Below are 72,089 nucleotides of genomic sequence, written 5' to 3'. Positions count from 1 at the left end.
TCCTTTTCTAATCGCCCCCTGGACAAAAAAGGAGATCAAGCAGAGGACAGTGGACCTTTCCCTGAGGGCTCTCCTAAGCCTCCCAGGCAGGTTGACCACAGACGTCTGGAGTCTCAGTGCTTTTCTGTGATGATGTAATCCTACCCTTTTTAGTGGCTCCAAGGGAGAAGCATGTGGACAGGCCAAGAGGCTTCACAGGGTTGAGAGTCAGGAGGTCAAGAGAGAGTGGCCTAGACACCACCGAGTGATGGTACCTCCAGGCAACAGACCAAAAACTCCATTGTGCACGGATGGCTACGAAGGGTGAGTCTTTTGGAAGAGTTTTCTTTTATTTAATCAATAGATATATATTGGGTATCTCCTATGGGTGGGGTTCTGTCTCACTTTCTGGGACTGCCAAATATGAGGCAGACCTTGTCTTTGTCCCCAAGTTATTTACAACACATTTGGAAGACACAAATTGGAAATTGAGCATCTCCTATGACTCAGTGCTATGATGGAGGATTACTAAAAGATTACTAGGTCCTCTGAATACATAAGGCAGGAGCACAGACTGGGTACCTTGGAGGAGGAACCAGTCAACAGGAAGGGAGAGAACGTCTACTAGTCAGAGGGAACAGCCTGTGTGAAGCCTAAGTGGCAAAGGAGGCCTGAGAGGTGTTCAGAGTGGACATTGTGTTTCTAGAGATGGAGAGATTTGATTCAGGGCCAGAGAAGAGGTTTGGGAGAAATAGCGACTCATTATACTCTTCTATTTCCTCAACTCACAGTTTCCTTCCTCTTAGATGTTGACTTCTTTAAGTGAACATTTCAATTCATTTTTAAGATATAATTTCCCTCCTCCCAGCCTCCTAGCCTCTCCCACAACAGTTGCCATATTTTTTCCTAGTGCGGTGTTTAGATTCAAACTGGGACCTTGGAACTGAGCGATGTCAGCGATGATGTCACACAAGAGTTACTGGAAACCTTGGTGCTCACTCAGATCCCAACTGCTCTTTGGAGAGGTTGTGGGTCTGAGGTCTCCTGTGGGAGAGCGACTTTGGATACCAAATTACAAACGGTTCTCCCTAAATCAAGGTCCCCAACTTGTGAGAGTTTGGGACATCATCTCTACGTGGGAGGAGGAGAAACATCTTGCTGGTGACCATCCTTTGTGGTTCATCTTCACCCAGCCAGAATGGAGCGGCAATACATGAGGAAGAGGCCTTTCTCTAAGGCCCGAGGTAAGGGTGGGAGGAAAATTCAGTCTGTGCGATGGGTGCTGGGCAGCAAGGGGTTTGATTCACCCCGGAAACAAGGACCACAAGGGATCACCGAGGCTTTCACCTGAAAAAACTTCCTGTCAATTAGTAAACAGTAAGAAATTATAGTGTGAATAAATAAATGAAGGAATAAATATGTGAGTGAAGTATAGAACTCTACTGTCATCTGAGGGGCTTTCCATAACAGTAGCAGACAAGTCAGATTTGTGAACTCTCGTGCTTTGTTAGTGGAAAGAACGCAGGTGGGCAACTGGGGCAGTGGGTATAGAACCAGGGAGAAGGGTGGTTACAGAGACTTGTAAATAATTTTTTCATGAGAATGAATTAATATATCATGCGAATTAAAAAAAATATCAAATTTATCAGGAGGTTTTGGGAGTGGGTGGTGTGATGGAGCACAGTACGACACATTCATTCAGAGTTTCCAGTCAATGTAAGCTGCCACAGTCCTCAGCCTGGACTCAGGCAGAAGAAGGTCCAGGAAGGCCCTGCCCCTCTAGCTCTAGGGATTTCCCTTCTCCTCCAAGGTCTCCTGACCATCTTTACCTAAGGGTTTAACATTTCTTCTAGGTAAAGACAGCTATAGTATAGATCGTTTTTTTTTCTCTTGTAATTGCAAAGTTTTATTTTTTTTAATTGTGTTCAAAATATACATAAAACATAACTGAATAATTGCTAATGTATGAGTCAGTGATACTCATTACATTCTTCAAGTCATATAACCATTCTCAATATCCTTCTCCAAACTTTTCTACAACCATTAACATAACCTCAATGCCCCAGTGGAAAAACTTCCCCTTCCCCCTGCCCACAACTGCCAACCACCAATAATCCTTGCTTTCTATATATTTGCTTATTTCATATAAGTCAGATCGTACAGTATTTGCCCTATACTTAGGGCAAATACTAACTTATTCCATTTAGCATGATGTTTTCCAAGTCTAGCAGGAAAGAATTTTAAAATTCCAACTATAGCTAACCTCAGTTTCTGCTATCATTCTTAGTTATCCATTCTTTCTCTGACTAGTCTGCCCCCCCTTTGTCTTCTTTGTTGCTGCCCCATTCTGCCCTTCAGCGGCTGAGCCCTGCTTTCTGCTCCCTCCTTGATCTCTGTATCCTTCTAACCAACTGCTGGCATGTTCCATCTCTGAATCTTGTCTCTCTCTCAAGTTTTCTCTCCATCCAACACACCCGACCGAGCTCCATCTCTTTCTGCATCCTGAACTCTGCAGTCATTCCCACAGATTCAGAAACATACACAGACCTTTAGGTTGACACAGACAACCCACTGCGACATACACAGGAGAGGAGGCTGTGTGTTCTCCATCTGAAGTTCTCGCATCAAGGTTCTCAGATACGGCCATCTCTTTCTGCCTCACTTCATCTACTAAGGACTGGGCTTCTATTCCAAGAAAAACAATTTTCATCTTCTACTGTGGCTGGGTTAAGAAGGATGCAAGGAAGAGGTATACATGTAAGAATCATAACTAAATATACACATTCTTCTCTTTACGTATAACTCCTCTATAAAAAGCCTTTCAGTAAAAAGAGGATGAAAAGAGGTGACCATTGCTCTGGAGTGTTTACTCTCCAAATTTACTAAGAATATCACCCGCATACAAAACATCAAGTCACACATTTATTATGAAGTTTCATGGGAATGAGGTCATTTCTAAGTTCCAAAGGAACAAATTCATTGGAATTCAATAAATGTGGAATTAAAGAAAAACAACTTCTTAAAAAATGAACTACCATAAACAGTGCCACTTTACAATGCAGACTTTGTCTTCCACAGCAGTGCCCCCAAAGGGTGGTGGGTCTCTGGGGAAGAAGAAAGAAAGCATGGGGTCTGCAGAGGTGGAGGATGTGGTGATGGAGAGGCCTCCAGGGGTCCCTATGACCAAAGCTTTGGGCTCACAGGTGAGAATAAGGACCCTGAAAGCTCAAGTAAATTAACTCTCTATTCTCAGAGGTCTCTATCCAAGAGGAAAATGTGCAACAGTCAACAACATCCCATGAAAAAAGTCGAAGCTCCAGGCCCAGGAAGATTCCAAAACAATCCGAGAACCCTTCTCCTTTATCTTCCACTGAGCAGACCTCTCACTCCTCCAACTACGGGGCTGCCCCAGGAAAGCCATGGGTCAGGTGCGCATATTTCACCAAGGTGCGCACGGTCAAGGGGGTGGCGGTCTCCCGGCAGACCAAAACCTCCTTTGCCCCCGTGGGCAAGATTCCCCAGGTCTTTGAAGCCGAGCTCTCTGAGGAGAGCACCATCGGCTCTGCCCCCAGTCTGGCCAACACTGAGTCCCTGGTCAGCAACCTGGAGCCCTGGCAGGAGGGGCCCCAGACCTGTACCCAGGAGCCCACTGACCAACGGGAGGAGCATGCTGAGAGACCCCGCGCAACCACCCCGGAGTGGCTGGTGACCCGTGAGCGCGGCTTCCGCTGCGTGGCCTGCTGACGCGTGTTCAAGTCCCGGGAGGCCCTCGTGGCCCATGCGGAGCATGGTGTGAGCCAGGGCTTCAGCTGCCGGTCTTCTTTGAAGAGCTGCTGGAGAGGCGGCTGCCACGCTCAGTCCAGCGAAGGCCCAGACGCTGCCACCAGCTGGCCAGGCGTTGCCTGATGGCCGCCAAGAAGAGGGAGGTGAGGGAGAAGAAAGCGGTCTGCAGACGCCTGGAGGAGCAGCTGGAGAAGCAGAGAGAAGAACTGAAGAGGCTGAGGCACCAGCTGGACAAGCTGAAGAGGCAAGAGGCCAGGCTGCAGAAGGAGCAGGCGCACCACCGAGGCCAGAAGGGGAAGCGCCTGAAGACGTGCTAGAACCCCGGGACTAGGAGGAGCAGGGCCTTTGGGCTGGAAACGTGGGCCCTTCAGGAGAGACCTCCATTCAGGTTCGTTTAACCCAGCTCCCCTGGAAGATCATACCCTTCTTCCCCTGTGACCCCAACCCTCCCAACCCAAGCGCACAGAGAACTCCAGCCCTAAGGGGGATCTGGATGGAAGAAGCCCCAGATACCTGACTGCAGACACCAGGTCCCCTCAGAGGCTCCCCTGGCCCAGGAGAGGACAGGACAGGCCTCATCTGGATGGTGAGATCTTGGGACCCGAAGGATGAGCGCAACATAAATAGAGAAAGGCAAAGGGGATTTCAGTGGGACTTGGGAGGATTGGGGGGGGGGCCCTGCTGAGGTGTGATGGTGAAGGGGGTGTCACCGAGTTCTTTGGAGAAGAAGGAATCAGAGAGATGGCAGGCTGTTGGGAAACATGCCTGCAGGTGAGCAGTGGACATAAAGCCCTAAACAAACAACTCTGGGTCCCTTCCCAGCAGTATAGAGGCAGAGAAAGAGGCAGGGCTTGGTAGGAGGAGAGGGGGGCAGGTGGAAGGAAAATGAACTCACCCAAGCCATGTCTTCTGGTCTCCTAGGGTGAATTTGGGTTTATGATTGGGATGCATCCTTTTTGCCACATTAGGGGAATGTAAGTGGGAGGTGGTGTAGAAAAATCCCCCTGGGTGTTAACCATTTCTGGATAAGAGTTGATCCAGGGCTTGCAGGATATTTCCTGTAGAGCATGTCCTAGGGTAAGGGGTAGAGCTTTGGAACTTTTTCTTCTCCTAAATCAAGCTGTACATTCCGGTTCTTGACATGTCAAACAAACTTGCTAATTTTTTTTTGTTTTCCTGTGGTCAAATCTGACCTGCCGCGAGGTCAAAGAACTGGAAGAAAAAGGCCCTCTGAGGTGAAAGAACCAAAAGAGAGGAAAGGCTTCAAACCCAGGGAGAACAGCGAGAACACAGGTGATCAGAGGTAATGGTGAGCAGGGGCAGATTCAGGCCCAGACTCAACAGTGGACAACAAAGCCCCAGTCTCAGTCACGACATCAAATCCCAAGTCTGGGGAATCTCTGGACATGACAGGGGTGTACCCATCTTTCCAGGAAATGAGACCACAAGTATCACAGGGAACCCCCCAGGGGCAGAGGAATGGAGGGCAGGGCCTCTAGGATGGGCACCTCCATACAGTCTGTCCTGTGTGTATTCCTCAGAGTGACAGGGACGGCTCCTGCGAGGCAGAGGGTCACAGGCAGAAAAGAACCAAGGTGTTCAGACCAGGTAAATTCTGCAGTCTCCTAAGGATCCAAACCGAAAAATCAGAGATTCTCAGAGGTATCAGGGTGGGAGGGGTTGGCATTCCCAGGCTGGGGAGAGGCTGGCTGGGGAGGTGCTGGTTTCTGAAATCTTTTCATCAACATCTTTCTTCTTAAAAGCTACCTTCCCAGTTGATGTCCTCTATGATCTAGGCTCAGACCTGAATGGGGCCTAGAATGCACAAAGGTGGGTTATCCAGTGGGGCTAGGCAGAGAGGAGGTGGAAGCAGCATATCCAGGAAAGAGAATCTTCTAGAGGCGCATGAGTTACCTAGTGAATTGCACATGGCGTCCAGCCTTCTACATTTAGCTGTAGACGTGTGCTTGCAAGATGTGTTTGAGGGGTAACTCTACTGACTTCCCAAAATTATTTTTGGTCATTTCCAGTTATAAAGACCAGAAGAACTCACTGGCTCCAAGAACAACAAGAAATCCACTGGATCTTATTATTACTTTCTGCGGTGTGCTCTCCTGCCAGTGATTCAAATCTTTTGTCTGTCATTCTGGAGAATTTTCACCTATTTTAAATATGTAACAAAACACGTTAAAATATACATGTATCTATGATGTTTATGAATTGCCAAAGCTCTGAAGTTGTTTTTTTATCACATTTGCAAGATCACAGATTTGTGTGGCAAAAAAATTTATGTCAGGGTCCCACCCTCATATGTAATTTGGTCCTGCTCCCCCAGGGTATCCAATGTTAATAGACACACGTGTATCCTTCCCTACGTTTCTCTTCAGGGACACATACACACAGTCACAGGTACACAAGTACATTTGCTGGGGTGTTTACTTTTATGGAAGCCTGGTCACACTCCACCCACATTGCTCTCGCCCCTTATTTCACTTGATATTCTACCTTGATTCTCTGTAAGTCATTAGATATGGCACTGACACTATATTTTTTGATCTTTTAACTTACATGAATAATTTAAATAGATGATCTCAATTCAGTACACTTTATCTATACTTCTACATGTTCTTGTCAGAAGCTATCAAGTCAGTTCTGACTCACAGTGGCCCTTTGCACCACAGAACAAAACACCACCTGGTCACGTGCAATCCTAATAATCGTTGCTCTATTTGAGCACACTGTTGCAGCCACTGTATCAATCTCATTGAGGGTCTTCCTCTTTTTCACTGGACCTCTGCTTTACCAAGCATGATGTCCTTTTCCAGGGACTGGTCCCTCCCTCTTGATAACATGGCCAAAGCCATCCTTGCTTCTAAGGAATATTCTGGCTTTCTCCCTTTAAGACAGATTTGTTCGGCCATACATAACACTACTAAAATGGAAACATTATCATCCATGCTTTTTAAGTCCACTCTTCCTGCGTGTTCTAGCTCTCCTCCCCCTGTTCTTTCCCGCAAGTGAATCCAAGATAATTCAGGTTAACAATGTGGTAAGTAGTCTCTCTTATCCTTGCTTAAACTAGCACATGGACTTATACACACTCATAAACATAAACAGGTATTCAAGCATATTCAAACAATTGATTTTGTTTAACCCAGATGTGCTCATTTTATATACACTTCTCTGCATGCACCTAGATTTTTTCAGTAATAAATAATACTTCACAGATATTTTTCCCACTCAACTACTACAACTCATTTATTGATGATGTAGCTTTACCATAAGTTATCTATCATTCAACTATCAATGTACAGTCAATGTTTGGTCAACATTAATATTAACTATCCGTTGTATACTACAGGATCTGTTTCTGTGGAATAGACTCCATAGAGTGAGATTTCCAGCTCAAAGTATGTTTTAAAAGTACAGAGCCATGGCCGTGTCTTTCCCCTAGAGGCTGTCCTAAAGCACCTTTCCAGCCATGTCTCAGGGTATCTTCTCCCCACAGCCCAGCCAGCCACAGATGGTGTTGATTTTTAAATTGTGCCAGTTTCACTGGGACTTTGATATTTTCTTAACTACCAGTGTTTTTGAGCAACTTGGACTATGTTTATTGGGCATGTGGATTTGCTGTGAACGATCTGTTTGAATTCACTGCTCATTTTTCAAGTGCTTAACTTTTATCCTTCTGTGTAAAATGGAAATTGTTATTAAGTCTTATCATCTCCATTTCACATGATTTTCCAAATCTATCATTTGTGTATCACATTTTCTCAAGCTTTGTCCCCCAGAACGATCACTTGAGTCAGCACCGTTTATTAAATAAATATAATTTTCTCAAAATACCGCCTTTGTATCAATGGTTATTGTGACTTCTTAGCAGATTTTGTTTCATTGGTCGACTTGTCAGTTTCTATGCTATGTAATATCAATTTGTTCTGTTACCTGAGGAGGTAGACACCTGTCAGTATCCTGCTTTTTCATGTTTTTCTTCTCTATACCTTTTAAAGCAGCCATGGTGTTGCAGTGATTAAGTGCTCATCTGCTAATCCAAAGAAGGTTTGGCAGGTTGAACCCACCAGGGGGCACTGAGGGGAAAGACCTATTGTTCTCCTCCCATAATGATCACAGCCTAGAAAACCCTATGGGGCAGTGAAATGGGATCACTATGAGTCAGAAATGGACTCCAAGTCTCCTAACACCAGCAACATCCTCTGTTATCTACTGTACTATTTGTAGCATACGATTACTGTATACAATTCAAAAACAACTATCTTAATATTCTGACTGGAAATACATTCCACTTATATATTAGTTTTAGGGACCTCCATTTGATTGACAAGACTTCTCATTTGGAAATATGGCATATTTTTTGCATATATTCAGGTTTCATTTTATGTATTTTAGTACATTAGTTTTCGTCATAGAAGTCCTTTGCTGCTCTGGTCAAAACAATGTTTTCCTAAGTATTTTACAGTTTTGAACACAGTTTGATCCAGTCAAGTAGTAGGGGAAAGAGAACGGTCTGCCCTTCTCACCCTTGCCAATTTGAGACCCTCATGTCTATACTGGAGAGAAACCATTGATTTTGATGTATTTGTCTTTTATTCAGCTATGCAATTATATCATCATTATTTGAAAAATCTCTTATTATACTTATACTAGTTATTTAAATTTTCTAGTTTATTCCTTCACCTTAAAACTATGTTGATACCAAAATATTTGTCTAGTTCCAAATTTATCAGAATGAGTTGAATATTAATTTTCCATTTATCTCACACCTGCTAAGTTTGGGGAACTCTATTATGCCCCAATAGGTAACTACTACTCTGACCTGCTGACCACTATTGTAATCACACACAACTTGTTTCTGACAGTTAAGTACTTCCACCTGGCCTCTGTGGAGCTGGGATCCCATGATTTGCATTGCTACTAGGCAGCCCAGCTCCCACTAACAACCTGAGCCTATAGACGATTGTTGCTGTTAGTTGTCATCAAGTCATTTCTGACTCATGACCACCCCATGTGGGCATAGTAGAACTAACTGTTCAATAGTGTTTTTAAGGCTTTCATCCTTTAGTAGCAGATGGCCAGGACTGTCTTCCAAGGACCCTCTGAGTACGTTCAAACTGCCAAACTGCCAGACTTTCGGATAATAGTCAAGCACTTAACTGTTTGTGGTGTCCAGGGACTCCCTACAAAGTATACATATTGGTAAGCTCTGTGTTGCTAGTGCTCCCCTCATGTCCGCATTCCTTATTCTTCTGATGAAATGGGTATCCTTCAGGACTTCCAAGAAATGGTCTTATAGAAGACTAACTCAGACATGCCCACATATTGGAGGCTTTTAATCCCTCTTCCAACATCTGACACAGCAGGTCTGGCATTTCGATTTCAGAGAATGTGGGCCATTGCCTTTTCTAAGCTTCCAAAAGCAATCCCACAGCATATTAAACCCATTTCCAGAACCCTTGCTACGGCAATAAATCCTTGTCAACAAACACTCCTTGACCCAACTTTATATTAAACACCCCTTGACTCAGCACCTTCAGCACCCACTCCTCAGCACACCCCCGTCCTGCTCACACAAGGCAGCCAGGTCTTGCAGCTCCTTCAGTGTACAGTCCCTCCCCCCCAACCACAACCAGCACTGCCCCCGGTGGCTATGCTGGTATCTGACAACTAAGTATCTGGACAAATGCATGGGTCACTATCTCAGGACTCTGCAAAGGAAAGTGTTGAAGGTGGATGGGGGCAGGGCGGAGCCAGAACATAAAGTATGAACATTCTAGAGGCTGAAATTAAATGACCCCAAATCTCACAGCTGCACACCCGTTGTGGACAGAAACAGCTCTGAGAGAAGCCCTCTCTCATATAAATGGGATAGAAGGTCCACAAAGGAGAGAGACAGGCAGCTGGGTAGGTGGGCAGACACCTGAAACTCTGGCAGAGGAGAATCCTTCTCTCTGACCAGAGTATGGAAGAACCAAATATTGTAGAGAAAGCTCCATTACATTTTCTCTCTCTCTGCTGTTAACTGACACCTAGTCAATTCTACCTCAAAGGGTGAGACTTTTCAAAAGCTGATTGCCAGGCTTGTCTTCTGAGGTGCTTCTTGACACGTTCAAACTGCCAGCCTTTTGGCTGGTTGTCCAGTGCTTTGGCCCCATAGGCAGAACCAGTCACTGATGTGCACAACAGAATGAGGAAATTAAAGCCCCAGCATTCCCGCCAGTGGGCCAGGAAAGCACTCCTTCTGAACTCAGAGAGCAGAAGAGAAAGAGAGAGAGGAGGCTGTGCAAGAAAGAGATTCTGCAGACTTGCCATGAACTCCTGGTTCACCCCCCAGGTGCATATCCATTGCCCTGACCCAAAGAAGCATTATCAAATCCTTTAAGACCTGCACTATGGGTTAGAATGCCATCAAGGTTCCATACTGAGTGGCGCTCACATAGATTAGACTTTAATACAGCTGCAAAGCCTTCAAAAATTGAACTCACATTTGAACCATAGAATACAGAAGATGGGACAGAACTTGGAGCCTGAACATAACTGGGTCAATTGACTGCTAAAAACAAAAAAATTCTCCATAAAATTTAAGCAGGACTTGTACTCTCAAAATCATAAGAAACAGATTTTAAAATGCTATTCTAATCCAAGAAATAACAGGGACACTTTTTAAATAAATGGAAAGATAATAGGTGCTATTTGCAAATGAAAATTTTACATGTTAAAAGTACAATTGTAGAAATCAAAAATTCAGTTGATATTTTCACAATAGCAGAATGGTGATGACAGAGAAAAAAAACTAAATACTTGAAATAAGATCAGTAGAAAATATCCATTCTGCAAACAGAGAGCAAAATATGGAAAAAAAATGGACAGTGCCTCAAGAACTAGACAAAAAGCTTATTTATTGGAACTCCAGAAGAAGTGGACAAAATGTGTGGTGAAGAAAATAGTATTTGAAAAAATACTGGCTGAACACTTTCCAAATGTGGTGAAAGACATAAACTTACAGATTCAAGAAGTTCAGCAAACCACAGCAAGTTAAAGAATTCCATGCCCCAATACTGTATTTGCACAAAAATATTCTGCGGGTTATAGGTTTTTTGCCAACCCAGTGGGCCTTACCCCACATCCCAAGTATATTTGTAAGTACATTACTCTAATTTTGTTTTTTTTTTTTTTTAAACAGCAGCGTGTAAAAAGAAAAAAACAGTATACTGTACTCACAGACACACCCGGGAGGGGAGAAACAGTTGACACATATATATATATATATAGAACATGGGTTACTTGCATAAAAATACCATACATCATAATCAACTGCAGAATAACAAAGGTCAAGAAAATACTCAGGAAGGAGGTAGAGAGAAAACAACACATTTCACCTGAGAAAAATAATTTGAATGACTCTGTATTCACTATCAGAAGCCATGGAAGCCAAAAAAATAGATTGTGAAACATCATTTTTTCAACCCTGAAAGATGGAAATATTAACCCAGAATTCTATGTATCATGTATCTATGTATCATTACCTTCAGGAGTAAAGCACAAATAATGCCATTCTTGGGGGAAAGAAACCTGAGAGAATTCATCACCAGACTTCTAAGTGAAACACTAAAGGAAGTACTTCAGGTGGTAGACTTGGAATTTCAGTTGTATTTATGGAAAGCAGAAAACGTGGAAACTATGTGGTTAATATACTACGTCAACACTGTAGTTACTGCACAACATGGCGCTGGACAAGCCTCTTTGGAAAGTTTTTCCAGTCTCTTGGAAACGCTTGGAAATATGTCCTGGCAAATCATTATTAGAGAATGGAATTAATTTTGACAATACCTGAGAGATGTCTGCAGTCAAGTCTCGTGAATAAACTGGAAAATAAATTTACTGACTGAAACTAAGGTGTGGTAACAAAACATGAGCCTCAGTTCTCGTGTGGCCATGAGCTGGCTCTGAAGGCCAACCTTCCCCAGAGAGGCACTTCAAGCACATGGGGGGCAACGGCTTCCTGTTGTTATTGCTAGGTGCCATCGAGTGGGTTTCTGAGTCATTGTGGCCCAGTGTAAAAGGAGAACTGCCCCGATAGGGTTTCCTGGTTTGTAATCTTAACGGAAGCAGTTCGCCAGGTCTTTACTCCTTAGAGCCTTTTGGTGGGTTCAAAAAACTAACCTTCGGTTAACAGCCGAGTGCTCAAATTTGGCACCACCTGGGCTCCTTGGAGCAATGGCAGCACCACAGAATTTGGTAGAAACCTTCCCATAGGCCTTCTCTGAGAGGTAACCCCTTGCTTAAGGACCAAGTTTAGGTTTTATATATACTCATTCTACATAAAGTCTAGATAAGAACTACAGTGCTTCCTTGAGCGGACAATATGTATATGCCCTCCATAAACAAAATGTGTCAAGGGCAAAGTTTAATATTAAACCAAGGCATTTCCCGTCAGTCCTTACCTGAGAGGGTCTTCGTGAGAATTTCCTGAGACTCTTGGAAAAGGACTTAGTAGACACTGCTTCTTTTTACCTCTTTGCTCCTGAACAGAAACCTCTGCTAAGAGGTCATGCGTAAAGCTCCAAACGCCTCTTCTTATCCTGAATGTAAGCCGTGTAATAAGACCAGGAACTAGGCATTCAGCTGGGTGAAGAAACCCAGGAGTACTTCCTGTCTTCAACACCTTCCAGTTCCAGCGAAATCCTGTTACAAGTCACTAGATCAGCCCAGGAGCTGGAAGACTGAAATTCCTGGTCCTCTGACAACTGGGAAGGGCAGGGTGGGGTTAGGCAGAGCCTCCTTGACCATCACTTGCCCCAAGAGGCTCTGGAGGCTGCTTCATGTTATAAGTCAAAGGCCCTTCCAGCCCAGGCACATAAGAGCAGGGGAAGACTTTGTCCATTGAAAGAAAAGATGGGTACAGGAGTGGCAGGTTTTAGGGCACTCAGCATTGGTCAGCTTTGCGACTTCAGGACATCCTGGCCCATGGTCGCCTTCACGACTGGGCCTTTATAGCCTCTTCACCTCTCCGTCCTTCCCAGTTCTCTCCCAGCACCATGAGCTGTGGCTTCTGCTAGTTTCAATGATTTCAGTATTTCACTAGCTCCTCACCCCACTCAGGGGAGGCAGTTTTGCAGACTGCAGGACACAAATCCACAGTGCTGTTTACGTGTCCTTCAGCAGAAACACTTCCGAGGGTACAAGTTGACCTCAGAGATTCTGAGACCCAGGCAGAGAGAAGCCCAGGGGGAGGGTCACTGGCTTCAGGAAGTGTCAGCACTCTCAAGGGTCATGTCCCTGGGGTCGTGCCCAACTGCAGGAAAAACAAAGTGGGCTCTGAGGCTCCGTGTGCTGACCGTCCAGTACACAGGCCCTGGAAGCCTTGGAAGGATTCTGTCTTAGTCTAACCCAGCACTGGGGAAATCCTCACAGGGTAACAGCAGTGATATGCCTGGGGATCTTTATTCTAAAAGTCTCAAAGCAGTTGATACAGTCTTGTGAGGTGGGAGATGAGAAAGCTTGGGACCACCGAGAGAGGGTGGAAAAGAAGGAAGACTTTATCACTCCCCCTGTTCAAGTTTTTTTTTTTTTTTAATTGCAACTGGGGCTCCAAACAGGTCTTTGTTGTTAAAGTTGTATTTCTCTGTGTTAATTTATGATCCTTAACTCAAATCTAGAGTTTCGAGCTCATTTTGATAATTCCTCTTTAGTCTGTAGAGACAGGAGTCTGCCTTCAGCCAGTGGTGAGAGTGGAAGAAATAAAGTCCCTAGTCCAGACTGGGGCAGGCTCTGCTGCTCCGCAAACTAGGGGTGCGGTCCCTGAAGAGCCCTTCTGAGGACAGCACAGGAGGGGCGTCCAGCCTGGAGAAAGGGCAGAGGGGGGTGGGGGATTGTTTGTGTGAGCAGTGTGGCCTCTGTGGCTTCGCCTTCTCCTCCTGGAAGTGCAACCTGGGGCCCTTCACGTGCGGAGCCAGAGTCCTAGGGTGACCACAACTCTCCCACCCTTTCTGGGTCACCCTCTGGACCCAAGTCCCCATACGCCTCCTCTGCCCTCCTATCCCAGCATAAGCACTGTGACTGGGCTCAGGGGTGTACCCTGGGACTTGACATCGGTAGCCTCAGGCTTCCCCTAGTTCTGGTGGGACCTGTGAGCCTAGCGGGTCTGAGTTCAGGGCAAGGCTGGGTGGGCTGGGACTCTCGCGAAAGGCTCCTGCAGCCAGCTCCTTCCTGATGCACGTGAGATTGTGGTGGGGCAGCCTCCGACCTGGCACCTCCCCTAGGCGCCCCTCTCCACACAGCCCTGCCCAGTTCCCTCCCCCCCCCAACAGCCCAACCACCTCCTCCTGCCTCCTAGTTCTAGAGGAGTGCTCTTTTGATGCGCATTTGCAACTGGCACCCCATGGCCCTGCACAGAGTCAATCCAGCTAATGACCTCAACCTGAAGTGCACAACTTTGAAACTGCTAGATAGGTGGGAAATGAACAAAAAAAAAAAAAAGAGGAGAAACACTTAACAACAGTTACAAAAAAAGTTATATGGGACTGTATTCTCACATCATGGACTCAAAGATGCTGGGTTGTATTTTTGTTTGCAAAGAAGTCTTAGATAAGGGAATTGGTGCCAGGAAAAGATGTAGAGTCTGACTTTGGAAAAATGAGGGAAAATCTGGGATTGAGTAATTGACGTGGATGAGACTGAAAATCGTGATAACAACATAACATTTAAAGATGAAATCCTAGCAGCCTAGAACATGCAGTGGAAATTTTTCTAAGTAGCACCAGAAAAGACCTTTAATCACTACACAAAATGGATCAGTAGTTCAAGATCTCCCTAAGAAAATAGGAGGCCGAGACCACTTTCATTCAGGTTACAGCAAACAGGCAAGAAACAGAGCATTTTAATCTTGTGCAAAGTCAGAGAAGAAGAGAAAAAGATGAAATGCTCCTCTACTTCATCCTTAAGGCTAGTTTAATATTGACACCAAATTAGACAGGGATGGTAGAAGAAGAGTTACAGGGCAAGCACACCAAGTAACTGGGATGCAAAAACCTACATAAAATACTGGCAAAGGAAATCCAGCAAAGTATAAACCAGGTAATACGCCATCATCAAGGGGGTTTATCGTCAGCATGCAAGCTTGAGTGAACATTAAAGATTTAATAATTTAATTCACCATAAGCATAGATGGAAGAAGAAAAGACATGCTCACCTCAAGAGATGGGGACAAAGCAGTTGATAAAATCCAATCACACTGAGAGATAAGGACTCTGAGCAATCAAGGACCAGAAAAGGAGTTCCTTAAGTTGGAAAGATACAACTGGCATGATAGTTCATGGTGAAATGTGGGACATTCTCTTTAAAATTAATTAGCATTAAAATAAGGATGCTTTCCCAATTTGAAGACTGGCGTCTGGCGTCTTAAACATTAGAAAGCAGCCATCTAAGGTGCATCCATTGGTCTCAACCCACCTGGATCAAAGGAGAATGAAGAACACCAAGGACACGAGGTGATTACGAGCCCAAGAGACAGAAAGGGCCACGTGAATCAGCTACTACATCATCCTGAGACCAGAAGAACTAGATGGTGCCCGACTACTACCAATGACTGCCCTGACAGGGAACACAACAGAGAAACCCTGAGGGAGCAGGAGAACAGTGGGATGCACACCCCAAATTCTCATAAATTCATACTTAATGGTATTACTGAGACTGGAAGGGTCCCAGTGGTCATGGCCCCCAGACCTTCCGTTGCCCCAGGAAAGGAACCATTCCCGAAGCCAACTCTTCAGACATGGATTGGACTGGACAATGGGTTGGAGAGGGATGCTGGTGAGGAGTGAGCTTTTTGGATCAGGTGGACACTTGAGACTATGTTGGCATCTCCTGCCTGGAAGGGAGATGAGAGGGTGGAGGGGGTCTAGAAGCTGGCGAAAAGGACACGAAAAGAGAGAGTGCAGGGAGAGAGCAGGCTGCCTCATTAGGGGGAGAGTAATTGGGCGTGTGTAGCAAGGTGTATATGCGTTTTTGTGTGAGAGACTGACTTGATTTGAAAACTTTCACTTAAAGCACACAAAAAAATATTAAAAAAATAAGGATGCTTTCTATCATTATTTATATTAAATATTTAACACTGGAGGTCCAAGCTAGAACAAAATGACAACAAAAAGAAGGAAAAGCTGCAACTGCTATTATTCATAGATTACAGAAATGCCTCCACAGAAAAATTTACAAACCATTGAAATTAATGCCAGTCAATCGTAAATATAAACTAAAAAATAAACTGCATTTCTATGCATCAGCATCAAGCCGACTCTGTTGTAGCTCTTAGTGAAAGCAGAGGACACTGATAGGGAAATAGCAGGATTTGGGTGGGCTAGACAAGGAGGGGAGAACACTATTTTACACCAGGCTTCATGTATAACCATGGGTATTTGTTAGTCATCTAGTACTGCCATGAGAAAAAAATAACACAATTGGGTGGCTTTAAAGAACAGATATTTATTTTCTCACAGTTCGGGAGGCTAGAAGTAGGAATTCAGGGCATGGCTCATGTCTACTTCAGCTTCTAGCAGCTTCCAGCCACCCTTTCCGTTCCTGGCCTTGTAGATTATCTTCCCCTTTGTCTGTCTCCCTCTTCCCCTGTTTGTGTCTGTGTCTATTCTGCTCTTTTTGTAACTCAGAAGGGATTAGGTTTAGGACCCACCCTACACTGGTATGGCCTCATTAAAATAATTTTAAAAATCCCCTATTTCCAAATCAGGTCACATTTATAGGTACAGTAGTTAGGATTTCAACGTACCTTTGGGGTTACACAATTCAGTCCATATAGTACCCTCACCAGATATTCTAGGCTGAGAGTACAAATATGAGCAGCTGAGAGTTCTATTTTTTGTCTATATTAGTTGGCTATCACTTGTCTGAGTCCACCCATATAAACTTTGGAGCAACTTATTATGAAGGACCAGGCCAACCTTTATTAGCCATGTCCATTATGTGGAAAAACACACACATTCCCATCAGTGAAGCCCTGAGAAATTCATCGATAAGGGTGGAACGGGGTTGGGACCAAGAATTGTTTCATGGCGTTGGTAACATGGCATAGCTGTCAGACATCTACGTAAAGATGTCAGGTAATAATACTGACAGCTAACACTTACTGGTGCCAGGACTCTTGTGAGGGCTTCTCCTTTCTTAAGATACTTGCTCTGCATGATACCCATGTGAGGAATGTATCATTATAAGGCACATTTTACAGATGAAGAACTCAGTACAGAGAGTTACGCTGACATTTGAATAGAAGTCATGAACCAGGAGGAGTTGAAATGGATGGAGGTGTAAACATCACATCCTCAGCTACAGACAGACAGCAACCGACTCCCTGAGGCATCCTAGAGAGAGGGTGTCAATAGAGAGAGAGGACTAAGCACTGAGCCTGGGGGCACTCTGACATCTAGAAGCCGGACAGATGAACGGCAGCCAACAAAGCTCTCTGAAGTCCAGTGTGGTTCCTGGAGCATGGTCTGTCCTTTCTCTTGACTGCATTTTACCAGTTCCCCTCCCACCCGCACTGGGTGTCCCCTTCACAATGGCAGGGACAATGGGTACTTTCACCATTGCGTCCACATGATGTAGACTATTCCTGGCACATGGAATCTTTATCTGAAATTCCACAGCAAATCTCTAGAGGCTGACGTTCTCATAGCTTCTGTCGCCTCTGCAGCCCCTGCTTCTGTCTGTCCATCTGCTGGGCTGCACCACACGGAACCAGTTATGAAATTCAAGCCCATCTTGCACTCGCCAAGGTCCTACTCACACAAAATTTGTATTAGCTTAAAAGAAAAGGTGTGTAGATAAGATACACAAGGGATTTAATTGCAGAAAACAAACCTTAAAATGAAATGGCTGGGAATGGTGGCCTCCCTTTATAAAAAGGCGTCTCTGTACGGACTACGGGAAAATGCAGTGAAGATATGGGTCATGGGAAAAGGAGCGTTTGTAGCAATCTGGTAATCACTCAGACCACCTGTAAAAATGTTTTCATCCTTTTTCTCATACCTTACACAAAACGAAATTCCAGATGGATAGAATATTTAAAATTAAAATATGCAACCATAAAAATTTTAGAAGTTTTTATTTTCTTTTTATTGATAAAAGAGAAAGACTTTTTAAAAATCCCAAAATATGAAGGCTAAAACTGTTAAGATCTATAGATCTTTGGCATATCAAAAAGTATATGAAGGGAGTAAAAATACAGGCAAAAAGCTGAAAAAAGGTTTGCAGGCTAAGGATTTGAATAGAGATTTCTCAAAAGCAGATACAGAAACTGTCAACAAGCACAGGAAAAGAAGCGTAACCTCATTAGTCATCAGGGAAATGCAAATCTAAACTAAAGTGCACTACTATTTCAAAAGCAGTAAGATGGCTAAACTCAACAGGATGGACAAGTGTCGGCGACGATGTGCAGAAGCTGGAATACCGCTGGTGGAAATGTAAAATGATCCAATTGTTTTGGAAAACGGTTTGGAAATTCTGCAGACAGTTAAACATAGAATTACCACACAACACTGCAATTGCACTCCTAGGTCTGCACCCCGGAGAATCAAAAGCATATTCACATACAAACTCACACAGAGGATTCCTAGTAGTGTTATTCATAACAGCCAAAATGTGGAGAGAACCCAAATGTCATGACCTGATAGACAGGATGTGGTATATTCATAGACTGGAATATTACTCAGCCACAAAAAGGCACCAAGTACTGATACATGCCACAACATGGACGAACCTTGAGAACATTACGCTAAATGAAAGAAGCCAAACACAAATGACCGCAACGTGCATGATTCCATTTACATGAAATGTCCAGAACAAACCAACACAGACAGAAGTAGATTAGTGGTTGCTACGGCGTGGAGGAAAGGAGTAATGAGGATGACTGTTAATACGCCTTCATTAACAAGGGCCTTTATTTACTGGGCACTGAAAATATTCTGAAGCTAGACAGTGGTGACTGTTGTGCCAAGTCTGCCCATATACTAAAAGCCACGGTATTGTGCATATTTTCAAAGGCAGTGTTACGGCAGGTGAATTGTATCTCAATAGAAGTATTTGTGATTCCTAAAAGACTAACTTTTCAATTAACATATAGAACCTATAAATCAGTAGGGAAAAAACGATCCAATTTTAAAATGTCTCCCTCCAAAGCAAAGGGAAGGGGGTACATTCCATCCACACAGCTTATTTTTTTATCTCTTCATTATTCAACTTCTATTCTCACCTTATGTAACTCTAAATTATACAAATAATTGTCTCCATTTTCCTTATCCCTGTTTTCACTATTTAACTAAATAAAGACAGCAACACAGTGTTTTTTTATAAAAACCCATCCACATTCACTCAAATAATTTTTTAGCACTTCTTAGGCACCAGGTACCAGGATACTCTGACAAACACAACAGACAAGTTCCTGCCTGCATGGGCCTTCTATTTTTGTGAAGCAGGCAGATCATAAACCAGCCAACCAGCTCTTAATGTAACCTAACATTAAGGAGGGAAACGTAATTTTGGAGCTATCTCAAGCTGTTGTCTCTCTCACAAAGATTTCTCCGAATCTAGTGAAAAGTAAACACCTCGAAGGAACTCTGTGGGGCCAATAAATGTGAAAAAGCCATTACATTTCAGTTTTGTTTTGTTACTTTCACCTGGTACTTTGTCATCATTTTTTAATAACACGATTATGGAGCTGACATCAAACTCTCACCACTTGGCTGAAAGAAAAAACCAAACCTGTAGCCATCTAGTCAATTCTGACTCAGAGACCCTATACGACAGAGTAGAACTGCCCCATAGGGTTTCCAGGGAGCAGCTGGTGTTAGGACACAATTCCCTCTTATAAGAATCTGAAAGCTGTTCACTGTGGATGTGGGAGGGACTCAGTAACACTTGCAGAGATTTCCACGTGGGTGGGGTGCTCTAGTGTGAGCATCGGGGGAATGGACCCCATGTGCACTTTGCAGCCTTCTGCAGATTATGACACAACAAACATTCACTCTTCATCGTCCTACATCTTGGAAGAGAACAGAGGGAATTGTTAGGCAGGACCCTTCAAAAATGCAGGGCAAGAAATTTTATTGCAACATTAAATGGAAAATAAAGTCTTCCTACATTTTTCCTCCTTCCCTACCTCATTTCAAGGAGATAGCTGGACTCACAGTGTTGAAGTTCTGAAACTTCAAGACTCTGAAGAGTCTGTGGTAAAAGCCTCAGCTCACTGAGGTGATCACACTGAGTGAACTGGAGCCCAGGGGAAGAGTGACAGTCAGATAGTAGTGTCCTAGACATTGGGAGGAGTAGGAGCTCCTTCTTGATAGTGCCCTGGGGTAGGTTACAGCACCTCAAAGGCTGATGCAGGCACATAAGTAGACAAACCCTGTTATGCTGTTGACAGCCCCACCAAGGTTCTCATGCTCCAGCTGAGAATGGAAACAGCAGAACGAATGCTTCTAGAGAGACCACCCACATAGGCTGAGGCAATGGGTGTGTTGAAGGTCTTCTCCAAGCACTGGTCCTTCATTAGACCCTGGGAATTACTGCATATCTGGATGAGGGAGTACCCTAAAAGTAAGTGAGGTTAAAAACTCCCCTCAATTTTGTAAGCAGGTAGTTCTGAACCTCAATTCATTTTATTTTTTAAAAAATCATGCTTTTTTTCATACATGATTTTGTGCAGACTCGCACATAAAATTCGTATTACTAATTCATGCAGTAAGTCAACAAAGATTTCCTGTATAAACAGCTACATGTCAGACCCTAGGCCAGATGCTCTTGGTGATGAAATGACTTAGAGAAGTTGCCTCACTGCCTGGTAAGAGAAACGGCAAAGTCAACAGGTGTATCAGTCACGTATTGCTGTGTAACAAATGACTCCAAAAGGTAGTGTCTTAAAAAAACAACCATTTACTAAGCTCACAATTTTTCAGGTTGTCACTTTGGGGTTCTTCTGATCTGGGCCAGCCACAGTGGCTCGCAGCAGGGCTTACTCATGTGTCTACAATTTGATTCCAGGTCACCTGCGAGCCAGTTTCATAAAATCAACTCAGTGAAACCGCTGGATCCTGTTTCCAATGGTCCCTCATCATTCAGCAGGCTGGCCTGGGGTCATTCCCACAGGTTCTCAGGGTTTAAGAGCAACAAAAGGGCAAGACTCAATGTAAAATCTTTTCAATTCTCTCCTTCTATCATCTCTGCTACTATTTCAATGGCTGAAGCAACCGTAAGGTCGGCCTTCAACAGGTAGAAGAAGACTCCTACTGCTAATGAAAGGTGTTCTGGAGTCTCATAGAAGGCATGGGCACAGAGAGGGGAAGAATGTGTAGTAAATGCAATTGTGTTTTATGCTGTGGTAAAGGGTTTCCTGGGTACAATGGAGTACAGAGCAAGAAGTGGACTCATCTACCAGGAGAAGATTCAGGGAAGACTACAACCAGGAAGTCATGCCTGAACCAAGTTGGGAATATGACTGAATAGTTAAGGGATGAAAAAAGGCCGAGCATCCAGGAAGCCCCAGGTATTTTCCACAGGCTTCAGTAAAAGGGGAAGGATGGCTTGATGAGAAAAGTCTGAGGAAACAGGGTAAAAGCACTGGGGGATTTGTTACATTTGTGAACAGGCACAGATTATCTTTTCTTCTATTGTTTCCCTACCATTCCTGCCTCTTCTGTCCTTTTCGGTCACACAAAACAAACCCCTACCATCCCCATGTTGGAATTTTTATTTTCCTTGGAGAAGTCTCCTCCTTCCTCATCACCACCCCAACCTTCTTAATTTCTTCCTCAAATGGTCTCCCCATTTGCTGGTTTCTCTTCTAAATGGCCTCCTAAACAAAAGCAGAGTCTGTCATGGGCTTTCCCCAAGTCAACTCCCAAACTTCCCATTCTGGCTGACCACAAAATTCCTGAGTCTTAGGGCTTTTTGGTAAGTCATAAACCTCATCTGTTCCAGTGGGGTCAGTTTTCTTCACCTCCACGCTTCACCAGGGAGAGTAGGCCAGCAGATGGGAAGGGAGAGAACATCTCCTAGTCAGAGAGCAGAGCCTGTGTGAAGACTCAGAGACTAAGGAGACCTAAGAGGGGCTCAGAGTGGACATTTTATAACCAGAGCTGGAGAGACATGATTCCAACAGAGTCAAATGAGAGGACTGGGAGAAAGCAGCTGCCCATGATACTGTTATCATTCCCTGTGCTCTCTTTACCCACCAAGGGATAGTAACTCCTTACACGGCACCGAAAAGTTTCAATTCATTTTTAGTATCTAATCTCCTTCTTCCCACATTGGCACTAGCACTTCTCAAGCGCCTACCTGACAGTTTCATGTTTTTCTGGTTGCCGTGTTTAGCTTCAAACTGGGCCCATGGAACTCAGCAGTGTCAGCAATGATGTCACACAGGATTACGGAAGCCTTGGTGCTAACTCAGATCTCAGCTGCTTTTTGAAAAGGGTGCCAACCTCAGGTCTTGTGGGAGAGAAACTGTAGCTACTGAATCAAGGAAATTCAGGAGCAAGCCAGAGTCCCCAGGTTATTAAAGCTTCCTGCTGGGAGAAGGGATAAAGGTCCTTCAGACCATTATGTTTGGACATCTTCACCCAAGCAGGATGAAACAGTGATACACGAGGAAAAGGCCTTTCTCTAAGACTCCAGATAAAGGTGAGGAAAAGTTGTCCCCGATTGATGAGTGCTACAGAACAAAAGGTCTGACTTCCACCAGAAAAGAGAGCCATGGTAGGACAAGATGAAGGATTTGGAACGAATGGATAAGGTCATAAGGAAGATTCTCCTGAGAAAGCACATTCTGTCATTTAGTGGATAATTAACCAAAGTTTATTTTGTCAATAAGAAATGTAGGAATAAATGAGGGATGAAATGAAAGAATTCAATTGTAAGTTTGAGAGCTTTCCAGAATAGCTGCAGAAAAGGCACTCTTTTGTTCTGGATCTGAACATGGTGGAAGGGAAGGAAGCCAGTGGGCAACTGGGGCAGAGAGTATAGGATGGTGGAAAGGGTGGGTTGCAAGAAGCGTACTTCATTATTATATTTTCTAATGAGATGGAATTAATATACCATGTGAAGAACTAAGGAAATTTCTCAGGAGGTTCTGGGAGTGGTAGGTTGAAGAGGCCAGAACCCACATCATTGAGGGCAGAAGAAGGGCTGTAGACTCCTTCCTAGATCCAGGAACTCCCCTTCCCCTCCTGTGTCTCCTGCCCACCTCCCTCAAGAGCCTAACAACCCCTAACCACAAACATGGCTACAGGATAGAATTTTTTATTTTCCTACTTTTCTCAACCTGAGCTTCATCTAGGATCAGTCATGTATCACTCTTTTCAGGCCAGTTTTGTTGCCCTCCCTACTACTATTACCTCTGCTGTCCTCCTCCACCCAGTGCTGCCCTCCACTGGCCCTGCTTCCTGCTGCTTCCTGCTTTTCTGACTGGCCTCTAATACCCTTTGAGAGATCCCCCACCCCATCTTCTGTCTGTCACTGGAGCTTACACTCCCCTCCCAAACTCCTTCTCTTTCTTCCTTAACTCGCCAATCCTTCCCTCAAACTCAGAAAAAAACTGACCCTTAAGCTGACATATACAAGCCCCGCTCGCCCACACAGGAGGCATGGTTGTGATTCAGCTACTAAGGTTTGTGCCATCAGACTCTCAAATACGGACATCTGTTTCTGCCTCACGCTGAAGGACATGGTAATGGGCTTCTGTTCAGAGAAAGGCAATCTTAATCTCCTGGTGTAGGCTAGTTAAGGGTACGAGGAGAAGTTTTAAATCACACATAAAAGTACAAATTACGCTGTCTCTTTAAGTATAATTCCTTCTGTGAAAATCCTTCCCTTAAAAGGAGTATGAAAACAAGTTACAAAGAGGAGACCGATTCTCCTGTTTCAATGTTTACACTCTAAATTTACTAAAAAAAATAACTTTCATAGAAAACAGTTTTTAGAGAAACCATGTATTATCATGAAGGTGCAGAGGATGAGGTAACTTCCATATTCCACAGGAGCAAATTCACTTCCATCCAACAAACGCAAAAAAAAAAAAAATTTTTTTTAATGTGGCGATCCTCTGTTTATATTATAAACTATCACAGGATAAACCTTCGGCTGCTAACTAAAAGGTCTGGCAGTTGGAATCCACCAGCTGCTCCTTGGAAACCCTAAGGGGAGTTCTACTCTGTCCTATAGGGTTGCTATGAATTGGAATCTACTAAAAGAAAACTGGGAGTTTTATTTTTAAATCAATGTATTATAATTTTTGGAAAAACGATAGACTTTTGCTATAAGGTAGTACCATCGCTGAAATTTTCTGGAGGAGACATTATTGCCCAGAGTAAATTCCCTAAAGTATGGTCTGTGCCTGGGGAAGAAGAAAGAAACCATGGGGACTGTGGAAGTGGAGGATGGTGGTGATGGAGAGGCCTCCAGGGATGCCTAGACCAGAGACTTAGGTCACAGTTGAGACACCAGAGCCCAGAGGGCTCATGTAAATTAACTCTCCATTATTGCAAGTCTCAACCCAAGAGGAAAGTGTCACTCAGGGTAGAACATGAGAACAAAAAGCCCAAGTTCCAAGCCCAGGAGGATTCCCCAAGTATCAGCGAGGCCTTTTGCATCAGCTTCCACTAGGCAGAATTCCCACTCATCAAATTACTCCAGAGATCCATAGGTCAAGTATGAGTATTCTACCCAAGTGTGTAAGGTCAAGGGGTTAGCCATGGTCTGGCAGACCAGACCAAAACATCTCACACCCCTGTCGGCAAAAGGCCCCTGGTCTTGAGGCCGAGTTTTTGAAGAAAGTGAGTGCCATCAGGTCTGCCCTCAGTCTAACCAACACTGAGTCCCTGGTCAGCATCCTGGAGTCCTGGCAAGAAGAGCCAGGCACCTCCAGGAGCATCTGGAGGAGGAGACAGGGGCTGAAGAGGCTACCACACCTACTGGTGCTGCTACACATGTCGGAGACCTGGCTGCAGAGGGTGCAGGCATGGCCTCAAGGTCAAAGGAGAAAGCACCTGAAGACGTGCTAGGACACTTAGACTGAGAGGAGCAGGATGTCTGGACTGCAAAATATGCACCCTTCAGGGAAGAACTTCATTCAGGCTTCTTAAACCCACCTCACCTGGAAGATCCACTCTTTTAGCCTTGTGCCCCTTCCACGACCCCTCAAGTACATGGAGAGATCCAGCCCTAGAGCACCAGGGTGGAAGAAGCCCCAGGATAGCTGTCCAAAGACATGAGGTCCACTCCAAAGCTCCCCCCGCCAAGGAGAGAAGAGGACAAGACTCACCTGCAGATGAGGTCTCAGGGCCCTGAGAATGAGCACAATGTTTGTAAGGAAAGAGAAATGGGATTTCAGTGGGACATGGAAGTCTGAGAAAGAGCCTCTGCAAAGATAGCTCTAAGGGAGGTGTGATTGTGAAGGTGGGCTGGTCACTGAGTTCTTTGTAGTACAAGGTAGCAGACAGAAGCCAGACTCTGGGGGGAACCTGCCTGCCGGTGAGCAGTGGGCTTAAAACCCTAAACCAATGAGAATCGAATCCCTTCCCAGCAGCTTCTGCACAGATCAGTGATGTTTGCTTGGTCTTTCTCTTTTCTGTGGTCTAACCTGATGTGTCCTGAGATCAGAGAGTTGGAATAGAAAAGCCTGACTGAAATGAAATGAGCAAAGAGAAGACAAGGCCTCCTAAATCTGGTGAAGACAGAACACAAATAACCAAAGGTGAGGATGGGAAGAAACAGATTGAGTTCCAAGTCCCATCCACAGTATCCCAGGGCCTGGGAATCCCTGGAAGTGCCAGAGGTGTGTACTCCCTGGGAGATGTGACCCCAAGTGTCGGAGGAAGCCCTACGGAGCAAGGAAGGGAGGGCAGGGACTCTAGGATGGGCACTTCCATACAGGCTGCCCATGTGAATTTCTCAGAGTGACCATGACAGATCCTGAGAGGGACAGTTTGAGGCAAAGGAAAGTAAGTTTTCTGAAGAGGGGTGAATTCCACAGTCTCCTGATAATGAAACAGAAATCCCGTCCTGCTCAGAGGTACTGAGTAGGAGGGATTGTGAATTCCCATCCTGCACAGAGGCTGGCTGGGAAGTTCGACTGTCTAAAGACAATGTGGCCAAAGTCTTCTTTATCTTTCAAAGATGTATCTTCAACTTCCTGCAAATTCAATCCTGGAAAAAAGCCTAGAATATACAAGTGTGGGTTTTTCAGGAGAGCAACAAGGGGAGAAGGTGATAGTGGCATATCAGAGAAGGAGAACAACAGTCTAATAGTCCCTGTGTTACTTAATGAATCACACATGGTGTCCAGCATTATTCCTTATCTGTAGACATGTAAATGCAGTAGATGTTTTAGCAATAACTGAATTAATCCTCACAGAATTCTTTTTGGCCATTTCCAGGTACAGAGACCAGAAGAAGTCATTAGTTACAAGAGCAAGCAATAATTCGCTGGTCTGAATTTTGTTCAATTTCTGTGTTTGCCCTTCATAGATTGATAAAAGTCTCTGAATCTGGCATTGAAGACAGTGTTTTCTCTGTTGTTATGGATTGAATAGTGTCCCCCAAAACGTGTGCCAACCTGGCCAGACCATGATTCCCAGTATTGTGTGGTTGTCCTGCATTTTGTGATCTGATGTGATTACTTATGTGTTGTAAATTCTAACCTCTGTGATGTAAATAAGGCGGGATTAGAGGCAGTTAGGTTAATGAGGGAGGACACAATCTACAGGATTAGGGTGAGTCTTGAGTCAGTCTCTTTTGAGATACAAAGAGAAGAGTGAGCGGAAATGAGAGGGACCTCATACCACCAAGGAAGAAGTGCCTGGAGTGGAGCACGTCTTTTTGACCCAGTGTCCACGCGCTGAGAATTTCCTAGGCCAGGGGAAGATAGATGACAAGGACCTTCCCCCAGAGCCACAAAGAGAGAGAGCTTTCTCCTAGACCTGGTGCCCTGACTTCAAACTTGTTGCTTCTTAAACTGTGAGAGAATAAGTTTCTGTTTGTTAAAGCCATCCACTTTTGGTATCTCTGCTATAGCCACACTAAAAAAAAACTAGATAACTAAAAAACACATATATAAAATAGTCAAAAGAAAAAAAGTTTCAAATACACACACATACACGTATGATGTTATTAAACTTTAAAAGCTTTTACATTCTTATAACACATTTAACAATAGAGATTTGTATATAGAAGTTATAATAAGAGCCATCCCCACATAAGTATATTATACCTGCTCCCCTGAAGTGTCCAGTGTCCAAAGATACATATGTACCCTTTTACACACTTCTTTTTGCCGGGACACATGTAAGTACATTCATTTGTTTGTTTTTATGGAAATTAGGTCACACTCTATCCATGTTTTTCTCTGAATCACTCTTCACTTGGTCAATATCATGAGTCAGAATCAGGGCAGGGGCTGACTGCAGAACAGATGATCAGTTGCTCATATTCACGTTCAAGTTGAAGCTGAAGAAAATTAAAACAAGTCCATGAGTCAAAGTATGCCCTTGAGTATATCAAACCTGAATTTAGAGACCATCTCAAGAATAGATTTGATGCACTGCACACTAATGATCGAAGACCAGATTAGTTGTGGGATGATAGCAAGGACATCATATATGAAAAAAACAAAAAGTCATTAGAAAGACAGGAAAGAAAGCAAAGACCAAAGAGGATGTCACAAGAGACTCTGAATCTTGCTCTTGAATGTACAGTAGCTAAAGAGAATGGAAGGAAAAATAATGTAAAAGAGCTCAACAGAATACCTGAAAGGGAAGCTGGAGAAGACAAAGTATGATAATATAATGTGAACAGATCTGGAGTTAGAAAACCAAAAGGGAAGAAAACACCTGGCATTTCTCAAGCTGAAAGAACTGAAGGAAATATTCAAGCCTCTAGGCGCAATACTGAAGGATTCTATGGGCAAAATATCGAACAACAGAGGAAACATCAAAAGTAGATGGAAGGAATACAAAGACTCAATACACCAAAAACAATTGGTCGACGTTCAACCATATCAGGAGGTAGCATAGGATCAAGAGCTGATGGTACTGAAGGAAGAACTCCAAGCTGCACTGAAGGCATTGGCAAAAAACATGGCTCCAGGAATTGATGGCGTACCAAATGAGATGTTTCAACACAGGGACGCAGTGCTGGAGGTGCTCACTTGTCTATTCCAATATATTTGGAAGACAGCTACCTGACCAAATGACTGAAAGAGATCTATATGTGTGCCCATTCCAAAGAGAGGTGGTCCAACGCAATGCGGAAATTATCGAGCAATGTCATTAACATTACATGCAAGAAAAATTTTGCTGAATTTAATTTAAAAACAGTTGCAGCAGTACACAGACAGGAAACTACCAAAAATTCAAGCTGGATTCAGAGGAAGACATGGAACATGGGATATCATTTCTGATGTCTGATGGATCTTGGCTGAAAGTAGAGACTATCACTAAGATGTTTACCTATTTTTGTTTACTATACAAGCACACTCAACTGTGTGGCTCATGACAAATTATGGATAGCTTACCAAAGAATGGGAATTCCAGAACACTTAACTGTAGTCATGCGGAATATCTATGTAGACCAAGAGGCAGTCATTTGAGTAGGGCAAGGGGATACCGTGTGGTTTAAAATCAGAAAGTTATGTGTCATGGTGGTATCCTTTCACCATACTTACTCAATCTGTATGCTGAGCAAATAATCTGAGAAGCTGGTCTGTAAGAAGAAGAACATGGCATCAGTTTTGGAGAAAGATTCACTAACAACCTATGATATGCAGCTGATACGACCTTGCTTGCTGAAAGTAAAGAGGACTTGAAGCAGTTACTGATGAAGAGCAACCACTACAGCCTTCAGTATGGATTACACCTCAACATAAAGAAAACAAAAATTCTCACAACTGGACCAGTAAGCAACACCATGATAGAGAAAATACTGAAGTCATCAAGCATTTCATTTAACTTGAATCCATAATCAATGCCCACAGAAGCAGCAGTCAAGAATTCAAACAATGTATTGCATTGGGCAAATCTATTGCAAAAGACCTCCTTAAAGTGTTGTGAAGGAAAGATGTCACTTTGAGGACTAAGGTGTGCCTGAGCAAAGCCATGATATTTTCTATCACCTCACATGCTTGAGCAAGTTAGACAATGAATACGGAAAACCGAAGAACTGATTCATTTAAAATATGGTGTTGGCAAAGAATACTGAATATACCATGGACTGCCAGAAGAATAAACAAATCCATCTGGGAAGAAGTACACCAAGAATGCACCTTAGAAGCAAGGATGGCGAGACTTCGTCTCACGTGCCTTGGACATATTTTCAGGAGGGACCTGTCCCAGGAAAGGCTCATCATGCTTGGAAAAGCTGAGGGTCAGAAAAAAAGAGGAAGGCGCTCAACAACATGAACTGACACAATGGCTGCAAGAATGGGCTCAAACATAGCAATGATTGTGAGGATGGTTCAGGATCAGGCAGTGTTTCATTCTGTTTTACACAGGATCGATGGCCTCTAACAGCCACAACTAACATATGTAAGCATATATGGGTGGGTGGGTGTGTGTGTGTGTACCCATTGCCGTCGAGTCGGTTCCAACTCATAGTGACCCTACAGGACAGAGCAGAACTGCCCCACAGAGTTCCCAAGGAGCGCCTGGTGGATTCGAAATGCTAACCTTTTGGTTAGCAGCTATAGCTATTAACCATTATGCGACTAGGGTTTCCATATAAAAAAAAAAATTTTTTTATATATATATATATATATATATATACACACACATACACACACGTATATATACACACACTCTTTTTTTTTATATATATATGTGTGTATATATATATTCTGTTCACCAGTTTTGCATCTCTAGAGATCCCAGGCTAAGACATTTGGTACCTACACTGGTTCCAGAGGAACCAAATCTTAAGGATGAGTTTTCTGAATTGATTCTCAAGTCTGGCTAATCTTAAAGGCACTGATGACTGTCTCCAGTAGTAAATAGGCTATTGCTAATCCATGGTGGGAGGTGACAATAGAAATACGCAAAATACTACTACAACTGGATCAAATATTTGTGAGAGACAAGGCTCTGCCTGATTACATATTTGATACTTTTCTATAATTTTGTCAGAATAAGAATAATAAGGAAGCTGCTTGGTTGGTCCTGCTTTTGCTAGCCACACTGGTGAATGAAAGAAATGGACTCAAAGCTCAAGCACCACATACAAGATCTGAAAGCTGCCACTTTTGCCCAGAAAGAAAACCATATTTCTTATACTAACAAGGCTAATGCTGCCAAAAATAAACTCAGATTCTTATCATAAGAGTGACTGAATTAAAGCACCAGTTGAATATCCAACCTCAAATGGTTTCTGAAGTTAAAGTAAGGGCACTGATTGGGAAGAAATGGGATCCTGAAACTTGGGATGAGGACATATGGGCAGATAGTCAGGAAGCGGGGGACAATGAACCTCCAATTTCTGTTGAATCGCTCTTCCTAACAGAACCAGACCTCTTACTCCCATCTAAAGAGATTCTCTAACTTTGCCGGCTAAGCCACCCTTCCCAGTAAAACAATTATCCCTTCCACCTCCATCTGATGAGATTACCCCAGCTGTGCCTGAAGTGTCTTGTTTGAGTTGTCTCCTGGGGTGGTGTCTGGGGCATTGCCTGGGGCATCACCTTAGGCAGATGCCTTATAAGACACGGCTGAACATCCCACTGCCTCTGCCCATTTTTGCTTCTAGACCTATACCTAGACTTCAGTCCCAACAAGCCCCAAAAGGTGAGCTATGAAGTGTGACCCAGGATAAGCTATGCTAAACTCCAAAAGAACTGCTTGATTTTTCTAATATATACATACAGAAACCTGGTGAATATGTGTGGGAATGGCTATTTTGGGTGTGGGATAACGGTGCAAGCAACATAAAGGTGGATTAGTCTGAGTTTATTGATATAGGCCCAGGAAGCATAGATTCTTCATTCAGTGTTTCAGCTTGAGAGGTTAGAAAAGGATCTCATAGTTTATTTGGCTGGTTTACTGAAGCATGGATTAAGTGGTGGCCTAAAATAAATCAAGTGGAAATGGCAGATCTGCCATTGTATACTGTAGGAGAAGGTATCCAAAGGCTGAGGGAAATTGGAATGTTAGAATGGATTTATTAGGCTGGACCCACAGACCCACACACGGAGTGCCCAGAGGGCTCTCTTTTTACCATAGCAGTGAGGTACAAATTTGGGAAGCAAGCCCCAGCATTATTGAAGACTTCTGTGGTTGCTATTTTATGTAAGTAAGAGTCCACAGTGAGAACTGCCCTAACTGAATGAAGACACCTGACTACAATGCAGTTGACTGGACCCCATGGTGGTAGCATCCAAGTGGTGGCACTCAATCAACAAAGACAAGGTGGGTGTGGTTACCATAACAGACAGTAGAGTCAAAGCAGTAATCAGAACAGTCTGCTCGCATGGATTTATGGCATTGGCTACTTAGTCATAGTGTCCCTGGGAGCGAAAGAGCTGGGAAATGTACATCTCCTGGTACCTAGCGTCTTAGATATCTAGTGCTCCTGTAACAGAAATACCACAAATGGATGACTTTAACAAAGAAAATTATTCCCTCACAGTCTAGGAGGCTATAAGTCCAAATTCAGGGTGCCAACTCCAGGGGAAGGCTTTTTCTCTCTGTCACTCCTACGAGAAGGTCTTTGTCACCAATCTTCCCCTGGACAAGAAGGTTCTCAGCACAGGGATCCTAGGTCCAAAGGATGCACTGCTCCTGACACTTCTTTCTTGGTGCTACTGAGGTCCCCCTGTCTCTCTGCTCTTTTCTCTTTTATATCTTAAAAGAGATTGACTTAAAACACAACTTAATCTTGTAGACTGAGCCCTGCCTCCTTAACATAACTGCTTCAAATCCTCGATCATTAACATCATAGAGGTATGATTTACAATACATTGGAAAATCACATCAGCTGACAAAATGGTGGATAATCGCACAATACTGAGAAGCATGGCCTAGTCAAGCTGATATATACATTTTGGGAAGACAGAATTTAATCCGTAACACCTAGTATGCAGCTATCGACCTGTTAATGCCTTTTTCTCCATACCTGTTTCAAAGTATCACCCGAAACAGTGTGCCTTCTCTCTGACCTAAGTATATAAGGACCAAATAATGTACAGGAATCTCTGTTACATTTTCTCCATCTTACCATTATTTGGCCTCATACGCAGACCCAGTCACTTAATTGTGCAGCAGAATGAAGAGATTAAAGCCCCAACATTCTTGCCAGTGGACCAGGAAGGTAGCTGCTCAGACATCAGAGAGCCTCAGAGAGACAGAGACCAGGCGGCTCAAGAGGGGGATACCATAAAGTTGTTTTTCATACCCCTCCCCACTCCCACAGTTGCATATGCTTTGCTCTGACCCTAAGAAGTAGATCAATCCTTTGAGAACTGCATTATGGGTTAGAACACCAACAAGGTCCCAGACTGAGTGACACTCCCATAGATTACATCCAAATATCACTGCAAAGTCTTCAAAATCTGAACTGACATCTGAGCCACAGCACACAGAAGTTGGGAAAGAACCTGCAGCCTGAACATAACTGGGTCAAGTGATTCCTAAAACAAACAACATCGACATTTTCTGTAAGATTGAAGTAAGACACAGTCTTGGAATCACAGACAAAAACTTTAAAAAGCTACTTTAACCATGCTCAAAGAAGTAACAGGCACAACTTAGAAAAATAGAAAAATACATAGAAACCATTCACAAATGAAAATTTTAGACAGGAAAAACAGAAAAATAGGATAAAAAATTCACTTGATCAGCTCTACAGCGGAATGCTGTTGACAGACAAAAGGATCAATGAGATGAAAACAGTTCAATTGAAAATATCCAATCTGAAAACAGAGAACAAATATTGAAAAAAAATGAACAGAGCCTCAAAAAAATTCAAAAATATCTAACATTTATTTATTGGAATTCCATACGGTGTAGAAAAAATATGTGGTGTAGAAAAAAGTATCTGAAGAAATACTGGCTCAACACTTTCCCAATTTGTTGAAAGACACAAACTTACAGATTCAAGAAGCTATGCAAACTCCAACAAGTTAAACTCACATAATTTTATGCCCAAATGCCTCATTGTCAATTGTGGAATAACAAGGACCAAGAAAATATCTTCAAAGAAGCTAGAGAGAAAACAACTCATCTCACACAGGAGAAACAATTGGAATGACTCTGTATTCATCATCAGAAGCCATGGAGGCGAAAAGGCTGTGAAAACAACATTTTTTCAACACTGAAAGAAAAGAAACATTAACCCGGTGTTCTATAGGCTGTTATTTCCTTCATGAGTAAAGGAAAAATATTGACATTCTCAGGTGAAAGACGCTTAAGAGAATTCATCGCCACCAGACTTGCTCTAAATGAAACACTAAAGGAAGTTCTTCAGGTGGCAGGCTTGGAATTTCAGGAATTATGGAAAGCAACAAAGTGGAAAGTATCTTCGGAAGTTCGCCCTCCACCAAAGATTAGACAGGTCTATAAAACAAACAACAACACACGTGAAGAAAGTGTTTCTTAGTTCAATCATGTGTATGAGACCAAAAGTACAAAACCAGCCCAAAAGCACTGAAAAGAGGGCAGGACAGAACAGGAATCATGGCGGATGGAAACGGGGAACTGGAGCATAGGAGAGGACAATATTGACACATCATGAATATTGCAACCAATGTCACAAAACAATTGTGTATAAATGGTTGAACAAGAAAGTAATTTGCTCTGTAAAGTTTCAAATGAAGCACAATAAAAAATTAAAAAAAGTGGTAGGTATCTCGGTAAACATATTATGCCAACCCTGTTGTCACTGCACAACATGGCGCAGGACTCCCCTCTTTGCAAAGACTTTCTAGCCTATTGGAAAAACTTTGGAATATACTCTTGGTGGCACATTAGTATTAGAGAATGGGGTTAATTTTGAAAATATGAGATGTCTGTACTCATGCCTGGTGGATAAACTGGATAATAATATTTTCAGAGCGAAATGAGATGTTCTAACAGAAAAATAGGCCTGAATTCCCACGTGGGCCATGAGCCTACTACTCTGAAGGCCTTTCCCAGAGAGGCATTTCAGGCACTTCTAGAGCAGCAGGAGCGCTGGGGAATGCAGGTGTCAACCTCCCCCAGGGCCTTCTCTGAGGGGTAAGTACCTGCTTTAGTACTGAGCTTAGTGGTTCATAAATTGTCATTCTGCATAAGGTCTTCAGGTTCAAGTCTGTAATCCAGCTGGGATTCTGTGTGTGCTGCATCTCTGCATCAAAAGAACATGCTTCTAGAAGCAGAATGCCAGGAGAGAGGCGGTTGGGCAGTTGGCGTTGGGGGGTGCTGCGCAGACAGGGGTGCCCGAGGGAGGCACAATATAGTCATTCTGCAGGAGGTCTAGTCCTTCTGCACAAGAATTAGAATGCTTCTCAATGCACAACAGTTTACATGCAGGACATAAACAAAGTTACTGAAGGACAAAGTTGAATAGTAAACCAAGCCACTCCCTGTCAATCCTTACCTGAGAGGGTCTTCATCAGGACTTCCGGGGATGGAGAAGGAAACAGCAAACGCTGATTTATTTTACCTCTTCCTTCCTCAAGAAACAGGAACTGGTGTTAAGATGTCAGGTGTCAAGCCCCAAACTCCTCTTCTGGTCTGTATTTAAGCTGTATAATAAAACTGGGAATCAGGCAATCAGCCATGAGCAGACAGACCCAGAGTATTCCCAGTGCCCCACATCTTTGAGCTCCAGTGAGATCCTGTTCTTAGTCCCTAGATTAGCAGAGGAGCTGAAAGACTGAAATTCCGTGTTTTCAGGCAACTTGGGCTTCAAGCAGGCACTTATTGCTAAAGTCGTATTTCTCTGTGTTAATTTATGATCCTTAACTCAAATCCGGAGTTTGGAGCTCATTTTGATAACTCCTCGTTAGTCTGCCTAGACAAGAGTCTGCTCACAGTCAGTGATGACAATGGAGGAAACAAAGTCCCTAGCCCAGAGGAGGGACTGTTCCCCAAATTTAGGGAAATGCCCCTGGGGAGCATCAGCGAGGTGCACTGTGGCCTCTGTGGCTTTGCCTTCTGCTCCTGGAATTGCACCCTGGGGGCGTCCATATGCAGACGCAGAGTCCGTGGGTGACCACAACTCCTGCCCTTCTGGGTCATCGTCCGGACGCACGTTGCGATATGCTTCCTGCCCTCCTTCCCGGCGTAAGTGCTGCGATCACACGTGGCAGAACCAGTTCCCAGGTCCAGACCCTAGGTCTTGTCCTCCTTGGCCTCAGGCTTCCCCTAGTCCTGGGGGAACCCGCAAGCCTGGCGGGTGCGAGGTTAGCACCCGGCTGGGCGGGCTTGGGCCTGTCTCAAAAGGCTCATGGTGCACGCAGGTTCCGCCTCCTTGGAGTCTGCGGGCTTGCGGTGGGCAGCCCGGCATCTCCTGCCTCCCTCGGGCGCCCTCTCTGGGCAGCAGCTCCCCTCCCCCCGCCCCGCCAACCACCGAACAGTCGCACTGCCTGCTTTCTGCTTCTAGAAGCGTGTTCTTTTGATGCACACATGCAGCACACACAGAATCCCAGCTGGATTACAGACTTGAACCTGAAACGCACAACTTTAAAACTACTAGACTGGGGTGGGGGGCGGTATTGGCAGTGAAAAAAGGAAAAAAAAAAAAAAAAGAAAGAGAACAATTACAAAAAAAGTATTAGAAGACTGTAACCTCACGTTATGGACTCAAGAAGGCTGCGGATACACAACCGCGTAGATAGCATACTGTTGTATCTTTCTTTGCAAATAAGTCTTAGATGAGGGAATTTGGTACCGGGAATAGTTGCAGAGCCTGACTTTGGGGAAATCTGGGATTGATTAATTGGCTTGCATGAGGCTACAAGCCCTGATAATCAATATTTAAAGATGAGATTCGAGCAATCTAGAACATGCATCAGAATTTTTTACAAGTAAATTAGCACCAGAAGAGGCCTTTAACCACTAAATAAAATGGGTCAGTAGTTCAAGATCTCCCTACAAAGAAAATGGCAGACCTAGATCGTTTCCAGTCAGGTTCCAGCAAACATGCAAGAAACAGTCATTTTAATCTTGTACGCAGTCAACAGAGATTAGAAAACCATGAGACACTCCCCTAACTTGATCCTTATGGCTAGTTTAAAAATGATAACAAATTAGAGAAGGAAGGTAGAAGAAGAGTTAGAGGACAAGCACACTCAGTAACTGAGATGCAAAACCCTACATAAGATGCCAGCAAAGGAAATCCAGCAAAGGGTAAACCACGTAACATGCCATGATCAAGGCGGTTTATTGTAGGCATACAAATTTGAGTGAACATTAAAGATTTAGTAATTTCATTCACCACATGCATAGGTGAAAGAAGAGAAGACATATGCTCACCTCAAGAGATGGGGGCAAAGCAGGTTGATAAAATCCAATCACACGGACAGATAAGGACTAGGTGCAAACATGGAACAGAAAAGGAGTTCCCGAACGTGGAAAACTACAACTAGCATGATAGTTCATGGTGACGTGTGGGACATTCTCTTTAAAATTAATAAAAAATAAAATAAGGATGCTTCTATCATTATTTTTATTAAACATTTAACACTGGAAGTGTAAGCTAGTACAAAAAAAGTATAACTGCTATTCATAGATTATAGGACTGTCTCCATTGAAAACTGTAGAAAATATTGGAATTAATAGTAATCATAAATAAAAAATAAATTGAAATTTCAATGCGTCAGCATCAAGCGGACTCTGTCATAGCTCTTAGGTGAAAGCAAAGGACACTGATAGGGAAAGAGGAGGTTCGGGTGGGCTAGACCAAGGAGGGAAGAAAATTATTCTGCACTGGGCTGAACTTATAAGAACGGGTATGTGTGTTAGTTACCTAGTCCCTCCATAACAAAAAATAACACAACTGGATGGCTTTTAAAGGACAGAAATTTATTTTCTCACAGTTTAGCAGGTAGTAGTTCGAATTCAGGGCATGGCTGTAGTGGGAGGTCCTTCCTTGTCTACCTCAGCTTCTAGTAGATGCCAGCAATCATTTGTGTTCCTGGCCTTCTAGAAGCATCTGTCTTCTTTGTCTGTCTTCCTTTTCACCTGTTTGTGTCTGTGTGTATTCTGCTCCTTTTATAACTAAGAAGAGTTAGGCTTAGGACCCACCCTACATTGGTATGACCTCATTCACATAATAAAAGCAGGCCCCTTGTTTCCAAACAAGGTCAGAATTACAGGTACAGGGGTTAGGATTTCCACATACATTTTGGAGGGACACAATTCAATCCCTAACAGTTGATTTACCAGATATTCTGGATTGAGAGTACTCACATGAACAGCTGAGAGTAGTTCCAATTCTTTGCTACATTCAGTGGCTGAAACTTGTCTCAATGGTCACCCATAGGAATGTTGGAGCAATTTATTGTGCAGGACCTGGCCTACCATTCCTAATCATGTCCATTGTGTGGAAAAACACACACTCCCATCACCGAAGTCCTGAGAAATTCATCGATAAGAACGGAATGGTGGTTGGAACCAAGAATTGTTTCATAGCCTAGATAACATGGTGCAGCTGTTAGATATCCACATGGAGATGTCCGGTAATAAAACTTCACCCCACACGGAGATGTCAAGAATAATACCAACAGCTAATGCTCATTGAGTACCTACACTGGTGCCAGGCACTCCTGTGCTTTTCCTTTCATGTTTGCTTTTCATGATGGCCATATGAGGAATGTATCATTATAATGCATAAAGAGGTCAATACAGAGAGTTAGGCTGACATTTGAATATATGAGTCTGGACCCAGGAGGAGTTTGAATGGATGGAGGTATAAACCTCAGGTCCATAGCTACAAATAGACAGCAGTAAACTCACTGAGGCATCCTAGAGGGAGGGTGTCAATAGAGAGAGGAGCAGGCACCAAGCCCAAGGGTACTCTGGTATCTAGAAGCCTGCCAGGTGAACAGCAGCCAACAAGCCTCTCTGAAGTCCAGTGTGGTTCCTGGAGGGTTGTCTGTCCTTTCTCTCAGCTGCATTTCCCCAGTGCTCCTCCCACCTGCACTGGGTTGTCCCCTTCATGACGACAGGGACAGTGTGTACCTTTCACCACTGTATCTGCATAACATAGACTACTTCTGGCCCATGGAATATACTGACTGAATGAAAAATAAACAAAGGATAAGTATGTAAAATCCTTCGTAGTTGATACCTTGAAATACATTAAGGGGCTTCATGAGTAAGAGGGAGAAAAATTGATCAGGGCTGCTTCTGAGACCATCCCTTAGGCGTAATGAGTGTTAAACAACACTTAAACAAAGAGATTTAATGGCAGAGATGTATGTTAAAAAGAGGTAAGTATAGGTTGAAGATTACTAGAAACATGTACATTATTGCAACTATAGTCAAATCGCTAAAAACCATGTACTACATGCACACAGAATATTACAAAGTAATTTAATGCCCTCATTAAAAAAAAACAAAAAAAAATTACCATGAAAAGACTAATGTTGAATGAAAATATCAGGATGTAATATCTGTGTTAATATACATAAATGTGTGTGCTAATACACACATAAAACCAGTTGCCACTGAGTCAGTTCTGATTCATGATGACACCAGTGTGCCAGAGTAGAACTGTACCCCATAGGGGTTCCAATGGCTGAGTTTTCGGAAGTAGGCTGCCAGACCTCTCTTTCACAGCAATTCTGGGTGGACCTGAACTCCAACTTTCTGTCAGCAGCTCAAGATATTAACCATTTGCATCAACCAGAGACTCTAATACACATACATGCCAATATAAGCAAGAAAATAGACATATCGGAACGTTAATAATTTATTCTATGCATTACGTATGTTTTCTTGCTTTTTTTTTTTTTTGCATACTTTCCCATTGCTTCCAAGTTTTTGAGGAATAGAATGTACTTCTGGAAAAATTCATGAGAGATTTTTAAGTAATGAAATAATTAACAGAAACAGAATGAGTAAATCTGTGGCAAGGCAGCCCATGAACCCAAGATTACAGTAACACTGGTATGAAAAGCAGAATTGTGGAGTCCTGAAGCTCAGTGGTTCCATGCATCCATCAGGAAAGAGGGAAGAGCAAATAAACAAGGAGAAAATACAGTGAGCCAGAGGAGTGGGAGCCCTCTGTTGTGGGCACAGTTTTCTCATGAAACTTTAGATGGACACAGTGGGTGGGATTATCCACTTCCATCATACAAACATTTTTATTACCCTTGATTTTAACAGAACTATGTTATAAAAACAAATAATAAAATAAAGTATAATAAAAGAATAAATCTCATCAGTGGACTACTATCATTTTCCCCAGCCACTGAGGAGGGCAGGAGACACACAAGGGAAAGAAGATGGACCAGTGTGAAAACTCATGCTAAGTGGGGAGGAGAGTGTTTCTGAGACAGGCCTTAGCTGCTACCACCTAGGGAAGTAGGCAGCCATGCACAACCAACTGGAAGAAATGGTACATTATTTCTGAGACCTACTCCAGCTCATAACAAATTATGGATAACATGGGGAAGAATGAGATTTCCAGGACACTTAACTGTTTTTATGAGAAACCTGTACATAGAACAAGAGGCAGTCATCTAAACAGAACAAGGAATACAGCATGGTTTAAAGTCAAGAAAGGTGTGCATCACCGTTGTATCCTTTCACCATATGTATTCAACCTGTATGCTGAGCAAATAATCTGAGAAGCTGGTCTGAAGAAGAATAAGGCATCAGGATTGGAGCAAGACTCATTAATAACCTGAGATATGCAGATGATACAATCTTGCTTGCTGAAAGTGAAGAGGCCTTAAAGCATTTACTGCTGAAGATCAAAGACTACAGACTAACAGCCTAACAACTGGACCAATAAGCAACATCATGATAAACGGAGAAAATGTTCACGTCATTAAGGGCTTCATTTTTACTTGGATCCACAATAAACACCCATGGAAGCAGCAGTCAAGAAATCAAACGACACATTGCATTGGGCAAATCTGCTGCCAGAGGCCTCTTAAAGTGTTCAAAAGTACAGATGTCACCTTGAAAACTAATGTGCGCCTGACTCAAGCCATGGTGCTTTCAGTCGCCTCATACGCATACGAAAGGTGGGCAATGAATAAGGAAGACCACAGAAAAATTGAAGGCATTGAATTACGGTGTTTGCAAAGAATATTGAATATACCATGGACTGCCAAAAGAATGAACAAATCTGTCTTGAAAGAAGTACAGCCAGAATATTCCTTAGAAGCAAGAATGGCGAGGCTTCATCTCACATATTTTGGACATGTTGTCAGGAGAGATCAGTCCCTGGAGAAGCAGGTCATACTTGGTAACAAGTGGCCACAACAATTGGCTCAAACATAACGACGACTGTGAAGGTGACGATAGGTAGTTTAACATACATTTTGACCCATATGAATTAAAATTTAAACAATTATTTCATGCCTTTTTGTAGGGGTTTTAGAATATACAATTAAAATAAATGTAAACAATTAATAGAAAAAATCTCTGAAAATAAAATTTAATTTTTTTAAATCACTGCTCCATACCCCAGATCTAAATGGCTTGATATAAAGCACTGGTCTTTGTGATTCACAAAAAGGAGGTGCCAATTCCTGGAGGGGGGATGGGAGGATAGAGAGAGTTGGAAGCTGGCAAAATTGTCACGAAAGGAGAGACTGGAAGGGCTGACTCATTAGGGGGAGAGCAAGTGGGAGTACGGAGTAAGGTGTATACAAACTTATATGTGACAGACTGACTTCATTTGTAAACGTTCACTTGAAGCTCAATAAAAGTTAATATAAAAAAAAAGCCCAGCCCTGACCAATGTTTGCTTAAAAACTTTGAAAGTTTGTTCCTCTCTAAAATAAAGCAGGGTCTAACTTTAAAAATAAATAAATAAATGTAAACAATTATTAGAAAAAATCTCTGAAAATAAAATTTAATTTTTTTAAATCACTGCTCCATACCCCAAATCTAAATGGCTTGATATACAGCACTGGTCTTTGTGATTCACAAAAAGCAGGTACCAATTCCTGAACAAGAACTGAAGTGACAGGAGAAACCCCCCATGCTGTTAGAGCCCTGAGTATGGGCCCTAATCCAATGATCTGTCTTCATTAATTCCTTTTTATTTCATCTCTGTGAAAGAGGGGAGGGAGAAGGTGAGAGAGGGTTACATGTGCCTATTCTGTTCTTTAGCATCCAGTTCACTGCCAGGAACAAGTATTCGTAAGAGTCTAAAAAACGTTAAAGTACAAATAAGGAGGAAAACCTCCTAGTATATATATGTATTAGGTGGCACAAAGAGTTAAGTGCTCAGCTACTAACTGAAAGGTTGGCAGTTTAAATACACTCAGAGTTGCCTTGGAAGAAAGGCCTGGCAATCTACCTCCAAATAGTCACAGCTATTGAAAACCGTATGGAGGGCAGTCCTACTCTGAAAACTCACGGGGTCGTCATGAGTGAAAATCTACTCAATGGCAACTGGATTGGTAATCTATATATGGCATAAATGTTCGGAAAATTAGTTTCTGAACATATACACGGCATACAGAATACACTGCACATTAGTATTATGTGCCAAAACCCACTGTCATCAAGTCGATTCTAACTCACAGTGACCCCAAAGGACAGAGTAAAACTGCCCCATAGGGTTTTCACTGAAGCAGACTGCCACATCTGTCTCCTACAGAGAGGCTGGTGGGTTCGAACCACTGACCTTTCAGTTAGCAGCCAAGTTCTTTAACCACAGAGCCACTAGGGCTCACTGCTGTCATCTACAGTGATTACATAAGCAAATTCTGAAACAAACTGCCTGGGTTTAAATCCTAACTCAATTTATCAGCTGGGTGATCTGGGCACGTTACTTTACCTCTCACTGCCTCAGTTTCCCATTTCTAAAATGGGTCTTATTCAAAAGGTTGTTACGCAGGTTAAAGAAAACACACAAGGCACTTAGAAAAAGGCCTTACACACAGAATGAACACAATAATTGTTAGCTTTCATAATTATTAAGGGAATACAAACAAACGGCTAGGTTGAAGGAACTTCCATTGAGAAAGAGTTGAGTTCCAAAATTCATGTGTAAAGTCATTTACATCAACTGTTAAAGTTGTATGTTTAGATTCAAGTGATTACTGAGGTGTGTTATGATCTTGAACAGAGTTCTGGTGACTATACAGGCAGACTCTGCATGCCCTTCTCCTGCACATCCATTCCATCTCCCTTGGAGCCCAGACATCATGTTATCAATTAAACCCCTCCCACACTGGTGGTGTACTGTTTAAGAGCTATGGCTGCTAACCAAAAGGTCATCAGTTCAAATCCACCAGGCGCTCCTTGGAAAGTCTATGGCACAGTTCTGCTCTGCCCTATAGGGCCGCTATGAGTTGGAATAGACTCAGTGGCAATGGGTTTTTAACGGGTGTGAGGTAACTGTTCAGTGCTTAAAGACGTACCAAAAGCAACCACTAACACAAAAGTATAGTAAAAGGTTCTTATTTCAGAGTAGCAAAACCTTAGTTTCTAACACAGTGGTGAATTAGGGTGGACTGTGGATCAAGAGGAGCCCTGGTGGCATAGTGGTTAAGAGCTCAGCTGCTAACCAAAAGGTCAGCAGTTCGAATCCACCAACTAGTCCTTGGAAACTCTATGGAATAGTTCTATTCTATGCTATAGGGTCTCTATGAGTTCGAATCAACTAGGGTCTCTATGAGTTGGAATCAACTTGATGGTGACAAGTTTGGTTTGGTGGGTGTCATGGATTGAATTATGACCCTAAAAAATGTGTGTCTCAACTTGGTTAGGCCATGATTCCCACTATTGTGTAGTTGTCCTCCATTTTGTGATTGTAATTTTACTTTAAGAGGATTAGGGTGGGATTGATTGTAACACCACCCTCACTCAGGTCACCTTTCCCTGGGGTGTGGCCTGCACCACCTTTTATCTCTCCAGAGATAAAACGAAAGGGAAGCAAGCAGAGAGTTGGGGGCCTCAGACTATCAAGAAAGCAGCACCAGGAGCAGAGCATGTCCTCTGGACCCAAGGTCCCTGCACCTGAGAAGCTCCTTGACCATGGGAAGGCTAAGGACAAGGACCTTCTTCCAGAGCCGAAAGAGAGAGAAAGCTTTCCCCTAGAGCTGATGCCTTGAATTTGGACTATTAGCCTACTTTAGTGTGAGGTATTACATTTCTCTTGGTTAAAGCCATCCACTCATGGTATTTCTGTTATGGCAGCACTAGATGATGAAGACAGTGGGTCAAGGTGGAAGGGGTGGATGAAGGACAAAAAAAGAAAAATGGACAACAGGAGAAATATAAGAATTCAGAGAACTGTGAAAATTTAATTCCTGAATATACTTTCTTTCTCCTCCCTATAACTGGAAGGACTTTTCTCATATACAGCGTATATAAGTAAATCCTGGCAATATTTAAAACACTTAGATTTTTGTAAAACTCATTCTCTGAAAATTCATGGTGGCCCCATTAATTTATGGCTTAAAAACAACTCAGAACTAAAAAGAAGCATGAATAAATAAATAAAGGCACTGCTGTCATTTGCGGGTGATGTTCTTTTCCTGCTATCCACAACCCACACACTCGGGAGTTAATTTTCCAGGGTCAGTGTTCATAGACCATCCTCTTTCTCGCACCACCACCCCACCACCCTTAATTATTTAGAAAAGGCAGGGCCAGTCAGTGTTCCAAACATCAAGTTTTCTCTCCAAAATGCCAACTGGCACTTGGGGAGCAGGCTACATTCTCAGCTATCAGCACTTCCACTAGCCCCTGCAGATAAGGAATGTGTCTCCACTGAACTGTTCATTGTAATTAAAAAAAAAAAAAAAAAAAAAGTAAAAAACTGTTTCTTAAAAAAAAAAAAAAAACAAAACAGGCATTTCCCTATTACCCACCCACCCCACTCTCCCACACCCAGTGCACTCCCACCACACACACACTCAAATATTTCCTACCAAGGGTGTGTCCCAAGCACGGGGTCTGGCTCCACTCTTCTTTTACATCCCTTGGAGGCCTCTGGAGAAACCATACCTTTGGTTGGCAATTCCCTGAACCCTGCCTATTCAAGCTGGCACTTATTCAAAAAGGCAGGTGAGTCTTCAAGTCAGGTTTTTATAAGGAGTTTAAGAGGAGCCAGGTGATATGCCTACTCACCCTCAAATTTCTCAAAGGTAATAATTTCTTGAGATGTTTACAATGTCTCAACTATGGGTTAATTAAATCCCTTAGGATGGTGGGCATAGGAAAATCCTCCATCTCAATGCCCCCCATTTCGAAAAAAAAAGAGAGGAATCTCCAAAATTACAAATTTCAATTTCTACATACTTGATTGAACTAAGGAGTAAGTTCCTCACATGTGTTATTCTTGGTCTGAGTCCTGGTGGTGCAGTGGGTAAGAGCTAAGCTGCTAACCAAAAGGTCTGCTGTTTGAATTCACCAGCTGCTCCTTAGAAACCCTATGGGGTAGTTCTACTCAGTCCTATAGGGTTGATAAGAGTTAGAATTCACTGGATGACAATTGGTTTGTTTGCTTTTCAATCTTTGGCTGAAAGGTGGACTTTGTTATCAATTTATTAAATCAACTGGTAATTTGCTGGATATTTCTCATACAGGAACTTATGATGTCTTCAAATCCAGCTAATCAGGTTTAGGGAGAGAGAAACTTCTCTACCTTAGCTTCCCTGCCACTCCCACACCTTTTTCATTGATTTCCATGCCCTGTTTAAGTAACATCACTCATCACTTCTCACTGTCTAGGTTATCTGAGCCAATTCATGGCAGTCAATTCCACCTGAGCCCTAGGATACCCTCATTTACATACTCTGCCCTGTTCCTTCACCAATGGCTGACCTCACATCTCCACTGGAATGTCTACTAGGCATCTCAAACTTAATGTGGTTCAAATAAAATTCTTCGTCCAAGTGTCTTATCTACCTCCCAGTCTTCCTTATCTCAGCAAATGTTCTCACTATCCTCTGGGTTGTTCAGGACAAAAACCTAGAAATCATCCTTCATTTCTCTCCTTTATTCAAATCTTGCATCCAATCCATTGACATATTCTGGACTCTTGGCACTACCTTAACATAAATCCTGACTCTATCCACTTCTCACTACCTCCACCTTACATCCACCATCATCTCTTGGTTAAAACTGGACTCCATGCACCGATCTTCCCTCTTACAATCTACATAACAGCATCATTTCAGTGGCTTCTCATAGCAATTAGGAAAAATTCCCAAATCCTTCCCATGGTCTTTCATGATGCGGGGCTTGCTCACCATACTAACCTCATTTCCTAACAGTCTTCCCTCGGTTCACTCCACACTAGCCATGACTTATTTCCTGAGCTTCCTCAAATGTGCCAAAACACTTGGTTATTTAAGGGCCTCAGAAACAACTCTTTCCTTTATTGGCAATATCCCTCCCTTCAGAACTTCATAAACCTATTCTCTCCTTTGATATAGGTCAGTTATCTCCTCAAATATCCTGCTCCCATAAGCCTTTACTATTAATCTAAAACAGCTCACCCCACTCATTCCCTCACACGCAACTCTGTCTTATTTTCAAAATATTTAGCTCTCCTTGACATTTTTTGTTAATTATTACCTGTATTTTTTCTGGTTGAGAATATATGCAGCAAAACATACACCAACTCAACAGTTTCTACCTGTACAATTTAATAACACTGGCTACATTCTTGAAGTTGTGCAACCATTCTTACCCTCCTTTTCTGAGTTGTTCCTCTGTCATTAACATAAACCCACTGCTCCTTAAGGTTCCTATCTAATCTTTTCAGTAGCTGTTGTCAATCTGATGCCATGTAGACAGTTCTTAAAAGAGCATATGCTCAAGGTAGACCATTTTTATTGGTTAAGTAAGCTAATGTTCTGGAGCCCTCATGGCACAGTGGTTAAGTGATACGGTAGCCAAGCAAAAGAAGAGCAGTTTGAATCCACCACCTGCACCTTTGAAACTCTATGGGGCAGTGCTATTCTGTCTTACAGAGTCTCTGAGTTGGAATCAACAGCAACAGTTTGGTTTTTTCTTTTTCATACTTCGGTTTTAAGACGATTCAAGGGAATGCTTTTGGTGTAATGTTTAAAGATTATCTCACGGCAATAGTTTCAGGAGTTCATTCACCCTCAGTGGCTCCAAAAAGTCTAGGGTTCATTTGAAATTCTGTTCTGCATTTTCCCCCTTTTGATCAGGGCTTTTCTATGGACTCTTTGATCAAAATGTTCAGCGACAGCAGCTGGGAACCTTCTGGTTCTTCTGGTCTCATGGCATGCTAGATGTTCTTTTAAAAAACATGAGTGGATGCTGAAGGTTATCAAATACTTATTTTATTACACCTATTAATATAATCACATTTATTTTTCCTGTACATATGGCAAATTATACTGATTCATTTTTGAATGTTAAACTAACCTTGAATTCTTGGGATAGACCCAACTTGGTCATAATATATTCTTCTTTAGAGTATTGCTGGATTTGTTTTGCCTATTTCTTTTTATATTTTGCATCTATGTTCATCAGTGACATTGGCCTGTAATTTTCCCATCTTCTGCTGCTCTTGTCAGGTTTTGGTATCAATATTCATTCTACAAGCTTTATAAAATGAGTTTGGGTATATATTTCCTTTTATATTGAAGAATTTGTGAAATATTTCTTGAATATTTGGCAGAATTTGCAGGAAAAGCCATCTGATATGAAGTTTTCTTTTTGAGAATAGTTTGAGCTCTAATTCAATTGTATTAACAGTTGTGGAATTACTTTTGCTTCCTGTTTCTTCCTGAATCGTTGTTATTAACTTACATGGTATGATACGTTTGCCTACTTTACCTAAATTTGCAAATTTATTGGCTAATACGGTTCATAACATTCTCACATTATCTTTATGTTCTGCAAGATCTGTAGTCATTTTCTTTCTAATTCCTGATATTCGTTTTTTATATCTTCATTCTTTTTCACTTGATCAATCTTGCCTAAAGTTTGTCAATTTTACTAGCATTTTCTAAGAATCAACTTTAGTCTTTGTTGATCATCTGTTGCATGTATTCAATCATTAATAGAAACAAAAATTCCTATGAATGTTTGTTTCTGGTTTTTTCCCAACATTTTGAATGGATGTTTAACTCACTTATTTTTCAAGATTTGTTCTTTCCAATTATATTTTTAAGGCTATAAGTTTCCTATATTATATTGTCTGTACTGCACAAATTTTTGTATGCACTATCTCCATAATTGTTTACTTCAAAATGTATTCTAATTTTCATTATGATGTCTTTTTTGACTCATAGTATTTTAAAATATCCAAGCACATGGAGATTTTGTATTTTCATTTTCTAAGATGGTTTTTTTTTTTTTTTTAATTATGGTGTACTTACATAAAAAAAAAAATGGAGATTTTGTATTTTCATTTTCTAAGATGGTTTTTTTTTTAATTATGGTGTACTTACATAGTATCCTCTATATTATTACAGACTCTTGAAATTTGTTGAGACTTGCTTTATAACACAGTATACAGTTAATTTTTATACACACTATGTTATGTATGTGCATGAGATGAATGTATATTCTTTCATGGTTAGATAATACACACAAATACACATATAGCAATTTGGTATTTTTTTACATGTTAAATCTTCTGTATCCTTGATAATTTATGGACTTCTATGTTTCTGAGGGGTGTGTTAAGAATCTATTATGATGCATGATGTCAAAAGGAGCCCCAGTAGTGCAGTGGTTAAGCACTCAGCTGTTAAACGGTTTGATTTGATCCACCAACTACTCCACAGGAGAAAGATATGACCGTTCCCTTCCATAAAGATTACAGCCTTAGAAACCTTTGGAGAAGTTCTACTCCATCCTATAGTCACTATGAGTCAGAATTGACTCAACAGCACACAAGAAAAAATGTATGATGTGATGGAAACTCAGAAGTACGAAGCTAAAAAGAATTGGTCCTACCTCCAGGGTCAAAGGATGAAGGACAGAGAAAACAGCAGAGACATCCAAAAGCTTGGAAAAAGGGCTGAAAGGACAATGGTTGGTGGTTTAAGGGCTTTGAAGGGCTACCATATATACTGAGGAATCTGAAGTGCAATGTTCTTGCCTAAGGATGAAGACATGCTCATAAAGATCCTGACAAAGCTTTAGGCTTGCATCTCTGGCTGATCTTTGGGCTCCATGGGGGCAGGAAGTGAAGGCTAGGGCAGAGTTTTAGGCACTCTTGCTTAGCATTGAAAGAACGTGCCAGTTCAGAGCCAATCTGCAAAGACTGGGATAATGTTACTTTTTCTTTTTGGCTACAAGCATTTAAAGAAAGCACTGTCAGGTCATGAACTGACTGCTGAGATAACAGAACAGAACTTCAGTGTCCACACATGAGAAGACATACAATCTTTGCAGAAATAGTTTGGAAACATCACTAAGCAAATGGATGACTGGCCCTCAACAATTAAAAAAAAAAAAAAAAGCAAACCCTAATGACAGGAGGGAATCTTATTTCCAGAGTCACATTATAATATCTAAGATATCCAGTTTGCAACACACTATTCTAAGTCATAAAAAGAAAAAAGAAAAGGATGGTTCATTTGTTAAGAAGAAAGAAAGAAGAGAAATGAACAGAAAGCATCCCTAAGGAAACACAGATATTGGGATTACTAGACAAAGATTTTAAACCAACTGTCTTAAATTTCCTCAAAGAGCTAAACAAACCATAGACACACACACAAAAAAAGGAAACCAAGAGAAGAATGTATGAACAAGTAGAAAACATTAATAAAGAAATATTATACAAAAGAACCAAATAGAAATTATAGAGCTGAAAAGTTGAATAGCTGAAATAAAAATTTCATTAGAGGAGCTCAACAGCAGATTTGAGCAAGAAAGCAGGAAAATGTAAGCTTGAAAAAGCACAACTGAAATTGTTCTAACTGAGGAGCATAAAGGAAAAAGAATGAAGAAAATGAATAGAGCCTAAGGGACCTGCGGGACAACATCAAGCATACCAATATACTCATTAAGGGAGTCCCAGAAAGGAAAGAAAGATGAAAGGACAGAAAGAATATTTAAAAACGTAATGACTGGAAGTTTCCCAAATGTCATCTAGATATCCAAGAAGCTCAATAAACTCAAAGGACAGTAAATACATAGATATCCACAGACAGACATAATCAAAATGTCAAAAGACGAAGACAGAAACTTGAAAGCAGCAACAGATAAGTGACCCCTAATGTACAAGAGAGTCTCAACAAGTTTAACTGTTGATTTTTCATCAGAAACCATTGAGACAAGAAAATAGTCGGATGATGTATTTAAGGTACTGGAAAAAAAATACAGAAACAAAACTATGAACCAAGATGTCAATATCTAGCAAAACTATCTTTCAAAAATGAAGGTGAAATTAAGACATGCCCAGATACACAAAACCTGAGGGAGTATGTTAGCAGCAGAACTGCCTTATGAGAAATGCTACAGGGAATCATCCTGGCTGGCACGGAAGGACACTAGACAGTAACTTGAAGCCATAAAAAGAAACGAAGACTCCGTAAAGGTAACTACTTAGATAAAACAAAGTCAGTAATATTTTTATATCACGACTCTTTTTTTCATATATGATTTAAAGCACAAATGCATAAAAATACTTACACATCTCTCTTAATGGACACACAATGTATAAAGATGCAATTTTTGTAACAGCAACGTAAGTAGGGGAGGTAACTGAGCTGAATAAAAGCAGAATGTTGTATACTGTTGAAGCTAAATTTGTATTCATTAAAAGAAGATTGTTATAAACATAAGATATTAATTGTAATCCTCATGGTCACCACTAAGAAGTTAAAAAATATAAGGAAAGGAAATAAGGAGAGGATCAAAATTGTACACTTGAAAAAAATCAGTCAAACACAAAAGTGGACGGTAGTGAAGAAAATGAGAAACAAAATACATATATGACCTACTACAAAGTAGAAGACATAAGTCCTTCCTTATCATTAATTGCTTTAAATTTAAATAGATTAAATTCACAATTGGGATCATTAAAGTTGTGTGTCAACTTTGTTGGACCATGATTCTCAGTGCTTTGGCAGTTATGATGTAGTTTAGCAGTCGAATAACGATGCAATCATTTCCATGATGAGATGTGATATAATGTGATTACCTCCATGATGGAATCTGCTGTGAGTAGCCAATCAGATCTAAGGTAGTTTCCTCGGAGGTGTGGACTGCATCCAATATAGGTGGACTTTCTGGCAAGGCTCTTGAGCTTTTGCTCACTCTGAATCCTGCAGCTGGCTCCTCTTCATCTGATCTCAAGTTTTTGGGACTTGAACTCTCAGCTTACCTTCCAATTTGGGGATTCACCAGCCTCCGCAGTCTGTGAGGCACGGCCTGCCAGCTTACCTGCCGATCTTGAGATCTGTCAGCCTTTGCAGCCTGTGAGCCACAGACCTGTTGTATGACCTGCAGATCTTGAGTTCTGCAGTCCCTGCATCTATGTGAGTCAGGAGAAGCCACAAGCCTGACCCATGGACTTGAGACTTACCAGCCTCTACAGCCTCGTGAGCCATTTTCTTGATATAAAGCTATTTATATATAAATATATATATATACACCTCACTGGTTTTGTTTCTCTAGAGAACCCAGCCTAAGATACCAATTAAAAGACAAACATTGGCAGAATGCATAAAAAAATCATTCGATTGCTGTTAAGCTGATGTGACTCATGGTGACCCCTCCCCTCATGTGTGTCAGAGTAGTACTGACACACAAGTGTGTCAGTTCAATGGCTAATTTTTCAAAAGTAGATCACCAAGCCTTTCTTCCAAAGTGCCTCTGGGTGGACTCAAACCTCCAACATTTTGGTTAGCAGCTGAATGCATTAACCGTTTGTACCTCCCAAGGACTACAACATGTATCTATGTTTATTTCTGTATTACTTCTCTTTATACTATATACATACATACACACATACACACACATACATACACACACACATAGACATCCATGAGTGGTTCATACAGATGCTTTGGACTTCAACTAGCAGGGCTCTATTAATTATTGATAGAAAAGTACTGATACCAGTTATAAATGCGTATTTGTCCATTTCCCCTTTCAGATTTATTAGTTTTTGTATTTTGGAGTGCTGTTGTTAGACACGTACACATTTAGGAGTGTTGTATCTTTTTGGAGAATTGAACCTTTATTATGTTATGTCCCTACTTATTCCCAATAATACTCCTTTTTCTGAAGTATAATTTGTCTGATATTAATACAGCCACTGCAGTAGAACTGGATAATTTTCAACCATTTCAATAGGTAGCATAAGATCAAGAACTGATGGTATAAAAGGAAGGAATCGAAGCTGCATTGAAGGCATTGGTGAAAAAACTACCCTCTCTCCACCATCTTCACTAACTCTGACACCAACTGTCCCTCACACAGCACTCCCTACTTCTCTGCCGGGTTCAATAACTCATTGCAATGGCCACACAGAACTCATAGTCCATATTCACGATTATGGGGTTTATTAGGGAAGTAACAGTTATAGCTCAGGCTCAAAGACACTCAGAACACAGTTTTTCTATCAGGACAGCCTCTTCCCTCCTGTGCTCATAGGCGTGCCTCTGCCTGGCCTTGGGCCGGCCTCTCTCCAAAGGCACTCAGCTTTCCTTCTCCCTGGGCCATCATCTCCTATAGCCAGGTCCCTGTTGCTCGGTCTCTCCTGCCATGGCATCTTACCATCTTCAGGGTTACAGCTTCCTCTCTCTATCTCAGTCTCCTGCTTCTAGGAGCTTCTCAGTGCAGGGATCTCAGGTCCATAATATACGCTCGGCTCTTGGCTGTTCTTCCTTGATGGGAGTTGAATCCTCCTCTTTGCTCTGGAACTGGTTCTCTTTGAAGGCAAAATAAACAATCCTCTTGGTGAGCCACAATTACCCTATCACACAGTCCTGCCCAAGCACCAGGGTGGATGTTATAAGACCATGGCTAGAAAGGCCACACAAAGTAAACAATCACATCACAGTACCTTGGACTCATTTTTCAAGTGAAGTACCAAAAATCCCATACAAACAGATTGGTAAAGAATATAATCAACAGCAAGAACATTTTCATACTTATGTTTTCTGTATTTGGAAGAAATCTATAGCACTATTCTTATTTTGCCAATTCAAAGGGATCACAGAGATTAGTGGTAGATGTTGCAGTACCAGAAAACTCTCTGGTAAAACAGTCTGTGAGCAGTCTTACAAACATGGATATTCCACCAGAGTCAAAAGAATGACGTTACATATCATCAAAGAGAACATTTCAAGATCTAGCCTGAAGTACAATGTTGTCACTGATAGGCTAAAATCCATACACTTACAAGGAAGACTAGTTTATATGACTATTCAAATTTATGCACCAACCACTAATGCCAAAGATAAAGAAATTGAAGATTTTAAACAACTTCTGCAGCCTGAAATTGATCAAAGATGCAATCAAGATGCATTGATAATTACTGGTCATTAGAATGTTAAAGTTGGAAACAAAGAAGGAAAAGTAGTTGGAAAATACAGCATCACTGAAATAAATGACGCCAGAAATCTCATGAAAGAATTTTGCAAGACCAGTGACTCATCCACTGCAAATATTTTTTTTCACCAACATAAACGGCAGCTATACACGTGGACTTTACCAGATGGAATACACAGGAATCAAACTGACTACATCTGTGGAAAGAGAAGATGGGAAAACTCATATCATCAGTCAGAACAAGGCCAGGGATCGATTGTGAAACAGACTGTCAATTGCTCATATGGGAGTTCAAGTTGAAACGGAAGAAAATTAGAATAAGTCAAAAGGGGCCAAAATATGACCTTGAGTATATCTCACCTGTATTTAGAGACCACCTCAAGAACACATTTTACGTGTTGAACACTAACGACTGAAGACCAGACGAGTTGTGGAATGACATCAAGGACATCACACATGAGGAAAGCAAGAGATCCTTTAAAAGACAGGAAAGAAAGAAAAGACCAAAACGGATGTCGGAAGAGACTCTGAACGTTGCTCTTGAATGTCGAGTAGCTAAAGTGAAAGGAAGAAATGATGAAGTTTTGAGTATTGAGACGCCACCAGTGATCCCTCTTACAAAAAAGACCAGAAAAAACAAGTGAAGCGATTATATTTATGACAAGCTAGGAGCCCTGAACATCAAAGGTAAAGTTAGAAAATGGACTCAGCGGCAGGGGGAGGGAGAGACTATTCAGAAGTGGAGAGGAGTTACTGGACCTGAACAGCCAGGAACCCTCAGGCACCGTTCCCTGGAGCGACTGCAGCGGGGCTGGCAGTAGTGTTCCAGAGGCGTTTAGCTCAGGGAAGGACAGCAAGTTGCACAGACTACTCACACCTCCAGAACAAGAGAAGAACGGCACTCTCAGCAAAAGCTAATTACTTGTGTTTATTTTACCACGCCCCCAGCCCCCAAGCCGGCTTCAGTGGCTGTCAACTTCCCTGGGCCTGAGATAGGCCCTGGTACCACTCTGAGCCATTTTTCCATCCTTGAAGAAGGTATAAGTTCACAACTGGGGGAAAGATAATCTGCCAGCTCAATTAAGCTGGGGAGCTCAGGACAGAAGCAGCTCTTGTTCAGGCACAAACAGTCCATGGGCTTTGAATACCTTTCACCCCAGCATGGACCTGTGTGGGCCCATTTCAGGAGAATAGGCCCTTGTCGCCAGACTGCAACTGTTTCAGCTGAACGGTGGAAAGATGGGTGTTTGATGTTTGACACTGCTTTGCCTATTAAACGGCGTCTTCACCTACCCACATCAGGGGCCTAAGGACTGGTGGCTCCACCCACAATACCTAGCCTCCTGTGACAGGGCTCCAAGGGTAAGTAGTACCTCCCAGAACTTACAACCAAAAGCATTGGGTACCCATCGCCCTTCTGCAGAACCCACCCGTGTGCTCTACAGAACAGGGATGCACTTTCCTCACAGACACTCAGAGGACAGCTGTCAGACCCCTGCCTTGATCAGAGCCTGACCCCCTACTGCAGCCAGATACTTCTGCCTACACCAATAACCCCTGCCCCTCTAAGACGGTAGGACAGAGCCTGTACCACACACTTTATGACCAACTACCTGGGCACCTGAGTTGAATGCATACAAGAAAAGTAAATGAACTCCTAGGCTCATATACCTGGTAACAGTGCTAGCCATCTGGTGATAGTACATTAGAGCTTCAAAGGTGAAAATAATCAACCTAGCGCACTCAAGCAGCTTATTTGGGAATACCAAAACTAAACAAAGCAAGAAGCTAGGATACAAAAAGCAAGCATAAAATAAACTAATACAATAACTTATAGATTGCTCAGAGACAACAGTCAATACCAAATCACATAAAGAGGCAGACACGGGGGCAGGACCAAGATGGCTGACTAGGTAGAAGATTCCGCTTATACTTCTTGAAACAAAGACTCGAAAAAACAAGTGAACTGATTACATAAAGGACAATCTACAAACCCTGACCATCAAACACAGAACTAAGGAGTTGACCTGAGTGACGGGGGAGCGAAAGCCACGCTGCAGCAGGGACCGCTTCCAGAGCCAGTGTCCCACGCCGCAGCCTTGAGCCCTCGCGGTTTCCTGGTGTCAGAGTGGTGGGGCTGATTGTGGTTTACTGAGACAGGGAAGAACAGATATAGGCCTAACCGTCAGGACCAACCTCAGAGGGGACCCAGGCAGCACACGCAGGCTCCACACAGACGCGGCTGACAGGGAAACGAAAAACTATAGGGAAGCAGCGACTGGTTTTGGAGCCTGGAGTGCAGCGTCCCAGAAAGGAAACCTTGGTGCTGGGCTTTGGACTAAGTGTGGGGGAGCCGATTGTGGCTTCCTGAGACAGTGTGAGCATGGATGCAGCCCTAACCCTCTGGGACAGTCTCAGCAGGGATCCAGCCAGCACACACGAGCGACACAATGCTCTGGAATCTCAGAAAAAACAGTTCTCACCAAACAACATAAGTAACTTTGTATATTTTGCCAGGCTACTCTCTTCTATATATCTGATTCCACCCCTCATTGCCCCAGCCAGCTTCATTAACATTGGAATCCTCTGTGCCAGAGAGTGAAGTGCACTGCTGAATTTTTTTTCTTCTTTCTTTTCTAACCCATTCTCCTGGCCTGAGAAAAGCAGCATTTAACAATCAAAGAAAAAATCCTTCCCTGACTTCCCTAAACTGAAATAACAGTACAGAATCAGCTCCATCCAGGCATTAACAGACCCATAGTCTTTGGCTTTCACCCTACAGGTAACTAGGTGGCTATTACAATGTAAAGGCAATTCTGATAGAGATCTGACCATAATTGTTTTAGCTCAGCAGTGGAAAGGCAAGTTTTGGAGGTCAGATACCTCTCTACCTATTAAACAGAGCCCTCGCTGATCCACACCAGCGAACTGAGGGCTGAGACTCCACCCACATCACCTAGCCACCTGCTAGAGGGGTCTGAGAATAGTGACGCCTACCCAAGCATTGGGTGCCTAAGATACAGCTGCAAAGCCCACCCACCAGAGTGCTCTAGAGAATAGAGCCACACCTACCTCACTGACACTTGAAGGAAGGCTGTCAGCATCCTGCCCTCCTTGAAATGTGACCCCCTGCCACTAATAGAAACTGGTGCATACAACCATCACCACTACTCCTCTAAGATAATAGGTGAGAGCCTACACCACACACTAGGTGACCAGCTATCAGGACACCTGAGCTGATTGTATTCAAGAATAGTGAATGGACTCATACACTTATATACCTGGTAACAGCTCAGGCAAGCTGGTAACAGGACGTAAGTGATTCAAAAGCTACATCAATCACGATACCACAATCTAGTAGCCCATCTGGGTGTATTGTAACAAAACAAAATAAGAAGATAAGACTCAGTGAGCAAATATAAAATATTACAATATCTTATAAATGGCTCAGAGACAGCAGTCGACATCAAATCACATGAAGAAGCAGACCATGATTCCTTCTACAAACCCCCAAATCAAAGAATCAAAATCATTCCCAGATGTAGATACATTCCTAGAATTGCCAAATGTAGAATATAAAAAAATTATATACAGAATGCTTCAAGACATCAGGAATGACCTCACAAATGAAATAAGGCAATCTACAGAAAACACCAAGGAATACGCGGATAAAGCAGTTGAAGATATCCAAAAGATTATTCAACAACATAGTGAAAAAATTAATAAGCTGTAAGAATCCATAGAGAGACAGCATTCAGAAATCCAAAAGATTAACAATAAAGTCACAGATTCAGACAACTCAATAGGAAGTCACAGGAGCAGAATCAAGGAACTGGAATGCAGAGTGGGGGAGCTGGAGGATAAGGCAATTGACACAAATATAGTTGAAGAAAAATCAAATAGAATTTAAAACTATGAAGAAACCCTAAGAATCATGGGGGACTCTATCAAGAATAATTTGCGTGTGATTCGAGTTCCAGAACAGGGAGGGATAACAGAAAATACAGAGAGAACAGTGGAAGATCTGATGGCAGAAAAATTCCCTGGCATTGTAAAAGATGAAAAGATATCTACCCAAGATGCTCATCGAACCTCATACAAAATAGATCCCAAAAGAAAATCACGAAGACATATCATCAAACCTGCCAAAACCTAAGATAAAGAGAAATTTCAAAAGCACCCAAGGATAAACGAAAAGTTACCTACAAAGGAGAATCAATAAGTTTGCACCACTCGGCAGAAATCATGCAGGCAAGAAGACAATGGGATAACATATATAGAGCACTGAAAGAGGAAAAACTGTCAGCGAACAATCATATATCCAGCAAAACTGTAAAACATGAAGGTGAAATTAAGATATTTACAGATAAACACAAGCTTAGAGAATTTGCAAAAACCAAACCAAAACTGCAAGAATTACTAAAGGAAATTCTTTGGTCAGAAAATCAATAATATCAGATACCAACACAACACAAGGTCACAGAACAAAACATCCTGATATCAACCCAGATAGGGAAATCACAAAAACAAAATAAGATTAATTAAAAAATTGCTCAAAACAGGGAATCATTGATGTGATTATGTAAAAGATTACGATAGTGAAAAAAGAGGGACTAAATACAGGAGGCTTAGAAATTACATATGGAGAGGAAACCAAGGCGATACAGGGCGAAACAACTTAGGTTTTTACTTACTCAAACCAGGGTAAATATTAAGATAACCACAACAAGGTCTAACAATTCCATACTTCAAAATAAAAACCAAGATAAACATAACGACTCACCAAAATAAATTCAACTACTATAAAAAGGAGGAACACACATTCTACAAAGAAAAACTCAGCACAAAAAAGTAAATGGAAAATGAAATTGTCAAAAACAGGCATCAAAATGACAGCACTAAACTCATACTTGTCTATAATTACACTTAATGTAAATGGACTAAATTCACCAATAAAGAGACAGAAAGTTGCAGACTGGATAAAAAAACACGATCAGTCTGTATGCTTCCTAAAAGAGACACGCTTTAGAGTTAAGAGACACAAATAAACCAAAACTGAAAGGATGGATAAAAATATATCAAGCAAACAACAATCAAAAAAGAGCAGGAGAGGCAATATTAATTTCCCACAAAATAGAGTTTCAATTTAAATCCACCACAAAGGATAAAGAAGGACACTACATAAAGATTAAAGGGACAATTTACCAGGTACATATAACTGTATTAAATATTTATGCACCCAATGATGATAGGGCCGCAACATTCATAAAACAAATGTTAACAGAATTAAAAAGTGAGATAGACACCTCCACAATTATAGCAGGAGACTTCAACACAACACTCTCGGTGAAGGATAGGAAATGCAGTAAGAAGCTCAATAGAGACACGGAAGATCTAATTGCTACAATTAAACAACTTCACTTCATAGACTTATACAGAACACTCCACACAACAGCTGCAAACTATAATTTCTTTTCTAGTGCACATGAAACATTCTCTAGAATAGATCACATATTAGGTCATAAAACAAGCCTTTGCAGAACCCAAAACATTGAAATATTACAAAACATCTTCTCTGAATGAAAGACCATAAAAGTAAAAATCAATAACAGAAAAACCAGGGAAAAGAAATCAAATGCTTGGAAACTGCACAATACCCTGCTCAAAAAAGACTGGGTTATGGAAGACCTTAAGGAGGGAATAAAGAAATTCACAGAATTCAACAAGACTGAAAACACTTCCTATGAAAACCTTTGGGACATGGTGAAAGCAGTGCTCAGAGGTCAATTTATATCAATAAAGGCACACATATTAAAGAAGAGCCAAAATGAAAGAACTCTCCCTACAACTTGAACAAACAGAAAGAGAGCAACAAAAGGAACTGTCAGGCACCAAAAGAAAGCAAAAAATAAAAACTACATCAAAATTAAATGAATTAGAGAATAGAAAAACAATTGAAAGAGTTAACAAGGCCAAAAACTGCTTCTTTGAAAAAATTAACAAAATTGATAAACCATTGGCCAGACTGACTAAAGAAATACAGGAAAAGAAACCAATAATCTGAATAAGAAATGGGATGGGCCATATCACAACAGATCCAACTGAAATTAAAACAATCATATCAGATTACTACAAAAAATTGTATTCTAACAAATTTGAAAACCTAGAAAAAATGGATGAATTTCTAGAAACACACTACCTACCTAAACTAACACAAACTGAAGTAGAACAACTAAATAGACCCATAACAAAAAAAGAGATTGAAAAGGTAATCAAAACACTCCCAACAAAAAAAAAGCCCTGGCCCTGATGGCTTCACTGCAAAGTTCTACCAAACTTTCAGGGAAGACTTACCACTACTACTGAAGGTATTTCAAAGCATAGAAAAGGACGGAATACTACCTAACTCCTTCTATGAAGCCAGCATAACCCTGATACCAAAACCAGCTAAAGACAACACAAAAAAAGAAAATTACAGACCTATATCCCTCATGAACATAGATGCAAAAATCCTCAACAAAATTCGAGCCAGTAGAATTCAACAACATATCAAAAAAATAATCCACCATAACCAAGTAGGATTTATACCAGGTATGCAAGGTTGGTTCAATATTAGAAAAACAATTGATGTAATCCACCACATAAAAAAAGGACAAGAACCACATAATTTTATCAATTGATACAGAAAAGGCATTTGACAAAGTCCAACACCCACTCATGATAAAAACTCTCAGCAAAATAGGAATAGAAGGAAAATTCCTCAACGTAATAACGGGTATTGATACAAAGCCAATACCCAGCATCATCCTAAATGGAGAGAGCCTGAAAGCATTTCCCTTGAGAACGGGAAACAGACAAGGATCCCCTTTATCACTGCTCTTATTCAGCATTGTGCTAGAGGTCCTAGCCAGAGCAACTGGGCTAGACAAAGAAATAAAGGGCATCCAGATTGGTAAGGAAGAAATAAAATTATCTCTATTTCCAAAGACATTATCTTATACACAGAAAACCCTGAGGAATCCTCAAGAAAACTAATAGAAGGGTTCAGCAAAGTTTCAGATTACAATACAAACACACAAAATCAGTTGGATTCCTCTATATCAACAAAAAGAACATTGAAGAGGAAATCATCAAATGAATACCATTCACAGCAGCCCCCAAGAAGATAAAATACTTAGGAATAAACCTTACCAAAAATGTAAAAGAGCTATACCAAGAAAACTACAAGGTACTACTGCAAAAAAACCAAAAGGGACCTACGTAATTGGAAAAACATATCTTGCTCGTGGATAGGAAGACAACATTGTAAAATTGTCCATTCTATCAAAAGCCATCTATAGATACAATGCACTTCCGATCCAAATTCCAATGACACTTTTTAAACAGATGGAGAAACAAATCACCAACTTCATATGGAAGGGAAAGAAGTCGCGGATAAGTAAAGCATTACTAAAAAAGAACAAAGTGGGAGGACTCACTCTGCCTGATATTAGAACAAATTATACTGTCACAGTAGTCAAAACAGCCTGGTACTGGTACAGCAACAGACACATAGACCAATGGAACAATATTGAGAATCCAGATATAAATCCATCCACATATGAGCAGCTGATATTTGCCAAAGGCCCAGTGTCAGTTAATTGGGGAGAAGATAGTCTTTTTAACAAAAGGTGCTGGCGTAACTGTATAGCCACCTCCAAAAAATGAAACAGGACCCCTACCACACACCATGCACAAAAACTAACTCCAAATGGATCAAAGACCTAAACATAAAATCTAAAACGATAAAGATCATGGAAGAAAAAATAGGGACATCAGGAGACCTAATACATGGCATAAACAGAATACAAAACATTACCAAAAATGATGAAGAGAAACCAGATAACTGGGAGCTCCTAAAAATCAAACACCTATGCTCATCTAAAGACTTCACCAAAAGAGTAAAAAGACCACCTACAGACTGGGAAAAAGTTTTCAGCTAAGACATCTCCACCCGGTGCCTGATCTCTAAAACCTACATGACTCTGCTAAAACTCAACCACAAAAAGACAAACACCCCAATTAAAAAATGGGCAAAGGATATGAACAGACACTTCACTAAAGAAGACATTCAGGCAGCTAACAGATACATAAGGAAATGCTCTCGATCATTAGCCATTAGAGAAATGCAAATCAAAACTACAATGAGATTCCATCTCACTCCAACAAGGCTGGCATTAATCCAAAACACACAAAATAATAAATGTTGGAGAGGCTGTGGAGAGACTGGAACACTTATACTCTGCTGGTGGGAATGTAAAATGGTATACAACCACGTTGGAAATCAATTTGGTGCTTCCTTAAAAAGCTAGAAATAGAACTACCATACAACCCAGCAATCCCACTCCTCGGAATATATCCTAGAGAAATAAGAGCCTTTACACAAATAGATATATGCACATCTATGTTTACTGCAGCACTGTTTACAATAGCAAAAAGATGGAACCAACCAAGGTGCCCATCAATGGATGAATGGATAAATAAATTATGGTATATTCACACAATGGAACACTGCACATCAACAAAGAACAGTGACGAATCTGTGAAACACTTCATAACGTGGAGAAACCTGGAAGGCATTATGCTGAGTGAAATTAGTAGCAAAAGGTCAAATATTGTATAAGACCACTATTATAAGATCTTGAGAAATAGTTTAAACTGAGAAGAACATATTCCTTTGTTGTTATGAGGGGGGGAGGGAGGGAGGGTAGGAGAGGGGTATTTACTAAAGAGATAGACAAGAACTACTTTCGGTGAATGGAAGAACAACACTCAACACAGTGGAGGTCAGCACAACTGGACTAAACCAAAGCAAAGAAGTTTCCTGAATAAACTGAATGCTTCGAAGGTCAGCAAAGCAGGGGCAGGGGTTTGGGGACCATGGTTTTAGGGGACATCTAAGTCAACTGGCATAATAAAATCTATTAAGAAAACATTCTGCATCCCACTTTGAAGAGTGGCATCTGGGATCTTAAATGCTAGCAAGCAGCCATCTCAGATGCATCAATGATTCTCAACCCACCTGGATCAAGGGAGAATGGAGAACACCAAGAACATAAGATAATAACGAGCCCAAGAGACAGAAAGGACTACATGAACTAGAGACTACATCATCCTGAGATCAGAAGAACTAGACAGTGCCGGGCCACAACCAATGACTGCCCTGACGGGGAACATAACAGAGATCCCTTGAGGGAGCAGAACAGTGGGATGCAGACCCCAAATTCTCATAAAAAGACCAGACTTAATGGTCTGACTGAGACTGGAAGGACCCCAGTGATCATGGCCCCCACACCTTCCGTTTACCCACTACGGGAACCATCCCCAAAGCCAGTTCATCAGACATGGGTTGGACTAGACAACGGGTTGGAGAGGGATGCTGGTGAGGCATGAGCTACTTGGTTTGGGTGGACACTTGAGACAATGTTGGCATCTCCTGCCTGGAAGGGAGATGGGTGGGTAGAGGGGCTTAGAAACTGGCAAAATGGTCACGGAAAGAAAGAGTGGAAGGAGGGAGTGGGCTGTCCCATTGGGGGGAAAGTAATTGGGAATATGTAACAAGTTGTGTATAAGTTTTTATGTGAGAGACTGGCTTGATTTGTAAACTTTCACTTAAAATACAATAAAAATTATTAAAATAAAAAAAAAAGAAGCTGACCCATGATTGCTTCAACAAGCTCTCAGAACTAAGACTCAAGGAATCTTCTCGATGAAGGTGTAATCCTGGAATTACCGGATACAGAATACAAAAGATTAATATACAGAGCTCTCAAAGATATCAGGAAGGAAATGAGGCAAAATACAGAACAAGCCAAGGAACACAAAGATAAAGCAGCTGAAGAAATTAAAAAGGTTACTCAAGCACATAATTAAAAATTTAATAAGCTGCAAGAAACCATAGAGAGATTGCAATCAGAAATTCAGAAGATTAACAATAAAATTACAGAGTTAGAAAACTCGATAGAAAGTAAGAAGAGCACAACTGAAGAACTGGAAGGCAGAATTACTGAGATAGAAGATAAAACTATTGGGACCAATATATTTGAAAAGAAACCAGATAAAAGAATTTTAAATGAAGAAATCCAAAGAATCATGTGGGACTTTATCAAGAGAAATAACTATGAGTGATTGCAGTACCAGAACAGGGAGGGCTAACAGAAAATACACAGGGAACTGTTGAAGATTTGTTGGCAGAAAACTTCCCTGATATCATGAAAGATGCTCATCAAATTCCACATAAGGTGATCTCAAAAGAAAGTGACCGAGACATATAATAATCAAACTTGCCAAAATCAAACATAAAGAGAATTTTAAGAGAGGCTAGGGATAAAGGAAGTCACCAAAAAAGGAGAGTAAATAATAATAAACTTGGACTACTCAGCAGAAATCATGGAGGCAAGAAGGCAATGGGATGACTTATACAAAATATTGAAGGAAAAAAATTGCCAACCAGGAATCAAACCATAACCCTGGCCCTCTGGCCTTAGCCCTCTAACTCTAGCCCCTAAGCCCTAAGCCCCAAAGCCCCTAAGGCCCTAAGCCCTTAGGTCCTAACCCCCAAGGCCCTAAACTCTAACCCTAACCCAAACTCTAACCCCTATACCCTAAACCCTAAATCCTAACACCTAACCCCTAACCACCCTAACCTTAACAACCCTAACCCTAACCCTAACCCTAACACTCGAACCCTAACCCTCTAACGCTAACCTGAAACTCTAACCCTCTAACCCTAGCCCTCTAATCCTAGCCCTAAACCTAACCCCAACCCCCAAACCCAACGCCAAACCCTAAACCTCAAATCCCTAGCCCTAAACCTAAGAATGGGTCTAAGCCTAATCCTAAACTGTAAACCCTAACACTTAAAACCCTAACACACAAAACCCTAACACCCTTAGCCCTAACACATTCAACCCTAACATCCTAAATGCCAAAACCCTAAACACTAACACCCTTAACCCCAACCCCTAAACCCTAAACTTAAACGCTAAACCATCTAACCCTCTAACCCTAATACCCTAACACTAAACCCTAAACCCTAACCCCAGCCCCCAGCCCTAACCCTCACTCTAAGCCTTAAACCCTAAACCTTAAGTCCTAAACCCTAGGCTCTAAGCCCTAAGCCCTAAACCTTAAGTCCTAAAACCCTAAACTCTAAGCCTTAAGCCCTAAACATAACCCTCTAACCCTAAACTCTAAAACCTTACCCCAGACCCATCCCACACCCCTAAACCTGAACCCCTAAACCCTAGCCCTAACCCCTAACCCTAAACCTCTAAACCATACCCCTAATCTTCTAACCCTAAACCTCCAACCCTAACCCTCTAACCCTAACTCTCTAACCCTAACCACAACACCAACCCCAACCTCTGAACTCTGAAACCCTAACCCCCAACCCTAAGCCTCTGAACCCTAAGCCTAAACCCTCTAACCCTAAACCCTAACCTTCACCCCCTCACACCCTCACCTTCTCACTCCCTCACTCTATAATCTTCTCAACCTCTAACCCCCTCACCCTCTAACCCCTCACCCTCTAACTCCCTCAATCTCTAACCCCCAAACCTCTAACACCCACCCTCTTACCCCAAACCACATATCCCAAACAAACCCAACACCAACCCCAACCCTAAATCTAAATCCTGACCCCTAAAACCTAACCCAAACCCTAATGACTAAACCCCAAAACCCTAAACCCCCAAAACTGTAAACCCCAAACTGCAACCCCTAACACCTAACCTGTAAATCCAAACTCTAACCTCAAACCCTAAACCTAAGCCTAACACCTAACCCCAACCGAAAAACCCTAACCCAAACCCTAACAACCCTAACCCTAACATCCCTAACCCCAAAACCCTAACCCCAACCCCTAAACCCAAACCCTAACAACCAGAACTCTAACAACCCTAACCCTAACATCCCGAACCTCAAACCCTAACCCTTTTTGTTAGCAGCTGTAGCACTTAACCACTAGCCACCAGGGTTTCCATGAGCAGTCACAGGAATAGACATATGCACACCCGTGTTCACTGAGATATTATTCACAGTAGCAAAAAGATGGAAACAACCTCAGTGCTCGTCCACAGAGGAATGGATAAACAAACTACGGTACATACACACAGTGGAACACTACACGACAATGAAGACCAATGATGAATCTCCGAAACATCTCACACCATGGATGAATCTGGAGCGCATCATGCTGACTAAGTCAATCACAAAACGACATATACACTAAGAGACCACTATCATAAAAACTCATGAAAACATTTACACACAGAAACAATCCTTGATGTTCACCAGGCAGACGGAGAGTGGGTAGAGAAAAGCTAACTAAACAATAACCAAAAAAAACAAACCCACCGCCGTCGAGTCGATTCCAGCTCATAGAGACCCTATAGGACAGATTAGAACTGCCCCATAGAGTTTCCAAGGAGCGCTTGGTGGATTCGAACTGCAGACCTTTGGTTAGCACTGGTGGGTCTTAACCACTATGCCATCAGGGTTTCCAACCAAACGACAGATATGTGGTAACTCTGGTGAAGGAAGAGACGGTACACAAGACTGGGAATCAACCTCAGCCTCACTCTAACCCTAACCATAACCCTAAACCACTTGTGCCCTAGCCTAGTAACCCCAGCCCTAACCCCAACCCCCAGCCACCTAAAACCTATACCCCTAAACCTAACTCCCAAACCTCTAACCCCCCAACCTGAACCCCTAACACCAAACCCTAACCCCTAATCCTCTAACCCTTCTGCATCTCTGGGCCTCTCGACTCTCCGTCTATTTTCTCCCTCCAAATCCTACTAACACTCAGCGGAATTTTGAAGTTTCAGCTGTGCTTTGCTTCTTGTTGTCTCCACCGGTCCCATCAAGGCACTGCATCATTTATTTGCTCTGCTTCACTATTGAGTTCCAAAACCATGGCTTAGAATCACCTGACACTGAACCTCAGCGATTCGGCGCAAGGCCGCGAGAGGGCGTGCGCACCGCCGGTTCTGTTCTGCCCACCAGACCCTCCGAGCATGGGAACCTCCTGGACCTAAGCCGGGACGACCTGGGTACCACTCCAGTGGCGACAGCAGAGGCTTTTCTTCCCGAGGGACCCAACGCCCCAGGGTGCTCTCTCAATACTCCCATTAATGCTATGATTATCCTAACCCACTCCTTCTGCGAGACCTAGTGGGTCCTCGACCAGGCCCAGCCTTCAGGACCCGCAGCCCCCTGCCGTGGTCATGTACAGGAACCTGCAGGGCCGCGCCCTCCCCGCCCAAGCTCTGCCCCTCCATACCCTGATGCCCTGCAGGCCTCTACTAGGTCCCCGCCCAGGGGAGAGTTGTCGCCCCGCACGGGGGGGGGGGGCCACGAGGAAACATTCGGAAACCACCCCCCAGGCACGAAGCCGACTACCCGTATTGAGACCGTGTGAGCAGGGCTGCCCCGCCGACTGGAGCCTGCAGGGCATCACTCACGTTTGTCAGCTTCTCACCGCCCTCGGGGCTCAGGGTCCCAGAGCAGCCAATCCCCCCCGGGGGGGGGGCGGTCCGTCCGCAGGGGCTGGAAGATCGGGTTGGTGCCCATGGCCGGAGCGCTTAAAAACCTAACAAACCCTCATAAACCGTCAGCTCCAGACCTTCAAATGTCAGCCCAAGAGACACCTAATCTCCAACCTAAAAAAAAAAACCACACCTGTTGCCATCGAATCAATTCTGACTCATAGCGACCCTATAGGACAGAGTAGAACTGCCCCACAGAGTTTCCAAGGAGCGCCTGGTGGATTCAAACTGCCAACCTTTTGGCTAGCAGCCTTAGCACTTAACCACTACGCCACCAGGGTAACCCACTGAACCCACTGCCACCAGGGTAGAGGCTCCAAATCCCACCAGTTTGAGGAACCCTCAAATCCCCTCAGCACCAGAGACCGCGTCCACAGCTACCGCTACACAGCGCCGCACAAACGTTTAAGTTAACGAACAACATGGGCGCTCAGGACCCCTTCCTGCTACCCCCACCCCGCCACCCAGAGGGGAGCGGGACCCGGCATCCACACTGTTAACAGACACTGAATCGCTGCTGCTTCCACAAGGAGTAGGATCCCCGCGCTGCTCCACAGATTCCCAGGACCCCTTCCTTTCCAGGTGGGGCCGGGGCCGCGCCGACGCCCCAGCCCCGAGAGTAGACCAGCCGGCGCGGGCGAGGGCGCGGGGTGCCTCAGCCTCCCAGGCACAGCGCCCAAAACAGTAAGGGGCAGCGGGGCCTTGGGCGGGGGATCGCTCTCTCCCCGCCCCTGGCACCCTACGGAGTCTGGTGGGGGTGGGACGACGAACGGGGGCGAGTGCCCCGTCCTCAGTCTGGAGTCTCACCCCCCTGGGCGAACTCTGGGCCTTGGTTTCCCCCCCTGGCAGAGGGAGCAGGTGGGGGGCGGGGGGGCAGGAGCCCATCACCCAGCTTGGCCCGCAAACCCGCCCCGGGCAGAGGAGGGACCTTGGCGCAGCCCTGGACACGGCCTTTCTCCCCAAGCCCTTCAAGCCCCCAGGCCCGAGGGCACTCCGCAGCCGGATCCCGCGGCTGGACCCCCCCTCCGCGCAAATCCATGGGGATGCAAATTTCGCGGACCAGCTGCGTCCCCCGGGCCAGAGGCTCCCTCTCGCAGCCCCTAGAGTGGCTGCGTCCGCCCGGCCCCGCGCCGCGTCCGCCCCAGGGGATCACTCGGGACGGGGTACGCCGGAGGGGGCGATGCCAGCTGCTAACCCAACGTCCGGACTCCCCAACCTCTGGAGCCCAGGGGATGCTGGCACTGGAAACCACCCTCCTGGCGCCTTCCCTCCACACCTTCGAGGGGCCGGGCTTGTTCAGTCTGGGAGCGGGTCCCTCCACCCACCTGCCGGAGTTTCCTACCTTTCAGAAACCACTGCACAGAAAACAGCACGAACACCGTCCGCTCTAAGGCGCGCCATCCGGCCCGGGCCCCTCACCACCCGTCCGGGCGCTTCCGGGAGTAACTGGCTGGACGGCGAGGAACATGGCTGCCGGCCCCGCCCAGCGGCCCGGGTGTGGGGCGGGCGTGGGGGGGTTGGGCCTCCAGAGGGGAGAGTGGGGTCTAGAAGCAAGGACAAGGCCAAGGTGTGCGGGGTGAGGAGACGGGAGACGTCAGGAGAGGGCCCCCTCGCGTGCAGAGTTAAGTATTGGAGGTGCAACGGTTAAGTGCTTGGCTAACTGAAAGGTGGGCCGTTGGAACCCACCAGCTCAGGGGTTGAAAAGATCTGGAGATGGGCTCCCATAAAGATTCTAACCAAACAAAATCCAAACCAGTTGCTATTGAATCAATTCCGACTCATAGTGACCCTACAGGGCAGAGTAGAACTGCCCCATAGGGTTTCTAAGACTATAAGTCTTTACAGAAGCAGACTGCCATGTCTTTCTGCAAATAACCAACTGGTGGATTTGAACTGTCCACCCTTTGGTTAGCAGCCGAGCTCTTAACCATGGTGCCACCAGGGCTGCGCCATAAAGACTGCAACCTAGGAAACCTTGTGAGGCAGTTCTAAGTTGTCATACAGGGTTGATATGAGTCAGAATCTCTTGATGGCACACAACCATGATTGTACTAAGAAAAATTCCTCCAAGCATCTGCCTACATGACCCCTGAAGCACATATGCATGCACGCTATCAAAGCAGTGCGGCCAAAGACAGGAAATTGGGATAGAGACATTATAGACTGCACACTGAAAAGTGATTTCTGAGGGGCGTGCAGCTCAAGCGGAGGAGGTAGCATACAACTAAATGCCCTTCTACTTCTATTGTTCAATGGTCTTGAGAAAGAATGTGTCCCAGGAATTAACTGTAGCCCAGGAGAACTTGAAGACAGCAAATACAGAGGACCGGTCAGGATGCTTCTGCAGTGGTCAGGGTGAGCAGTGATGGTGGTAGTGCAGGTGGGAACAGTGGGCAGGCTTGAGGTGTACTTTGGAGCTTGAGCTGCCAAGAATTGCTGGTCAATCAGACGTATGGGATGAGGGGAATGGAGAATCAAAGGAGACTTCTAGAATTCAGGCTACCATGAGCGCATGGTCACCAGAGCCATTCTCTACCATGTGGAAAACCATGGAGGAACAAACTTGAGAAAATAACCAAAAGATTTTTTTCTGGACATGTTAGATTTGGATGTCTGAGGTCATCCAAGTGTGGAGAACAGTTCCCAGCTGTGGCTACCACTCTGAGGTAGAGTAGTTTTCTGGGTTCTAAGAATTTGAAGATCATCAGCCTATAGCTGATTTGAAAGCCACTGGTGGTGCAGTGGTTATGCATTTGGCTGCTACCAAAAGGTCTGCAGTTTGAATCTACCAGTCGCTCCTTGGAAACCCTGTGGGGAAGCTCTACTCTGTCCTATAGGGTCCCTATGAGTGAGAATCCACTCAATAGCGACTTTTTTTTTGTTTTGTTTTAATACTAAGCTCAGAAAAGTTGTGTGTCAGGATTGTATTTTTTCACAATACTTATTCAAGCAGTTCGAATCTACCAGCCACTCCTTGGAAACCCTATGGGTCAATTCTACTCTGTCCTTTAGGGTCGCTGTGAGATAGAATTGACCCAACAGCAATGGACTTAGAACTTGGACTTAGAGGAGCCCTTTCTTTGTCAAAGCTGAAAGTTTTACTTCATACTTTTTAAAAACTGCCATGTCTCATGTTACGTGGCTACCCTTACAGGAGCATTTTTGGTGCTAACTTGACTTGTCCTTGGTGAAGGGCTCTGTATTCATTTTCTAGGGCTGCCATAGTAAATTACCAAAAACTCAGTGTCTTTAAAAAAACATATAATCCATACAGTCCAAGAAGCTGGACTCTATGAAGAAGAAGGGGCACCATGATTGGAGGAAGACTCATTAACAGCCTAGACATGCAGATGACACAACCTTGCTTACTGAAAGTGAAGAGGACTTGAAGCACTTACTGATGAGGATCAAAGACTTCAGCCTTCAGTATGGATTACACTTCAACATAAAGAAAACAAAAATCCTCACAACTGGAACAATAAAAAAATCACAATAAACAGAGAAAATACTGAAGTCGCCAAGGATTTCATTTTACTTGGATCCACAATCAACACCCATGGAAGCAGACTTCGAGAAATCAAATGACATATTTTATTGGGCAAATCTGCTACAAAAGACCTCTTTAAAGTGTTAAAAATCGAAGATGTCACTTTGAGGACTAAGGTGTGCCTGAACCAAGCCATGATATTTTCAGTCGCCTCATGTGCAGCTAAAGCTGGACAATGAATAAGGGAGACAAAAGAACTGAAACTTGAATTATGTTGTTGGTGAAGAATAATGAATATACCATGGACTGCTAGAAGAATGAACACACCTGTCTTGGAAGAAGTACAGCCAGAATGCTCCTTAGAAAGGTGGGTGGCAAGACTTGGTCTCACGTCCTCTGGACATATTATCAGGAGGAATCAGTCCCTGGAAAAAGACATCGTGCTTGGTAAAGTAGAGGGTCAGTGAAAAAGACAAAGATCCTCAGTGAGACAGATTGAGACAGTGGCTGCACCAGTGGGCTCAGACATAGCAATGAGAAAGGCCCAGGGCTGGGCACTGTTCCATTCTGTTGTACACAGGGTCACTATGTGTTGGAACTGACTCAACAGCACCTAACAACAACATCATAAACTCACTAGATCTCCTGGGGATAGAATGTCATATTCACTGTGGAGTAGATAGTTTGTCTGTTTGTTTACCATATTTACTAATACTATGATTTACATTTGATAACTTCCACAATCAGTTGGATCGCTTTTCTTTGGAATGGACACAAACATGCATCTCTTGCAGTCTGTTGGCCAGGTACCTAGCTTCCAAATTTCTTTGCATAGTGGAGTGGGCATGTACAGGGCTGCATCTGTTTGTTGAAACAACTCAGTGGGTATTCTGTCAGCTCCTGGAGCCTTGTTTTTCGCCAGTGCCTTCAGTGTAGCTTGGACTTCTTGCTTCACTACTACCAGTTCTTCATCATATGCCACCTCATGAAGCAACTGAGAGTCGACCATTTCTTTTGGTACTGTGACTCTGTGTATTCTTTGCATCTTTTGTGTGTGTGTGCTTTAAGTGAAACTTTACAAATCAAGTCAATCTCTCATACAAAAATTTGTATACAGCTTGCTATGTGCTCCTAGTTCCTCTCCCACTAATGAGACAGCACACTCCTTCTCTCAGCCCTGAATTCCCTGTGTCCATTCAGCCACTTTCTGTCCCTCTCTTCCTTCTCATCTCCCCTCCAAACGGGAGCTGCCCACATAGTCTTATGTGTCCACTTGAGACCAGAAGGTCACTCCTCACCACTATCATATTCTATCCTATAATCCAGTCCAATCCCTGTCTGAAGAGTTGGCTTTGGGAATGGTTCCAGTCTTGGGCCAACAGAAGGTCTGGGGACCGTGACCTCCAGGGTTCCTCTAGTCTCAGTCAGATCATTAAGTCTGATTTTTTTATGAGACTTTGAGGTCTGCATCTCACTGTTCTCGTGCTCCGTCAGGGATGCTCTGTTTCGTTCCCTGTCGGGGCAGTCTTCGGTTGTAGACGGGCACCATCTAGTTCTTCCGGTCTCAGGCTGATGTAGTCTTGGATTTATGTGGCCATTTCTGTCTTTTGGACCCATAATTACCTTGTATCTTTGGTGTTCTTCATTCTCCTTTGCTCCAGGTAGGTTGAGACCAATGGATGCATCTTAGATGGCCGCTTGATAGTGTTTTTAAGACTGCAGACGCCACTCACCAAAGTGGGATGCAGAATGTTTTCTTAATAGATTTTATTATGCCAATTGACCTAGATGTCCCCTGAAAACATGGTCCCCCAACTGCTGCCCCTGCTACTCTGGCCTTCGGAGCATTTGGTTTATTCAGGAAACTGCTTTTGATTTAGTCCAGTTACGCTGACCTCTCCTTTATTGTATGTTGTCTTTCGCTTCACCTAAAATAGTTCTTGTCTACTATCTAGATTTGCAAATATCCTTGTCCCTCCCTTTCTCCCCACCCTCATAACCATCAAAGAATATTTTCTTCTCTGTTTAAACTATTTCTTGAGTTCTTATAATAGTGGTCTCATACAATATTTGTCCTTTTGCAACTGACTAATTTCACTCAGCATAATGCCCTCCAGATTCCTCCAAGCTATGAAATATTTCACGGATTCATCATTGTTCTTGATCTGTGTGAAGTATTCCATCGTGTGAATGTACCACAATTTATTTATCCATTCATCTGTTGATGGGCACCTTGGTTACTTCCATCTTTCTGCTATTGTAAACAGTGCGGCAATGAACATGGTTTTGCATATATCTGTTCGTATAAAGGCTCTTATTTCTCTAAGATATATTCCAAGGAGTGGGATTGCCATATCCTATGGTAGTTCTATTTCTGCCTTTTTAAGGAAGTGCCAGATTGATTTTCAAAGTGGCTGCACCATTTTAAATTCCCACCAGCAGTGAATAAGTGTTCCAGTCTCTCTACAACCTCTCCAACATTTATTATTTTGTGATTTGGGATTAATGGCAGCCTTGTTGGAGTGAGATGGTATCTCATTGTAGTTTTGATTTACATTTCTCTAATGGCTAATGATTGTG

General features: G+C 42.8%; 1 long non-coding RNA gene across 1 annotated transcript; it reads right to left on the bottom strand.

Annotated features, from left to right (window-relative positions):
- Nucleotides 1–25,802: 25,802 nt before the first annotated feature.
- Nucleotides 25,803–54,552, bottom strand: LOC135229300 (uncharacterized). The gene is made up of 3 exons (XR_010320085.1): nucleotides 51,654–54,552; nucleotides 34,040–34,540; nucleotides 25,803–27,282 (listed from the first exon to the last, which is right to left on the bottom strand). It is a non-coding gene; the product is annotated as an uncharacterized LOC135229300 (long non-coding RNA).
- Nucleotides 54,553–72,089: the final 17,537 nt, after the last annotated feature.

The sequence above is a fragment of the Loxodonta africana genome, unplaced genomic scaffold (genome assembly GCF_030014295.1).
Source record: "Loxodonta africana isolate mLoxAfr1 unplaced genomic scaffold, mLoxAfr1.hap2 scaffold_183, whole genome shotgun sequence".
NCBI classification, from domain to species: Eukaryota; Metazoa; Chordata; class Mammalia; order Proboscidea; family Elephantidae; genus Loxodonta; species Loxodonta africana.
Note: the sequence above shows the minus strand (reverse complement) of the source record. Positions and strands in the feature narration are given on the sequence as shown.